Source organism: Phyllobates terribilis, unplaced genomic scaffold (genome assembly GCF_046119375.1).
Source record: "Phyllobates terribilis strain yellow unplaced genomic scaffold, ASM4611937v1 Scaffold_292__1_contigs__length_2399606, whole genome shotgun sequence".
NCBI classification, from domain to species: Eukaryota; Metazoa; Chordata; class Amphibia; order Anura; family Dendrobatidae; genus Phyllobates; species Phyllobates terribilis.
Window position 1 is genome coordinate 965902 of NW_027363052.1, and position 71870 is coordinate 1037771.

The 71870-nt window shown below is 50.6% G+C and overlaps 1 protein-coding gene and 1 pseudogene across 2 annotated transcripts; both read right to left on the reverse strand.

The window, feature by feature from the left end:
• Positions 1-12847: 12847 nt before the first annotated feature.
• On the reverse strand, positions 12848-19064 carry LOC141220410 (uncharacterized; annotated as a pseudogene).
• Positions 19065-19079: 15 nt separating this feature from the next.
• On the reverse strand, positions 19080-58634 carry LOC141220411 (gastrula zinc finger protein XlCGF66.1-like). Of its 2 annotated transcripts, none has more exons than XM_073666337.1 (5): positions 25118-25182; positions 19948-20087; positions 19639-19818; positions 19435-19555; positions 19080-19351 (listed from the first exon to the last, which is right to left on the reverse strand). In XM_073666337.1, the coding sequence occupies exons 2-5, from the start codon at positions 20014-20016 to the stop codon at positions 19239-19241; spliced, it is 483 nt and encodes a 160-aa protein (XP_073522438.1). In that variant the 5' UTR covers positions 20017-20087; positions 25118-25182; the 3' UTR covers positions 19080-19238. The 2 variants fall into 2 exon arrangements, with proteins under 2 accessions (XP_073522438.1, XP_073522437.1); XM_073666336.1 differs by lacking the exon at positions 25118-25182 and adding an exon at positions 58543-58634 and having other exon boundaries at positions 19081-19351.
• Between the last annotated feature and the right edge of the window lie 13236 nt (positions 58635-71870).

The window sequence follows — 71870 nt, forward strand, 5'->3', positions numbered from 1 at the left end:
GAACCTGGCCAAAACCACATATATAGGCATGCAGGTCACTGAAACCTAAATCCAATGACACCTTTATATATTTTATCTGTTGCTGCATACCCAAGAAATCAGTTTTGTAACTGGACTTAAAATATGATAACTAATGGGTGACTGGTCTGGTGGGCGTTGTTTTCCTTAGACTAATTGTTCCACAGTCCCACTAATCATGTTATCATGCCCTGTGGGTTTAAGTGACATTATTTGCAAGAACGGTGCCACTAACAGCTCTTTGTAAATTTCAGCATCTCTAATAATGCACAGTAAGCCAGGTGTGCACCTTGGCTTCATTGGAACACTGAGCATGCTGGGTATGCAGCACGGACGCAGGACACAGCCAGCTGCGGAATTTGCAGAGAACCGTCTGTGAAGGCGGGCTGTGTCCTGTCATCATTGCCTGCAGTTAATACACAGTGCCCTGATAAAGTTGGGGTGCATACGCCTGGCTGACTGCGCAATGTCAAAAGAGCCAGTGGTAACAACGCTCTTGTAAATAATGTGACTCATGCTCACAGGGGTATAACGCGATTAGTGGGACAATTAGTTTGAGAAAACAACACCCCCACAACTAGTCCCCCACTACTTAGCAAATTGCAAGCCCTGTTATAAAACTGATTTTATGCATAGGCAGCAATTAATAAGCTCCAAAAAGCCTTGTAAGAAGGGTATAAAGGGATCAATAAATACGTGGTTACAGATTGGAGATCCTGACCGGTTCCCTTTAAAATTTCTTGGAAATTAATAGACATGAATATTAGTGATGGGCGAGCATTAAAATTCTCGGGTGCTCGTTGCTCGGGTCGAGCACATTGGAATACTCGGGTGCTCGACCCGAGCAACGAGCCCAATGTAAGTCTATGGGTAACTTGAGCATTTTTTAGGCGGCTCCCCCCAGCGGTCTGCAGAGGGCCTAAAAATTGCCCAAATCGATAGGAACAGTGCTCAAATGGCATGGGAACAGCATGGGGAAGACCCCCGGAAGCATTTCTGACTCCCAGGTCACTGCTGTCAACAATGTTGTCAGAGGTATTACGCCACTTTTACGGACTCACAATAAAACATACAAAAACTAAACCAAAATGGATTTTCCTGGGAAATATGTTAAGGAACATCCTTTCCTGGGTAATGACTTGTATATAAGGCAAAATAAATAACCATAAACAAAAATACTCCGCCACCATAGGCTATGTTCACACGTAGCGTTTTTGATGCGTTTTTGCACTTTTGTATTGCTTTCAACCTTGACATATGCATTCACCAGTAAATGTCATTTTAACATTTTACAACATTATCTGGCCATGTGGTGTGTGAGACATGATCAGACATATCCTGTTTCATTTATGAAGGAGGAGCTCTGAAAGTCACAAAGCCTATTTTTATAGGGCCATCAGGCGGCCTTTACTATTCTTAAAGGGCCAGCAGTCGGCCCTCACTATTCTTAGAGAGCCATCAGCCGGGTATGCTTTGTTGTTCCCATTACTAAAGAGTGGGTCTCCTATACTGTTATTGCGTATGCAGTGAGTGGCAGGGCTGCTCAAAATTTGGACGCACCCCAATACCCCTTTGAAAATTTGGACGCACTCCAATACCCCTTTGAAGCGACATAGAGGAGGGCCTCCTGAAAACAATGTTCCCATTATTAGGAAGTGTGTCTCCCATACTGTTTACCTATGCAGTGAATGCAAGAGCTGTCAAAAATTTGGAGGCACTCCAATGCCCCTTGGAAGAGACGCGGAGGTCAGAGGGCCTACTGAAAACAATGTTCCCATTATTAGGAAGTGGGTTTCCCATTGTGTTTGCCTATGCAGTGAATGCAAGGGCTGCCAAAAATTGGGAGGCACTCCAATGCCTCTTGGAAGAGACGCGGAGGAGGGCCTCATAAAAAAATGTCCCCATTAGAATGGAGCGGGTCTTCAATACTTGTAATGCCCATGCACTAAGTGTATGAGTGTATGGGCTGACAAACCTTTACCCCTGGGGGGTATACATGAACATACTGTATAAAAAAATTTTTTACGGGCATCATAAACACCCTATAAAAAATTGGGTGGGTGCATCACGGACCATGGTCACCCTGGTGATATGTGGTGGGGGATGAGGAGAAGGAGGAGGACAAGAGCAAATAGCCAAAATCAGGAAGCGTGTACCCATGTGTGGGTGTGAAAAGGTGCATTGGAATACACCTCCCAAAAAAAGACACTGGATTTGAGTTTATGTTACACTGCTATCATTCAGTGGTGTTGAGAAGTCTGGCCCAATCCAGCCCTTGTTCATTTTTATAAGAGTCAGCCTGTCAGCATTTTCAGTTGACAGGCGGATGCGCTTATCAGTTATAATTCCACCACAGGCACTAAAAACCCGCTTTGATAAAATGCTAGCGGCAGGGCAGGCCAGGACCTCCAAGGCATAGAGAGCCAGTTCATTCCACGTATCCAGCTTGGATACCCAATAATTATAAGGCACAGAGGAATCACAGAGGACGTTGGTACAGTCGGCAAGGTACTTCCTCAGCATCTTCCCAAACTTTGCACTCCTTCTGAGAGTAACCAGCGCCTCAGGGCCTGTGCGATGGGAGGGGCTGAGAAAACTCTCCCAGAACTTTGACAGTGTTCCCCTGCCTCTGTTGGAGTTGTGTCTCTCTCAACTGTACTCCTTGGTTGTCCAACGAACAGTGACTTCTGCCGCCAGCGTTTTCAGATGGGAATTTTTTTAATAGTTCCTCAACAAGGGCCTTCTGGTACTGCCCCATTTTTGTAGACCTGTCCGCCTCAGGAATAAGAGATATAAAGTTCTCCTTGTAGCGTGGGTCTAGAAGTGTCACCAACCAGTAATGACTGTCACCCAAAATTTTGAGAACGCGAGGGTCACGGGAAAGGCAGCATAACATAAACTCAGCCATGCATGCCAGATTGCTAACAGGCAAGACTTCCATGTCCTCAGCAAGAGGACGACTGACCATGCTCTCCTCCTCCTCCACCCTGTCCTCAGGCCATCCATGCTGAACAGACGGTATGACAGTTGTACAGGTAGTACCGTCTATAGCACATGAAACTAGCTCCCGTTCTTCCTCTTCCTCATTGTCACCCAATCCACGTTGGGACGAGATGAGGCTGGGCTGTGTGTAATCACCCTGTATGGTTCCTTGCTCCATCTTATCGTGCTCCGCCTGCAATGCATCCTCTTTGATTGTGAGCAGAGAGCATTTCAGAAGACAGAGAAGCGGGATGGTGAAGCTAATTATGGTGTCATTGTGCTCACCATCTTGGTGGAGTCCTCAAAGTTTGGAGGATGGTACAGATGTCTGACATCCATGTCCACTCCTGAGGTCTCATGTGTGGAGTCTGAACTGAATACCGACGGCCTTGTTGATGCAGGTAGTCAACAATTGCCCTCTTCTCCTCACAAATCCTTCCCAACATCTGCAGTGTAGAGTTCCAACATGTTGGGGCATCACACACCAATCAGTGAGCCGGAAGCTGCAAACGCTGCTGAAGCACGGCAAGGGCGGCGGAACCTGTAGCTGACTTTCTAAAATGGGCACACAGGCGGCGTACTTTGACAAGCAGATCCAGCAGCTCCGGGTAGCTTTTGAGAAACCGCTGAAACACGAGGTTAAGTACATGACCCAGGCATGGTACATGTGTGAGCTCGCCTCGCCTCAGAGCCGCCACCAGGTTCGGGCCATTGTCACAGACGACCATGCCTGGCTGTAGGTTCAGCGGTGTCAGCCAGAGATCTGCCTGCTCTTTCAGAGCTGTCCACAACTCTTCAGCATTGTGCGGTTTTTCACCTAAGCATATTAGCTTCAGCACAGCCTGTTGCCGCTTGGCCAAGGCAGTGCTTCCAGTTTGTGACTGATGTGGTCATTTCGGAGATGGAGACTGAAGAGTAGGAGGAGGCTGAGGAGGATGAGGTGCAGGAGCTGTAGACTGTGGAGGCAACCCTGATTGCCCTAGGGCCCACAATCCTTGGCGTCAGGAGGATTTGTTTCTTCCCAAGGTCTAACTGGGTCCCGGCTTCCACTATGTTAACCCGGTGTGCCGTCAGCGACATTTACTGTCCCTGCCCACAAGCACTATTCCACGTGTCCATGGTTAGGTGGACTTTCCCTGTATCTGCATTGTTGAGGGCACTGCTAATGTTGTGGGACACGTGCTTGTGTGATGCGGGGACGGCAGACCGGGAAAAATAGTGGTGGCTGGGGACCGAGTACCGAGGGACGGCCACTGCAATAAGGTTGCGGAAAGCTTCCGTCTCCATGAGCCTAAATGGCAACATTTCGAAGGCGCAAGCAGTCGTGAAATGTGGGAATTTAGTAGTGTGGCCTGTGGGACGTCGGCTGCGTATTTGCGCTTGCATTCCAAGGACTGGGGTATGGACAACTGAACGCTGCGCTGGAACAAGGACATGCTTGCTGATGGTGCTATTTGAGAGTGTGCAACGACAGGTGCAGGGCAGGAGGCATCTTCTCATGGCATGCGCCATGGGCAGGGGATTGGCTTGCACGCACAACAGCAGAAGAAGCAGTGGTGTCACCCGCAGACACTGTTCCTGGACCCTGGGATTCGGTCCACAAAGTCGGGTGCTTTTGCTGCCATGTGTCTGATCATGCTGGTGGTGGTCAGGCTGGTAGTTTTGCTAACCCTGCTGATGCTGACCAGGCAGGTGGTGCAAATGGCCTTTTTGGGGTTATCGGCAGAGTATTTAAAAAACAACCAGACTCGGGAAGACAACAGTTGTACGGGCAACTTCAGTCGTGTTGGTGTTACGGGGAACGGTTGCCCGGCTTCTGTCTGTTGTCACCACACTGCTTCTTCCTGCCTGTTGGAGAGCTCTGCCTCCCTCCTCCTGTGTGCTGCTGTCCTTGCTCTGCATGTCCTCCTGCCAGGTTAGGTCAGTTACTATATCATTCACCACCTTGTCTTCCACTTCCGCACCTCGGTCTTCCTTCTGACTTTCTGGCAATTGTGCCTCATCATCGTCCACCTCTTGTGACACTTTCCCACCGTCACCTTCGTATGACCGTGGGTGCTCAAATATTTGGGCACCGCTACATGCGATCTCCTCTTGCCCCGCTTCAAGTGGACCAGGCAAGACGTACGAATCTATAAATGGAAAAGTGAACAGCTCTTCGGCGTGTCCAAGTGTGGGATCAGTTGTCTCTGGGCACTCGGCATGGGGGGAGGAAGGTTGTTCAGGGTGAGGAATATGCGGTCCAGACTCACAGCTACTGAGACTTGACCATGTGGAAGACAGGGTGGTGGTGGTGGCTAAGTGACGGAAGCATTATCTGCTATCCAACCAATAGCCTTTTCACACTGCTCAGTGCTCAATAGTGGTGTATTACGGTCCCCTATTAATTGGGACAGGAAGGTCGAGCGAGAAGATGTGGGTGTTTGTTGTGGCACAATTTCAGCTTGCCCACGGCCTTGGCATGCATCATCACGTCCAGTTCCCCATCCCTTGTCACGTGCCTTGCCCATTTTAAATGGAGGACAATATCTTCCCCGCTCACTACAAATGGCTGAATTTGGAGCAAACTTATATGTGATCCATGTGACGGACAAACCACAGTTTTAAATAGCTGGCCTGTAGGTAACTATTTTTAACAGCGTCGACCTCGTGTCAATAAGTTCACTGACACACTGCAACAAAATTTCAATGGAGGCCAGAAATGGCAGTAATTATATGTGATCCGTGTGACGGACAAACCACAGTTTTAAATAGCTGGATTTTTAGCACTTTAATATGGAAAGGACCTGGCTGTATTCTGCAGTGCCAACAAGCAAATGGCACAGATAAACAGTGTTCTCTGGATTGCTTTTTAAGCAAATAATCAGGATTAAGATAAAAAATAAATTATTCCTGGCCCCTGATACCTGGGCCTATTTCTACAAATATCTGTAAAAGCACCAGCAGACAGAACTGGAATGGATCCTTTTGCCATGTGCACTGCAGTCTGCTATATACCCTGCCTGCCTGCTTAGCATGGCGGTGCCAGGTCTGATATAGACCTGATGACGCTGTGCGGCCAGCCAATCACTGTAATGCAACAACCAACATGGCTGCGGCATTACAGTGTGTGGCAGAAAATCCCTGCATGTTGATTGGCGATCTAAAGTGCGCCACACATGCAGGGTGGGGACCCGAGCTCCCGCCGAGCAACCCTGGAAAGTGTCACAAGAGCAGTGAGATGCTCAGGCATGCACCGAGCAGTAGCGAGCATGCTCGCTCATCACTAGTTACGGTTCATTACAACATTCCACGCTAAAGCGACAGAATTACGTGACTGTCTTATCAAATCATGGCCCATCTTAATGGCTGACCCTATATTGGCAAAATATCTACCAGAGAGACAACAAATCACCTTCAGAAAGGCAAAAAATCTCTGTGATCACCTTATGAGAAGCCACTATTATCCTACCACTCCCCCTAATTTTTTGAAGACCACCTCCAGTAAATGTATGTGTACCATGTGGTAGATGTGTGGCGTGTCCTAATGTCGAACATGCTAACTCTTTCACAGATTCCCAGGGCTCTAGGACCTATTACATCACCAAACCGATAACTTGTACCTCTAAAGCGGTGGACTATTACGCGATATGCCTGTGTCCTAAAATCTATGTAAGGTTCACAACTAGACAACTTAGGACAACAATACGTGAACACGTCCTAGGTATTGAAGCGGCGGTAAAGGAAACTGATATTTCTACGTTAAAAACTATTCCCAAGCATTTTAGAATACACCATAAGTGTGACGCATCTAAACTTAAAGTTCGGGGTATTGACATGATCACCACTAATATTAGGGATGGTAGAGTGAGCCAACTATTAGCCCAGAAAGAGAGCAGATGGATTTGGACTTTAAAAACACTCCATCCATTGGGCTAGAACGAAAATATTAGTTATGCCCCATTTCTCTGATCACCTACAGTACAGACCAAAAGTTTGGACACACCTTCTCATTTAAAGATTTTTCTGTATTTTCATGACTATGAAAATTGTACATTCACACTGAAGGCATCAAAACTATGAATTAACACATGTGGAATTATATACTTAACAAAAAAGTGTGAAACAACTGAAAATATGTCTTATATTCTAGGTTCTTCAAAGTAGCCACCTTTTGCTTTGATGACTGCTTTGCACACTCTTGGCATTCTGTTGATGAGCTTCAAGAGGTAGTCACTGGAAATGGTCTTCCAACAATCTTGAAGGAGTTCCCAGAGATGCTTAGCACTTGTTGGCCCTTTTGTCTTCACTCTGCGGTCCAGCTCACCCCAAACCATCTCAATTGGGATCAGGTCTGGTGACTGTGGAGGCCAGGTCATCTGGCGTAGCACCCCATCACTCTCCTTCTTGGTCAAATAGCCCTTACACAGTCGGGAGGTGTGTTTGGGGCCATTGTCCTGTTGAAAAATAAATGATGGTCCAACTAAACGCAAACCGGATGGAATAGCATGCCATTGCAAGATGCTGTGGTAGCCATGCTGGTTCAGTATGCCTTCAATTTTGAATAAATCCCCAACAGTGTCCCCAGCAAAGCACCCCCACACCATCACACCTCCTCCTCCATGCTTCACGGTGGGAACCAGGCATGTAGAGTTCATCCGTTCACCTTTTCTGCGTCGCACAAAGACACGGTGGTTGGAACCAAAGATCTCAAATTTGGACTCATCAGACCAAAGCACAGATTTCCATTGGTCTAATGTCCATTCCTTGTGTTCTTTAGCCCAAGCAAGTCTCTTCTGCTTGTTGCCTGTCCTGTCCAGGCCAGACAGAATAACTGAGGTGCAGGTTGGGGGGCACCTGGGAAATAGTGACCACAACATTATACAATTCCACATGTGCTTCAGTAGGGTGCCCAGCAAGGGAGTCACAAAAACACTGAACTTCAGGAGGGCAAAGTTTGATCAGCTAAGAGATGCCCTTCACCTTATAGACTGGGATAGTATCTTCAGTAATAGGAGCACGGATAGAAAATGGGAAATTTTCAAAACAGTCCTACATAGTCACTGTAGAAGGTACATACCTTATGGGAATAAAAGGGCTAGGAATAGGAGGAAGCCAATGTGGCTAAATAAGGAAGTCAAGAGGGCAATGAAAAACAAAAAAAGGGCTTTCGGTAAACTTAAACAAGAAGGCAGCGAGGAAGCGCTAATATCTTATAGGGAAAAAAACAAAATCTGTAAGAAACAAATAAGAATAGCAAAAGAGGAGACAGAGAGACTAATTGCCAAGGAAAGTAAAACGAATCCCAAACTGTTCTTTAACTATATAAACAGTAAAAGGATTAAAACTGATGGAGTTGGCCCATTGAAAAATAACCTGGGTAAAATCATAGAGGGCGATGAGGGTAAAGCAAACCTACTCAATAGCTTCTTCTCCACTGTTTTCACAAAAGAAAACAATTTATCGGAGGAAATGCAAAGTGATAAAGTAAACCCTCCGCTAAATATCACCCACCTAACCCAGGAGGAAGTTCAGAAACGCCTACATAATATCAAAATAGACAAGTCACCAGGCCCAGATGACATACACCCCCGGGTACTAAAAGAATTAAGTAATGTGATAGACAGACCGCTGTATCTTATATTCAAGCACTCTTTATGGACAGGGTCTGTCCCACTAGACTGGCGCCAAGCAAATGTGGTACCAATATTCAAAAAGGGGTCTAAAAGTGACCCTGGGAACTATAGACCAGTCAGCTTAACGTCTGTTGTGGGTAAATTGTTTGAAGGATTTCTTAGAGATGTCATTGTAGAATATCTTAATGATAATAACTGTCTAACTCAATATCAACATGGATTCATGAGGGATCGCTCCTGCCAAACAAACCTGATCGCCTTCTACGAGGAGGTGAGCTCACAGCTGGACCGGGGAGAGTCAGTGGATGTTGTATACCTTGACTTCTCCAAAGCGTTTGATACCGTGCCACACAAAAGGTTGGTATATAAAATGAGAATGCTTGGTCTGGGGGATAATGTGTGTAAGTGGGTAAATAGTTGGCTGAGTGATAGAAAGCAGAGGGTGGTTATCAATGGAGTAAGCTCAGGGTGTGTCAGGGTTACTAGCGGGGTGCCTCAAGGGTCTGTCTTGGGCCCTATATTATTTAATATATTTATTAATGATCTAGTGGAAGGGTTGCATAGTAAAATAGCAATATTTGCAGATGATACTAAACTTTGTAAAGTAGTTAACACAGATGAGGATAGGGCACAGCTACAGGAGGATTTAGATAAATTGGGGAGTTGGGCCAAAAAATGGCAAATGGGGTTCAATGCCGATAAATGTAAGGTCATGCACATGGGAAAGAAAAACAGCAGTCACCCATACATATTAAATGGGAAACCGTTGGAGAAATCTGACATGGAGAAGGACCTGGGCGTCTTGGTTAATAGCAAATTAAATTGGAGTGCCCAGTGTCAGGCAGCAGCTGCGAAGGCAAATAGAGTCATGGCATGCATCAGAAGAGGAATAGGGGCATATGATGAGAACATTGTTCTTCCTCTGTATAAAGCGCTGGTAAGGCCGCACTTAGAATATTGTGCACAGTTCTGGGCTCCGGTGCTCAGGAAAGACATATTGGAGCTAGAGAGGGTACAAAGGAGGGCGACTAAGGTAATAAAGGGAATGGAGGGACTAGAATACCCAGAGAGGTTGTCAAAATTAGGCCTATTTACGTTGGAAAAGAGAAGGCTTAGGGGAGACCTCATAAACATGTATAAATACATCAGGGGGCAGTACAGAGATCTCTCCCATGACCTGTTTATACCAAGGATGGTGACAAAGACGAGGGGGCACACTATGCGTCTGGAGGAAAGGAGGTTCCTGCACCAGCATAGAAGGGGATTCTTTACGGTCAGAGCCGTGAGACTCTGGAACTCTCTGGGAGAGGAAGTGGTGATGTCCAACTCACTTAATGAGTTCAAGAGAGGCCTGGATGCTTTTCTTGAGAAAAATAAAATTCCATCTTATGCTTAGTGATAGTTAATTAATCCAGATTGGTGTCGGGAAGTGAATTTTTTCCTCAATGATGTCAATTGGCCTATACCGCATGTTTTTTTTTTTTTGTTTTGTTTTTTTTTTTTGCGTTCCCCTGGATCAACGCTGCGGAATAGCTGCAGTGCACAAGAAATAGGCTGAACTGGATGGACGCTTGTCTTTTTTCGGCCTGATAAACTATGTAACTATATGTAACTATGTAACTATGTCCTTAGCAGTGGTTTCCTAGCAGCTATTTTACCATGAAGGCCAGCTGCACAAAGTCTCCTCTTAACAGTTGTTGAAGAGATGTGTCTGCTGCTAGAACTCTGTCTGGCAACTCGGGTCTCTAATCTGAGCTGCTGTTAACCTGTGATTTCTGAGGCTGGTGACTCGGATAAACTTATCCACAGAAGCAGAGGTGACTCTTGGTCTTCCTTTTCTGGGGCGGTCCTCATGTGAGCCAGTTTCTTTGTAGCGCTTGATGGTTTTTGCAACTGCACTTGGGGACACTTTCAAAGCTTTCCCAATTTTTCGCACTGACTGACCTTCATTTCTTAAAGTAATGATGACCACTCGTTTTTCTTTACTTAGCTGCTTTTTTCCTGCCATAATACAAATTCTAACAGTCTATTCAGTAGGACTATCAGCTGTGTATCCCCCAGACTTCTGCACAACACAACTGATGGTCCCAACCCCATTTATAAGGCAAGAAATTCCACTTATTAAACCTGACAGGGCACACCTGTGAAGTGAAAACCATTTCCGGTGACTACCTCTTGAAGCTCATCAAGAAAATGCCAAGAGTGTGCAAAGCAGTCATCAAAGCAAAAGGTGGCTACTTTGAAGAACCTAGAATATAAGACATATTTTCAGTTGTTTCACACTTTTCTGTTAAGTATATAATTCCACATGTGTTAATTCATAGTTTTGATGCCTTCAGTGTGAATGTACAATTTTCATAGTCATGAAAATACAGAAAAATCTTTAAATGAGAAGGTGTGTCCAAACTTTTGGTCTGTACTGTATATCCACATTGTTTTAACTTTTTCCTATTTCTTTAGTGTTCCTCCATGAGAGTTTGTCGTCTTTTTCTACCAAATATTCATAAAGGCATTACATGGTGATTGGCATGTTTGTATACATGATCTCTCCATTTCTATGTCAATGACGTTCATGACTTCCATTCTGCTATTGGATAACATGGACATAATTGCTGGCACTGTATTGTCTCTCAAGATCTGTAACTTTTTTTCTGTGTGCGCATTTTTTGTCCATACAGTTATTATTGGATATCTTTCGCATTTATAGATCGATATTTTGAGAGATATTTTCTTATATCTTATTATGCATTTACAGTATACTATGATCTCATATAATCATGTTATACTTCATGCGTTTCTTAAAGATATACTTTATTTGTTTCGTCATGTCCAATTAACTTCTCTTACTTATATATAATTGGCTATCGCCTATACCCCTTAGATATATATATATACATTTGGGCTATGCTATTATTGACAGTTTACCCCATTATGCTAGTTTCTTTTTCTCTCTGGTTGTATTTGACTATATATGTCTGTGGACTGGGCGGTACGCATGTCTTCACTGTTCTCTGTGGTGTCCTCGCTGGTCGTATCAATATTTGCTCCATGACGAGCGGTCACGTGGTTCCCCATGTGCTTGCGGCATCATGGATCATATGATGCGGTAGCCGTGGATGCCGCGGTGATTGCCATGTGTCATGCCACGCCCTCCCTACACCCATTGGCGGAGAGACTACACCCCCCCTTTTCCATTGGCTCAAGGGTTTCTAAACCCTACCCACCTTCATTGACGCCACCCCCTGACGAAGGCAGCCGTGCTGAAACGCGCATCAGGGTGAGCGCCATTGAGGAGCGTGTTCACATCCACTGTGGCTGTAAGTATTCTATAGGATTCATGATACACTCTTTTTGCTGCTGTTCTTTAATCTTTTTTCCTACTTAGGTGCATTTTCTAGGCTTTAATATGTATTAGGATATACTTTTACCCTGTAGCCTAAGAGGTCACTTATAAAGATCTGCTGTCCCCGGTATGAGCTATCTAGATTAGTACCTATATATAGACAGCGGTATGACTAACCTCTTATATAGCAACTACTTCTGACCTACCTCATAAGCACCTGCACTTTTATGGAATGCTTCACTGCATTTTAACAATATATTCTTATTTTTTTGGCAGCCCAATTATGTATTTACATCAGAAAATAATCATGTTAATTTGTCTCATGCTCCTCATTAGTGCTCCTCCATTGTTTTACTATTAACTGTCTCTGATTCATAATTTTTTCCTGTATAAATTATAATTAATACAAGTTTGTAATTTTTTCACTATTATATGGGACTCTGACTTGAAGTTTTTTCCTCTTGTTTATTATGTATGGAGAACTATGTGGGGCCCATTATTCTGTATGGAGGACTATGTGGGGCCCATTATTCTGTATGGAGGACTATGTGGGGCCCATTATACTGTATGGAGGACTATGTGGGGCCCATTATACTGTACACTGGTTGGCCCACGACTTTGTCAAAGTTTTTCATTTTGGCCCTCTGCATGTTTTGAGCTTTACATCCCTGATGTAGTCAGTCTGGGTAAATGTACATGGAAATGGCAATAATGCAAAGCTGCTAATTGGACTTTGCTACAAGCCTCCTAATATAGCTGAACACGTAGAGGATGATATGCTGCAACAAATTAAAAAGGCAACAAAAACAAGTCATGGTCATAGTGTTGGCTCCCTTGAAATTGTTCCAGAAAATGAAGTAATTCTCCCAGAAAATTATTGAAATTACACTTTTTGTTATACACGTTTATTTCCTTTGTATGTATTGGAACAACACAAGAAAACAGAGAAAAAAAGGCAAATTGAACATAATTTCACACAAAATAGGTAGGACAAAATAGGTGACACCTTGCCAAAATTGTGGGTAAACAACTTTGTTTCAAGCATGTGAAGCTTGTTCAAACGCAATTTTGGCAAGTAACAGGTGTGGGCAATATGAAAATCACAACTAAAACCAGATAAAGGAAGAAGTTGATTCAATCTTTGCATTGTGTGCATATGAGTGGCACACTAAGCATGGAGAAAACAGAAAAAGGAGAAGAGAACTGTCTGAGGACTTGAGAACCAAAATTGTTGAAAAATATCAACAATTTCAAGGTTATAAGTCCATCTTTAGAGATCGGCATGTTCCTTTGTCCAAGGTGTACAGCATAATCAATAAATTTACAACCCATACAGTCAAATATGGGGGAGGTTCAAAGGTGTTTTGGGGTTGCTTTGCTGCCTCCGACTGTGTGCAAGGCATCATGAAATCTGAAGATTAGCAAAGGATTTTGGGTCACAATATAGTGCCTAGTGTCAGAAAGCTGGGTTTGCGTCCTAGGTAGTGTTGAGCGAGCATGTTCTATTAACCCTTTCGCCGAGTATGCTCGGGCCGAGCTCCGAGTATTTACAGCTGCTCAGTGATATGTTTGAATCACTCCCATGTGCATGATTTGCAACTGTTTGACAGCTTTATTACATGTGAGGAATGTCCATTTCTTACACATTCCTCACATGTAATAAAGCTGCCAAACAGTCGCAAATCATGGACACTGGAGCGATTCAAACATAACACTGAGCAGCTGTAAATACTCGGAGCTCACCCGAGCATACTCGGAACAGAACATACTCGCTCAACACTAGTCCTAGGTCATGGATCTTACAGCATGACAATGAGCCCAAACATACTTCAAGAAGCACCCAGAAAATGGATGGAAACAAAGTGCTGGAGAGTTCAAACCAGCAATGAGTCTAGATCTAAATCCCATTGAACACCTGTGGAGAGATCTTAAAATTGCTGTATGGAGAAAAATATTAAAATTTGAGAGTCCTCAGTGGTTGATACCATTTTTTCAGTTAGCCATTAGTCAGTAAGCTTTCGAGACTACTCAGATCTCTTCAGCAGACATAGTATAACACAAAATCTGAAGAGTCACATATTTATACACAACAGGGCGCAGGAATAATGTAATAGATAAGACAAGTGAAGTGAAGCAGAACTATCAGTATGGGAGAGGGATAAGCAGTTGTGGCCGTAAAAATGTGTGGACACAAGTAGATCTATTCTTTTTTTCGTTTTTTTGTGTGGCGATGAGAATTCATCCTTGTTTTAAATTTTTGCCCTGTCTTCCCTACATACAGACCCCCAGTTGGACAATTGGTACATATAATTAAGTTCATTGTGATGCAGCTGAAAGTACCTGGGATCTTGTGGTCCTGATGTGAGTTGGGAATCTTTATCTTGTCCGTGGTCTTTATAAATGGACGGGTTTTACATTTACAGTTGGTGAGGATGAATTTTATAAGTTTCACCACAAAGGTGAAACTATCCTCCCGGTCAGTTTGCTTTCCCTCCCAGTACCTTTTAATTCTAACAATGTTAGGTTTCTGGGAGATTATACTTGTTCCTTTTATTTTTGGTTCTCCTTAGCTTGCCTTCTTTGCCCTATATGAATGTGTTTTTCTTTCTCATTCAGGGTTTTCATATTTTACTTCATACTTTCCTTTCCCCTTGTTGACAGTGTGTTGCAGCCTCCCCTCTGGTTCCTCAGGAGGTATGAGAAACTCATCAACGACTTATTAGGGAGTTAGGTCTGTGGTGACGTTTTTAGTTGTACAGCTAGGGCATTTCTTGTCTGTACAGAGACTAGTTGGGTGTAGTTGCGGCATTCTCCCGTGTGGGTTCTCCGATGGTTATCAAGATGCGCTTTCTGTTTAAAACATTTCCCACATTTTGAACATGAAAAAGGCTTCTTCCCTGTGTGAGTTCTCTGATGTTTATTAAGATGTGAATTCTGTCCAAAACATTTCCCACAATCTGAACATGAAAAAGGCTTCTCCTCTGTGTGGGTTCTCTGGTGTTTACGAAAACTAGATTTCTGGTTAAAACATTTTCCACATTCTGAACATGGAAAAGGCTTCTCCCCTGTGTGCGTTCTCTGATGTGTGATAAGAGTTGATTTCTCTGTAAAATATTTCCCACATTCTGAACATGAAAATGGCTTCTCTCCTGTGTGAGTTCTCTGATGGTTGATTTCTCAGAAAAACATTTTCCACATTCTGAACATGGAAAAGGCTTCTCCCCTGTGTGAGTTCTCTGATGTGTGAAAAGATTTGATTTCTTTGCAAAACATTTCCCACATTCTGAACATGAAAATGGCTTCTCCCCTGTGTGAGTTCTCTGATGCATATTAAGATATGATTTCTGGTTAAAACATTTTCCACATTCTGAACATGGAAAAGGCTTCTCCCCTGTGTGAGTTCTCACATGTTTGATAAGAGTAGATTTCTTTGCAAAATATTTCCCACATTCTGAACATGAAAATGGCTTCTCCCCTGTGTGAGTTCTCTGATGTATATTAAGATTTGATTTCTGTACAAAACTTTTCCCACAATCAGAAAATGTAAAAGGCTTCTCCTCTGTGTGGGCTCTCTGGTGTTTAAGAAAACTAGATTTATGGTTAAAACATTTTCCACATTCTGAACATGGAAAAGGCTTCTCCCCTGTGTGAGTTCTCTGATGTTTGATAAGATTTGATTTCTCTGTAAAAAAATTCCCACATTCTGAACAGGAAAATGGCTTCTCTCCTGTGTGAGTTCTCTGATGGTTGATAAGAGTTGATTTCTCAGAAAAACATTTTCCACATTCTGAACATGGAAAAGGCTTCTCCCCTGTGTGAGTTCTCTGATGTCTGAAAAGATTTGATTTCTCTGCAAAACATTTCCCACATTCTGAACATGAAAATGGCTTCTCCCCTGTGTGAGTTCTCTGATGTATATTAAGATATGATTTCTGTACAAAACATTTTCCACATTCTGAACATGGAAAAGGCTTCTCCCCTGTGTGAGTGCTCACATGTTTGATAAGAGTAGATTTCTTTGCAAAATATTTCCCACATTCTGAACATGAAAATGGCTTCTCCCCTGTGTGAGTTCTCTGATGTATATTAAGATTTGATTTCTGTACAAAACTTTTCCCACAATCTGAACATGTAAAAGGCTTCTCCTCTGTGTGGGTTCTCTGGTGTTTAAGAAAACTAGATTTATGGTTAAAACATTTTCCACATTCTGAACATGGAAAAGGCTTCTCCCCTGTGTGAGTTCTCTGATGTTTGATAAGATTTGATTTCTCTGTAAAAAAATTCCCACATTCTGAACAGGAAAATGGCTTCTCTCCTGTGTGAGTTATCTGGTGCCTAACAAGACTTGATTTCTGATTAAAACATTTCCCACACTTGGAGCAAGAAAATCTATTCTTCGCTGTGTGAATTTTTTGATGTTTAAAAAAAGACTTTTTGAGAAGAAAACTATATCCATATTCTGAATGTGAAAATGGCTTCTTTGCATTAGGAGCAGTTTGGTTTTTAATGCTTATTTTGTGACTTTGATTTTCCTTAGTAGTCGGTAATGAATCAGAAGACGAGACCTGTTTCAAAGGATCAGATGACAGATCTTTGCTGTGAAGGGATGATGGTAAATCTGGAGTAATGTCATTCATTTCAATTGTATCCTGTGGAATCTGAAAATTATCTGATTTGAAAATTGAAGATGTCAGCTGTCCCTCTGATCTCCTGGTACAGTCATCTGCCAAGAATAAAAACAATCATCATTTTTTTAATAAAGAATCCTTGAATTTTATATTTTTGAACATTTCTACTTAAACGGTCCATTAAAAAAGGCAAGTTATATAAAAAAATTCACTTATTCACCAAGACAATGACCATCTAATAGAAAACCTCATAGGATGAAGCAGTGGAGCGTGGTGTTCAACTGTTTGTTCATTCTGGCTCCCAAATATGGAGTAAAAGGCGCAGGCTCTGTCCAGCCACTAAGATTAGGGTGCCTGGGACCTGTAGTACCATCCAGTCTGGCAGTATGGGTGTGTGTGCTGTCCAGCTGGAATAATCTGCTCCCTGCTTCAGCCATTTGGAGAGCACTGCACCCTACTAAAGGTGGAAGCATATTGCTGGAAGCTGCCAGATACAGCCTTGTTCTCCTCTGGTTCAGTCCTCTGTGCTCAACTCCCGGCTTGTGGATTTGTTTCCTGTTGTGACCTCGGCCCGTTTACTGACTACTCGTGTCTTCTGATTTTGTATTTTCTCTGCCCTCCTGGTTCTGACCCGGCTACCTGACTATTCTTCTTTCCATCTCACTCCAAAGAAGAGCAGTTAACACCGTGGCCCAAGCCTAGGGGTCTCTGTGTAGGTTCAGATCCATGTAGAGGGGTTAAAGGGTGATGATCAAAGTAATTTGTGAAATCTGTAAACAGGGTAGATAGTGACAAGCCTGTTCGTGGTAGCCATCTTTTGAGCATTCCTAATATCTAAATGGCGCTCCTTCCCTTCTTAACCTGCCATGTGCCCAGACAGTAGTGTACAACCGTATATAGGGGATTGTCAGATTCAAAAGAAGTTGGAAAATAATTTGTAAGGTCCATTTGTTTCCTATTATCCTTTGTGAAGAATTCCAAAGTTATCACCACATAAAGTGACACACGTCAGATTTGAAAAATGGGGCCTGATTAGAAACATAAAACTGCGGGAAGGGGTTAAATCAGAGGATTACAGAAGTTAAAAACTGTGACTATAGACAATAAAACATCGACTGAAATGATCAAACTGAACAGTCTTCATCAGAGAAAAATGAGTAACTAGTGGTGAAACCTCTCTGGGGTAATTGGAGTATGGGGCTCGGTGGCTCTTGGCAATCTAAACTATCATAAGAACCAATATTTTCTGTCAGATGAGTGTCAAGAAGAAATATTAGACATTTAAAGTGAACTTTTTTATAATACTGCAGAGCTGAGGTGTCTTAAATGTAGATCTCGGGCATTTGGAAGAGGTAATGGAGATCTTTTTGAAAAACTACCAGGGAGTTATAGAGTCACATAAGTGAGGCCGGCTGATCCAACCACAATGAAACTATCATAGAGAGGGAATTTGTAAAAAAAAGAAAGAATATAAAAACATGTAACATCCCCAACAACAACATATGTATGAAGGGAGAAATCCAACACTAAACTGGAGTTGCACTCATTTATGGTGGACCATTTGGCTTGAACAAGCCGGAACCCCGAACACGAACCTGAATTTGAAATGCCGAACAAATTTGCTCAATACTATTTATGATGTGGAGTGAATCCATGAAACCAGGGCTGGAGCCAACACATCTCCTGCAGGCGTGAATAAATGTATATTACAGCCATCAGCCACGCACAGCTTAGAGATGTATCATGGCACAGTGTAATGTTTTCTGTATAGTTTATCACAATCCAGTTTGAAGTTAGTTGGTTTTAAAATAAATTGAACAGTCAGGATAAAGGGAAACTCTGCTGTTATTGTACAGAAATTCACACTTGGCCTCACTGCACATTTAATGTTGTCGATCATAAAAGTGAAGTTTGGCCAAAAAGACTGGACCTGGTCTTGTAGGGACCATATGAGCACATTCAGCAGCACAGAAGGTAGATTCATCCAATAAGATATCAGGGATCTAGGAAGCCAACACCATCATTACCCTCCGCTTTCTCTTACAGGCCCATCATTATATTTTTCTTCAAGGGATTTTCTCACTAGTCAGCACATTCTACGTACGCTGTCATTTGGCTTTGTAGTTTACAGATCTGGGCAGGTAACGGTCAGCGTCTCCTAATCCCAGGGGGTAGGTGGATCCTCCAGGTTGTAAGTGCTACAGAAAAGGGCTTTCACAATTACACAAAGTAATCTGAATATTTTCGGACGGAGGAGAATGTTGTGGTCTAGAGGCAAAATGGTGATCACACGATTGTGATATGGCTGGACTACATCACCGATAAAGCAGCCACAGCCAGTGACTGAGAAGAATCTGTGACTTCTCTGCATTTAGTGGTTACTACTCACCTGGGTAGTCATATGTAGGAATCTCCTCTTTACACCGCTCATCACCCCTCACATATGTCTCTGTAGTATTAATATGGGTCAGATCTTCACCTTGAAACAAATATTATAAAAGTCAAAGACAGATGAAGAAGTCACATCTATGATCAGCTCTAATCCTGTTATCTCCACCGTTCTCATAACACAAATTTAAAACATAATAATGGTGGATAAAACAAGACTGAAGACAGGACCTTTACAGCCGTCTACACATCATAGGGGAAATCTCATGACATCTTCTCTCCATCTACCTGAAGAACATTGGTATCTTCTTGTTTACAGTCCTGTGGAAGAAGAGGATGGGGACATCTCTCTGGTGTTGTCCTCTTACTGGATAGATCTGGAGGAAACACATACAAGGACTGAATACATTTTTTACATACAGATAATTATAGGCCGTGTGTATTTAGTCCTGTCTATTACCTGGTGATGTGAAGGGCTGGGGAACCTCCATCATGACGTCCTTGTACAGATCTTTGTGTCCTAAATACTCCCACTCCTCCATGGAGAAATAGACAGCAACATCCTGACATCTTATAGGAACCTGACACATACAATGATACCGTCATCCCCCAGATCCCTTCATAGCATTACTGTATAATATCCCAGCATTCCCAGCAGTGTCACCTCTCCAGTCAGCAGCTCAATCATCTTGTAGGTGAGTTCTAGGATCTTCTGGTCATTGATGTCCTCATGTATCAGAGGGTGAGGTGGAGGCCCTGTGATTGGGCTCAGGGGTATTCCCCATTCCTCAGACACAGGGTCCTGACAGCGCTCACTAGAGGTCTTCTTCACTACTGTGTAATCCTGGTTATGGAGAGACACATTAATAAATCTCCCTCCAGACATTTCCAGAGTCCTCACCTCTCCAGTTCTGTCCATCTGTTATTCCCATAGATAAGAATGATGTAATGTGACGTCATCAGAATCTCTCACCTCTCCAGTAAGACGGAAGAGGATCTCTAGGGCGAGGTGTAATATCCTCTCCGCCATCTTGTCCATCATTTTCCTGGATAAATCAGGAAAATTTTCTTATATAGATGATCTTCACTGAGAGGATCCGGTATTTTAGAGTTCTGAATGAGAAAAAGATAAGCTGATGGATAAGACCATTTTTCACAGCTTACTAATTCTCCTACACATAAAGATGTAAATATTCTTTGACCTGATCTTCGCCCGGCTCTGTTCAATACATGATTTTACTAACTCTCCACTTCCACTCTCTGATCACAACCTTCTTTCATTCTCTGTCAAGAACTGTCACCCTGCTCAAGACACCCCCACTTTCCACACTTATAGAAATATACATGCCATTAACACCCAGAAATTTATGAAAATGTTGCAATCATCATTGGCCCCAATCTCCTTCCTCTCATGCCCTGACTTTGCACTGAAGCATTATAACGAAACATTGCAATGCGCCCTGGATGAAGCCGCACCTCCTACACAGAGAACAACTCGGCACAGACGGCGACAACCCTGGAACACACTGCAAATACACTTTCTCCAGTGGTGCTCCAGGTGTGCCGAACGGCTGTGGACAAAATCTAATCTGGCCGAAGATTTCCTCCATTATAAATTTATGCTTAAAACCTATAACTCCGCCCTTCACCTCTCCAAACAAACCTACTTTAACAACCTCGTCATCTCATGGTCCAATAATCCTAAACACCTGTTTGACACTTTTCACTCTCTCCTTAATCAAACAGCACAGGCCTCAAACATCAACCTCAGCACTGACGATCAGGCCAATTATTTAAAAGAAAAAATTGACCATATCCGATAGGAAATTTTCTCTCAATCCCCAAATGTTATGCATACTCCTCCCTCCCACACTGCATCTTGCTAATTTTCTGACTTCAAACCAGTCACGAAAGAAAAAGTGAAAAGGCTCCTTTCTTCATCTCGCTCTACCACCTGCACCAGTGACCCTATTCCCTCACATCTCCTTCAGTCCCTTTCTCCAGCTGTCACTACTCACCTAACTAAAATATTAAACCTCTACCTTTCATCTATTATTTTTCCCTCCTTTTTTAAACACGCCAGCATACATCCATTACTTAAAAAAACATCCCTCGACGAGAACTGTGCTGCTAACTACAGACCTGTTTCCAATCTTCCCTTTATCTCTAAACTACTCGAACAAGTGGTCCACTCCTGTCTAATCCGCTATCTCTCAGATAACTAACATTCTACTGAAACTGCACTCACTAAAGTTTCTAATGATCAACTAACAGTAAAATCTAATGGTCACTACTCCCTGCTGATTCTCCTGGATCTCTCTGCAGCATTCGACACTGTCGATCTACCTCTCTGACTGCTCCTTCACTGTGTCTTTTGTTGGCTTCTCTTCTTCTCCCCTTCCCCTTATTCTCGGGGTTCCTCAAGGATCAGTCCTAGACGCCCTTCTTTTCTACTTATACACCGCTTCTATTGGACAAACAATCAGCAAATTCGGTTTTCAGTACCATCTCTATGCTGATGACACCTAATTAGACACCTCTTCTCTGGACATCACTCCTGCATTATTACAAAATACCAGTGATTGTCTTTCCGCTGTCTCTAACACTATGCCCTCCCTCTATCTAAAATTGAATCTGTCAAAAACTGGACTCCTCTTATTTCCTCCCTCCACTAACCTACCTGTGCCCGATATTGCCATTTCTGTTTGTGGCTCCATCATTACTCGCCAGCAACATGCCCGCTGTCTTGGGGTCATACTTGATTCAGATCTTTCCTTCACTCCTCACATCAAATCACTTGCTCGCTCGTGTCTTCTATACCTCAAAAACATCTCTAGAATTAGAAATTTTCTTTCCTTTGACTCTTACTGTAGCTCTTACTCATTCTCGTCTGGACTATTGCAACTCTTTACTTATCGGTCTCACCTACCGATACAACGATGTCTCTTCCCTGTGCCAGTCATTGCACTGATTGCTCATCCAATACAGAGTTCAATATAAACTTATTGCTCTTACCCACAAAGCTATCCACGATTCAGCACCACTCTACATCTCCTCCCTCGTCTCAGTCTACCACCCTACCAGTGCCCTTCGTTCTGCTAATGACTTAAAGCTGAAATCCTCAGTAAGCCGCACCTAACACTCCCGTCTCCAAGATTTCTCACATGCTGCACCAATTCTTTGGAATGTACTACCCAGGACAATTTGATTAATTCCCAATACCCACAGTTTTAAGCGTGCCGTAAAAACCCATTTATTTAGACTGGCCTATCACCTCAACATACTTATCTAACTGTCCCAGTTTTGGCCCATATTAAAATTTTCTTCAAAATCATGCTCATACCATCCATGCACTGCATAGCCTCTGTCTGTACTGTACACATACTGGCTGGCGATCAGTTCATGTAGTGTTATGTACTTACCCTATTTAGTATATTAAGGCTGTATTATACAATATATGTACATTTTACCTTTTGTGTCTCCCCTATTTCCTTATAGACTGTAAGCTTGTGAGCAGGGCCCTCACTCCTTTTAATATCAGAGTTATGCTTATTCTGTAAAGTCTGTATTGTCTGTGTAAGTCCCCCCTAAAATTGTAAAGTGCTGTGGAATATGTTGGCGCTATAAAAATTATTATTATAATTAAATTTAGATGTAAATCTCAGGCCCACTCTATTGATGTTGAGTTCCCTGACAAATTCAAAAGATTGTTCACTCGTCCCCGACCAGATGATAAAAATGTCATCAATATATTTGTACCATACCCCAATATATGGATGCCATCACTTATGACCATCCCTGAATATTGTGGATTCCTCCCACCAGTCCAGGGATAAGTTAGCATATGAGGGGGCACAGAGGCTCCCCATCGCAGTACCCCTGAGCTGGTGGAAGTACTTCCCGTCAAAAAGAAAGAAGTTATGAGTAAGAGTGAATTTTAGAAGATCCTCCATGAAGTCATTATGTCTGCTACACTCTACTGATCTCGATTTCAGGAAATATCTTACTCCTCTGATACCATCCTCATGCGGTATATTACTGTACAAAGCCTCGATATCTAGTAAGGCCTGCTCCCCTACATGCATGTATACATGCTCGAGGGTCTACATGTAGGGGAGCAGGCAAAGGGAAAACCAACTCTAGAGGGGTTATTCCAACTTCAGGACCTCAGGCACTACTGGGGGAACATTATACTGTGTGGGGGCATCATACATACTGCATAAGGGGGATAATGGGGACATTACACTGTGTGGGGGCATCATACATCCTGCATAAGGAGCATAATGGGGGCATTACACTGTGAGGGCATCATACATCCTGCATAAGGGGCATAATGGGAGCATTACACTGTGGGGGCATCATACATCCTGCATAAGGGGCATAATGGGGGCATTACACTGTGGGGGCATCATACATCCTGCATAAGGGGCATAATGGGGGCATTACACTGTGGGGGCATCATACATCCTGCATAAGGGGCATAATGGGGGCATTACACTGTGTGGGGGCATCATACATCCTCCATAAGGGGCATAATGGGGGCATTACACTGTGGGGGCATCATACATCCTACATAAGGGGCATAATGGGGGAACATTACACTGTGTGGGGGCATCATACATCCTGCATAAGGGGCATAATGGGGGCAGTACACTGTGTGGGGGGCATCATACATACTGCATAAGGGGCATAATGGGGGCATTACACTGTGTGGGGGCATCATACATACTGCATAAGGGGCAAAATGGGGGCATTACACTGTGGGGGGCATCATACATACTGCATAAGGGGCATTACACTGTGGGGGGCATCGTACATACTGCATAAGGGGCATAATGGGGACATTACACTGTGTGGGGGCATCATACATCCTGCATAAGGGGCATAATGGGGGCATTACACTGTGTGGGGCATCATACATCCTGTATAAGGGGCATAATGGGGGCATTACACTGGGGCATCATACATCCTGCATAAGGAGCATAATGGGGGCATTACACTGTGTGGGGGCATCATACATCCTGCATAAGGGGCATAATGGGGGCATTACACTGTGGGGGCATCATACATCCTGCATAAGGGGCATAATGGGGGCATTACACTGTGTGGGGGCATCATATATCCTCCATAAGGGGCATAATGGGGGCATTACACTGTGGGGGCATCATACATCCTACATAAGGGGCATAATGGGGGAACATTACACTGTGTGGGGGCATCATACATCCTGCATAAGGGGCATAATGGGGGCAGTACACTGTGTGGGGGGCATCATACATACTGCATAAGGGGCATAATGGGGGCATTACACTGTGTGGGGGCATCATACATACTGCATAAGGGGCAAAATGGGGGCATTACACTGTGGGGGGCATCATACATACTGCATAAGGGGCATAATGGGGGCATTACACTGTGGGGGGCATCGTACATACTGCATAAGGGGCATAATGGGGACATTACACTGTGTGGGGGCATCATACATCCTGCATAAGGGGCATAATGGGGGCATTACACTGTGTGGGGCATCATACATCCTGTATAAGGGGCATAATGGGGGCATTACACTGGGGCATCATACATCCTGCACAAGGGGCATAATGGGGGCATTACACTGGGGCATCATACATCCTGCATAAGGGGCATAATGGGGGCATTACACTGTGGGGGCATCTTACATACCGCATAAGGGGCATAATGGGGGCATTACACTGTGGGGGCATCTTACATACTGCATAAGGGGCATAATGGGGGCATTACACTGTGGGGGCATCATACATACTGCATAAGGGGCATTACACTGTGTGCGGGCATCATACATCCTGCATAAGGGGCATAATGGGGGCATCTTACATACTGCATAAGGGGCATAATGGGGGCATTACACTGTGTGGGGGCATCATACATACTGCATAAGGGGCATAATGGGGGCATTACACTGTGGGGCCAGTAAAGGGGTCCTGTACTATGAGAACAATACGTTTCCCCCCTTCCTGTCTCCATAGTTGGGTCGTATGTATCTATTATAGGAAACAGAACAAAAACCTTATGATTCTTATAAAGGGGCAACACAAGACCCCAAAAGAGTACCCGTGCTGAAGGGGTTAATGCCCCCTGCGCCCAGTAATGGGGTCTCCACATACCTCCACCTGCAGAGCCGCCACCACATATATGGCCGCTCTGTGCGCACAGGAGCTGTGATGAGGTCACAGGAGGGGAGGAGTCAGGGGTCACATGATCAGGGGCCTCAGTGGATGCAGGACTCTGCTGTGCTGGTTGTCATGGTGCTGGATGAGCTGAAGTTTATGTGTGGGGTCAGGAGGGGTTTACAGTGTGGATGTAGCAGAGCCGCGTGTGTACGAGGTGTACGGAGCGGAGCCGCGTGTGTACGAGGTGTACGGAGTGGAGCCGCGTGTGTACGAGGTGTACGGAGCAGAGCCGTGTGTGTACGAGGTGTACGGAGCGGAGCCACGTGTGTACGAGGTGTAAGGAGCAGAGCCGCGTGTGTACGAGGTGTACGGAGCAGAGCCGCGCGTGTACGAGGTGTACGGAGCAGAGCCGCGCGTGTACGAGGTGTACGGAGCGGAGCCGCGCGTGTACGAGGTGTACGGAGCGGAGCCGCGCGTGTACGAGGTGTACGGAGCGGAGCCGCGCGTGTACGAGGTGTACGGAGCGGAGCCGCGCGTGTACGAGGTGTACGGAGCGGAGCCGCGCGTGTACGAGGTGTACGGAGCGGAGCCGCGCGTGTACGAGGTGTACGGAGCGGAGCCGCGCGTGTACGAGGTGTACGGAGCGGAGCCGCGCGTGTACGAGGTGTACGGAGCGGAGCCGCACGTGTACGAGGTGTACGGAGCAGAGCCGCGCGTGTACGAGGCGTACGGAGCGGAGCCGCGCGTGTACGAGGCGTTCGGAGCGGAGCCGCGCGTGTACGAGGTGTACAGAGCGGAGCCGCGCGTGTACGAGGTGTACGGAGCGGAGCGGCGTGTACGAGATGTACGGAGCAGAGCCGCGTGTGTTCGAGGTGTACGGATCGGAGCCGCGTGTACGAGGTGTACGGAGCGGAGCCTTGTTTGTACGAGGTGTACGGAGCGGAGCCGCGTGTACGAGGTGTACGGAGCGGAGCCGCGTGTGTACAAGGTGTACGGAGCGGAGTCGCGTGTACGAGGTGTACTGAGCGGAGCCGCGTGTGTACGAGGTATACTGAGCGGAGCCGCGTGTGTACGAGGTGTACTGAGCGGAGCCGCGTGTGTACAAGGTGTACTAAGCGGAGCCGCGTGTGTACGGAGCGGAGACGCGTGTGTACGAGGTGTACGGAGCAGAGCCGCGTGTGTACGAGGTGTACGGAGCAGAGCCGCGCGTGTACGAGGTGTACGGAGCGGAGCCGCGCGTGTACGAGGTGTACGGAGCGGAGCCGCGCGTGTACGAGGTGTACGGAGCGGAGCCGCGCGTGTACGAGGTGTACGGAGCGGAGCCGCGCATGTACGAGGTGTACGGAGCGGAGCCACGTGTGTACGAGGTGTACGGAGCGGAGCCGCGTGTACGAGGTGTACGGAGAAGGAGCCGCGCGTGTACGAGGTGTACGGAGCAGAGCCGAGCGTGTACGAGGCGTACGGAGCGGAGCCGCGCGTGTACGAGGTGTACTGAGTGGAGCCGCGTGTGTACGGAGTGGAGCCGCGTGTGTACGAGGTGTACTGAGCGGAGGCGCGTGTGTACGAGGTGTACTGAGCGGAGCCGCGTGTGTACGAGGTGTACTGAGTGGAGCCGCGTGTGTACGAGGTGTACGGAGCAAAGCCGCGTGTGTACGAGGTGTACGGAGCAGAGCCGTGTATGTACGAGGTATATGGAGCGGAGCCGCGCGTGTATGAGGCGTACGGAGCGGAGCCGCGCGTGTACGAGGGTACGGAGCGGAACCGCGCGTGTACGAGGCGTATGGAGCGGAGCCGCATGTGTACGAGGCGTACGGAGCGGAGCCGTGTGTACGAGGTGTACGGAGCGGAGCCGCATCTGTACGAGGTGTACGGTGCGGAGCCGCGTGTGTACGAGGTGTACTGAGCGGAGCCGCGTGTGTACGAGGTGTACTGAGCGGAGCCGCGTGTGTACGGAGCGGAGCCGCGTGTTTACGAGGTTTATGGAGCAGAGCCGCGTGTGTACGAGGTGTACGGAGCAGAGCCGCGTGTGTACGAGGTGTACGGAGCAGAGCCGCGCGTGTACTAGGTGTACTGAGCGGAGCCGCGCGTGTACGAGGTGTACGGAGCGGAGCCGCATGTGTACGAGGTGTACGGAGCGGAGCCGTGTGTACGAGGTGTACGGAGCGGAGCCGCGTGTGTACGAGGTGTACTGAGCGGAGCCGCGTGTGTACGAGGTGTACTGAGCGGAGCCGCGTGTGTACGGAGCGGAGCCGCGTGTTTACGAGGTTTATGGAGCAGAGCCGCGTGTGTACGAGGTGTACGGAGCAGAGCCGCGTGTGTACGAGGTGTACGGAGCAGAGCCGCGCGTGTACTAGGTGTACTGAGCGGAGCCGCGCGTGTACGAGGTGTACGGAGCGGAGCCGCATGTGTACGAGGTGTACGGAGCGGAGCCGTGTGTACGAGGTGTACGGAGCGGAGCCGCATGTGTACGAGGTGTACGGAGAGGAGCCGCGTGTGTACGAGGTGTACGGAGCGGAGCCGCGTGTGTACGAGGTGTACTGAGTGGAGCCGCGTGTGTACAAGGTGTACTGAGCGGAGCCGCGTGTGTACGGAGCAGAGCCGCGTGTGTACGAGGTGTACGGAGCAGAGCCGCGTGTGTACGGAGCAGAGCCGCGTGTGTACGAGGTGTACGGAGCAGAGCCGCGTGTGTACGAGGTGTACGGAGCGGAGCCGCGTGTGTATGAGGTGTACAGAGCGGAGCCGCATGTGTACGAGGTGTACGGAGCGGAGCCGCGCATGTACGAGGTGTACGGAGCAGAGCCGCGTGTACGAGATGTACGGAGCAGAGCCGCGTGTGTACGAGGTGTACGGAGCGGAGCATTGTTTGTACGAGGTGTACGGAGCGGAGCCGCGTGTACGAGGTGTACGGAGCGGAGCCACGTGTGTACGAGGTGTACGGAGCAGAGCCGCGTGTGTATGAGGTGTACGGAGCGGAGCCGCGTTTGTACGAGGTGTACTGAGTGGAGCCGCGTGTGTACGGAGCGGAGACGCGTGTGTACGAGGTGTACGGAGCAGAGCCGCGTGTGTACGAGGTGTACGGAGCAGAGCCGTGTGTGTACGAAGTATACGGAGCGGAGCCGCGCGTGTATGAGGCGTACGGAGCGGAGCCGCGTGTGTACGAGGTGTACTGAGTGGAGCCGCGTGTGTACGAGGTGTACTGAGCGGAGCCGCGTGTGTACGAGGTGTACTGAGCGGAGCCGCGTGTGTAAGAGGTGTACGGAGCGGAGCCGCGTGTGTACGAGGTGTACGGAGCGGAGCCGCGTGTGTACGAGGTGTACGGAGCAGAGCCGCGTGTGTACGAGGTGTACGGAGCAGAGCCGTGTGTGTACGAGGTGTACGGAGCAGAGCCGTGTGTGTACGAGGTGTACGGAGCGGAGCTGCGTGTGTACGAGGTGTACTGAGTGTAGCCGCGTGTGTACGAGGTGTACGGAGCAGAGCCGCATGTGTACGAGGTGTACGGAGCAGAGCCGCGTGTGTACGGAGCGGAGCCGCGTGTTTACGAGGTTTACGGAGCAGAGCCGCATGTGTACGAGGTGTACGGAGCAGAGCCGCGTGTGTACGAGGTGTACGGAGGAGAGCCGCATGTGTACGAGGTGTACGGAGCAGAGCCGCATGTGTACGAGGTGTACGGAGCAGAGCCGCGCGTGTACGAGGTGTACGGAGCAGAGCCGCATGTGTACGAGGTGTACGGAGCGGAGCCGTGTGTACGAGGTGTACGGAGCGGAGCCGCATGTGTACGAGGTGTACGGAGCGGAGCCGCATGTGTACGAGGTGTACGGAGCGGAGCCGCGTGTGTACGAGGTGTACTGAGTGGAGCCGCGTGTGTACGAGGTGTACTGAGCGGAGCCGCGTGTGTACGGAGCAGAGCCGCGTGTGTACGAGGTGTACGGAGCAGAGCCGCGTGTGTACGAGGTGTACGGAGCAGAGCCGCGTGTGTACGAGGTGTACGGAGCAGAGCCGCGTGTGTACGAGGTGTACGGACCAGAGCCGCGTGTGTACGAGGTGTACGGAGCAGAGCCGCGTGTGTGCGAGGTGTACGGAGCAGAGCCGCGTGTGTGCGAGGTGTACGGAGCAGAGCCGCGTGTGTATGAGGTGTACGGAGCGGAGCCTATGTGTACGAGGTGTACGGAGCGGAGCCGCGTGTGTACGAGGTGTACGGAGCAGAGCCGTGTGTGTACGTGGTGTACGGAGCAGAGCCGCGTGTGTACGAGGTGTACGGAGCAGAGCCGTGTGTGTACGTGGTGTACGGAGCAGAGCCGCGTGTGTACGAGGTGTACGGAGTAGAGCCGCGTGTGTACGAGGTGTACGGAGCAGAGCCGCGTGTGTACAGAGCGGAGCCGCGTGTGTACGGAGCGGAGCCGCGTGTGTCCGAGGTGTACGGAGCAGAGCCGCGTGTTTACGAGGTGTACGGAGCAGAGCCGCGTGTGTACGAGGTGTATGGAGCAGAGCCGCGTGTGTACGAGGTGTACGGAGCAGAGCCGCGTGTGTACGAGGTGTACGGAGCAGAGCCGCGTGTGTACGAGGTGTATGGAGCAGAGCCGCGTGTGTACGAGGTGTACGGAGCAGAGCCGCGTGTGTACGAGGTGTACGGAGCAGAGCCGCGTGTGTACGAGGTGTACGGAGCAGAGCCGCGTGTGTACGAGGTGTACGGAGCAGAGCCGCGTGTGTACGAGGTGTACGGAGCAGAGCCGCGTGTGTACGAGGTGTACGGAGCAGAGCCGTGTGTGTACGAGGTGTACGGAGCAGAGCCGCGCGTGTACGAGGTATACGGAGCAGAGCCGCGCGTGTACGAGGTGTACGGAGCGGAGTCGTGTGTACAAGGTGTACGGAGCGGAGCCGCATGTGTACGAGGTGTACGGAGCGGAGCCGCGTGTGTACAAGGTATACTGAGCGGAGCCGCGTGTGTACGGAGCGGAGCCGCGTGTGTCCGAGGTGTACGGAGCAGAGCCGCGTGTGTACGAGGTGTACGGAGCAGAGCCGCGTGTGTACGAGGTGTACGGAGCAGAGCCGCGTGTGTACGAGGTGTACGGAGCAGAGCCGCGTGTGTACGAGGTGTACGGAGCAGAGCCGCGTGTGTACGAGGTGTACGGAGCAGAGCCGCGTGTGTACGAGGTGTACGGAGCAGAGCCGCGTGTGTACGAGGTGTACGGAGCAGAGCCGCGTGTGTGCGAGGTGTACGGAGCAGAGCCGCGTGTGTGCGAGGTGTACGGAGCGGAGCCGCGTGTGTGCGAGGTGTACGGAGCGGAGCCGCATGTGTACGAGGTGTACGGAGCGGAGCCGCGCGTGTACGAGGTGTACGGAGCGGAGCCGCATGTGTACGAGGTGTACGGAGAGGAGCCGCATGTGTACGAGGTGTACGGAGAGGAGCCGCATGTGTACGAGGTGTACGGAGCGGAGCCGTGTGTACAAGGTGTACGGGGCGGAGCCGCATGTGTACGAGGTGTACTGAGTGGAGCCGCGCGTGTACGGAGCGGAGCCGCGCGTGTACGAGGTGTACGGAGCAGAGCCGCGTGTGTAGGTGGTGTACGGAGCAGAGCCGCGTGTGTACGAGGTGTACAGAGCAGAGCCGCGTGTGTACGAGGTGTACGGAGCAGAGCCGCGTGTGTACGAGGTGTACGGAGCAGAGCCGCGTGTGTACGAGGTGTACGGAGCAGAGCCGCGTGTGTACGAGGTGTACGGAGCAGAGCCGCGCGTGTACGAGGTGTACGGAGCAGAGCCGCGCGTGTACGAGGTGTACGGAGCAGAGCCGCGCGTGTACGAGGTGTACGGAGCAGAGCCGCGCGTGTACGAGGTGTACGGAGCAGAGCCGCGCGTGTACGAGGTGTACGGAGCAGAGCCGCGTCTGTATGAGGTGTACGGAGCGGAGCCGCTTGTGTACGAGGTGTACGGAGCAGAGCCGCGCGTGTACTAGGTGTACGGAGCGGAGCCGCGCGTGTACGAGGTGTACGGAGCGGAGCCGCATGTGTACGAGGTGACGGAGCAGAGCCGCATGTGTACGAGGTGTACGGAGCGGAGTCGTGTGTACAAGGTGTACGGAGCGGAGCCGCATGTGTACGAGGTGTACGGAGCGGAGCCGCGTGTGTACAAGGTGTACTGAGCGGAGCCGCGTGTGTACGGAGCGGAGCCGCGTGTGTCCGAGGTGTACGGAGCAGAGCCGCGTGTGTCCGAGGTGTACGGAGCAGAGCCGCGTGTGTCCGAGGTGTACGGAGCAGAGCCGCGTGTGTACGAGGTGTACGGAGCAGAGCCGCGTGTGTACGAGGTGTACGGAGCAGAGCCGCGTGTGTACGAGGTGTACGGAGCAGAGCCGCGTGTGTACGAGGTGTACGGAGCAGAGCCGCGTGTGTACGAGGTGTACGGAGCAGAGCCGCGTGTGTACGAGGTGTACGGAGCAGAGCCGCGTGTGTGCGAGGTGTACGGAGCAGAGCCGCGTGTGTGCGAGGTGTACGGAGCGGAGCCGCGTGTGTGCGAGGTGTACGGAGCGGAGCCGCGTGTGTACGAGGTGTACGGAGCGGAGCGGCGCGTGTACGAGGTGTACGGAGCGGAGCCGCATGTGTACGAGGTGTACGGAGAGGAGCCGCATGTGTACGAGGTGTACGGAGCGGAGCCGTGTGTACGAGGTGTACGGAGCGGAGCCGCATGTGTACGAGGTGTACGGAGCAGAGCCGTGTGTGTAGGTGGTGTACGGAGCAGAGCCGCGTGTGTACGAGGTGTACAGAGTAGAGCCGCGTGTGTACGAGGTGTACGGAGCAGAGCCGCGGGTGTACGAGGTGTACGGAGCAGAGCCGCGGGTGTACGAGGTGTACGGAGCAGAGCCGCGCGTGTACGAGGTGTACGGAGCGGAGCCGCATGTGTACGAGGTGTACGGAGCAGAGCCGCATGTGTACGAGGTGTACGGAGCGGAGCCGTGTGTACGAGGTGTACGGAGCAAAGCCGCATGTGTACGAGGTGTACGGAGCGGAGCCGCGTGTGTACGAGGTGTACGGAGCGGAGCCGCGTGTGTACGAGGTGTACAGAGCGGAGCCGCGTGTGTACGAGGTGTACGGAGCAGAGCCGCGTGTGTACGAGGTGTACGGAGCAGAGCCGCGCGTGTACGAGGTATACGGAGCAGAGCCGCGCGTGTACGAGGTATACGGAGCAGAGCCGCGCGTGTACGAGGTGTACGCGGAGCGGAGCCGCGCGTGTACGAGGCGTACGGAGCGTAGCCGTGTGTGTACGAGGTGTACAGAGCGGAGCCGTGTGTGTACGAGGTGTACGGAGCAGAGCCGCGTGTACGAGGTGTACGGAGCAGAGCTGCATATGTACGAGGTGTACGGATCGGAGCTGCGTGTACGAGGTGTACTGAGCGGAGCCTTGTTTGTACGAGGTGTACGGAGCCGCGTGTGTACAAGGTGTACTGAGCGGAGCCGCGCGTGTACGAGGTGTACGGAGCGGAGCCGGGCGTGTACGAGGTGTATGGAGCGGAGCCGGGCGTGTACGAGGTGTACGGAGCGGAGCCGTGTGTGTACGAGGTGTACGGAGCAGAACCGCATATGTACGAGGTGTACGGAGCGGAGCCGGGGCTACGGAGCGGAGCCGCATGTGTACGAGGTGTACGGAGCGGAGCCGCGTGTGTACGAGGTGTACTGAGTGGAGCCGCGTGTATACGGAGCGGAACCGCGTGTGTACGAGGTGTACGGAGCAGAGCCGCGTGTGTACGAGGTATACGGAGCAGAGCCGCGCGTGTACGAGGTGTACGCGGAGCGGAGCCGCGCGTGTACGAGGCGTACGGAGTGGAGCCGCGTGTGTACGAGGCGTACGGAGCGTAGCCGTGTGTGTACGAGGTGTACAGAGCGGAGCCGTGTGTGTACGAGGTGTACGGAGCAGAGCCGCGTGTACGAGGTGTACGGAGCAGAGCTGCATATGTACGAGGTGTACGGATCGGAGCTGCGTGTACGAGGTGTACTGAGCGGAGCCTTGTTTGTACGAGGTGTACGGAGCCGCGTGTGTACAAGGTGTACTGAGCGGAGCCGCGCGTGTACGAGGTGTACGGAGCGGAGCCGGGCGTGTACGAGGTGTATGGAGCGGAGCCGGGCGTGTACGAGGTGTACGGAGCGGAGCCGTGTGTGTACGAGGTGTACGGAGCAGAACCGCATATGTACGAGGTGTACGGAGCGGAGCCGGGGCTACGGAGCGGAGCCGCATGTGTACGAGGTGTACGGAGCGGAGCCGCGTGTGTACGAGGTGTACTGAGTGGAGCCGCGTGTATACGGAGCGGAACCGCGTGTGTACGAGGTGTACGGAGCAGAGCCGCGTGTGTACGAGGTGTACGGAGCAGAGCCGCGTGTGTACGGGGTGTACGGAGCAGAGCCGCGTGTGTACGAGGTGTACGGAGCGGAGCCGTGTGTGTACGAGGTGTACGGAGCAGAGCCGCGTGTACGAGGTGTACGGAGCAGAGCCGCATATGTACGAGGTGTACGGATCGGAGCTGCGTGTACGAGGTGTACTGAGCGGAGCCTTGTTTGTACGAGGTGTACGGAGCCGCGTGTGTACAAGGTGTACTGAGCGGAGCCGCGCGTGTACGAGGTGTACGGAGCGGAGCCGGGCGTGTACGAGGTGTATGGAGCGGAGCCGGGCGTGTACGAGGTGTACGGAGCGGAGCCGTGTGTGTACGAGGTGTACGGAGCAGAACCGCATATGTACGAGGTGTACGGAGCGGAGCCGGGGCTACGGAGCGGAGCCGCATGTGTACGAGGTGTACGGAGCGGAGCCGCGTGTGTACGAGATGTACTGAGTGGAGCCGCGTGTATACGGAGCGGAACCGCGTGTGTACGAGGTGTACGGAGCAGAGCCGCGTGTGTACGAGGTGTACGGAGCGGAGCCGCGTGTGTACGAGGTGTACGGAGCAGAACCGCGTGTACGAGGTGTACGGAGCAGAGCCGCGTATGTACGAGGTGTACGGATCGGAGCAGCGTGTACGAGGTGTACGGAGCGGAGCCGTGTTTGTACGAGGTGTACGGAGCGGAGCCGCGTGTACGAGGTGTACGGAGCGGAGCCGCGTGTGTACGAGGTGTACGGAGCAGAGCCGCGTGTGTACGAGGTGTACGGAGCAGAGCCGCGTGTGTACGAGGTGTACGGAGCAGAGCTGCGTGTGTACGAGGTGTACGGAGCAGAGCTGCGTGTGTACGAGGTGTACTGAGTGGAGCCGCGTGTGTACGAAGCAGAGCCGCGCGTGTACGAGGTGTACGGAGCGGAGCCGCGTGTGTGCGAGGTGTACGGAGCAGAGCCGCGTCTGTATGAGGTGTACGGAGCGGAGCCGCATGTGTACGAGGTGTACGGTGCGGAGCCGCGTGTGTACGAGGTGTACGGGGCGGAGCAGTGAGTGTACGCGATGTACGGAGTGGAGCCGCGTGTGTACGAAATATACGGAGCGGAGCCTCGCGTGTACGGAGCGGAGCCGGGCATGTACGAGGTGTATGGAGCGGAGCCACGTGTGTCCGAAGTGTACGGAACGGAGCCGCATGTGTACGAGGTGTACGGAGCAGAGGCGTGTGTGTACGAGGTGTACGGAGCAGAGCCGCGTGTGTACAAGGTCTACGGAGCAGAGCCGCGCGTGTACGAGGTGTACGGAGCGGAGCCGCGCGTGTACGAGGTGTACGGAGCGGAGCCGCGTCTGTATGAGGTGTACGGAGCGGAGCCGCATGTGTACGAGGTGTACGGTGCGGAGCCGCGTGTGTACGAGGTGTACGGGGCGGAGCAGTGAGTGTACGCGATGTACGGAGTGGAGCCGCGTGTGTACGAAATATACGGAGCGGAGCCTCGCGTGTACGGAGCGGAGCCGGGCATGTACGAGGTGTATGGAGCGGAGCCACGTGTGTCCGAGGTGTACGGAACGGAGCCGCATGTGTACGAGGTGTACGGAGCAGAGGCGTGTGTGTACGAGGTGTACGGAGCAGAGCCGCGTGTGTACAAGGTCTACGGAACAGAGCCGCGCGTGTACGAGGTGTACGGAGCGGAGCCGCGCGTGTACGAGGTGTACGGAGCGGAGCCGCGCGTGTACGAGGTGTACGGAGCGGAGCCGCGTGTGTACGAGGTGTACGGAGCAGAGCCGCGTGTGTACGAGGTGTACTGAGTGGAGCCGCGTGTGTACGAGGTGTACTGAGTGGAGCCGCGTGTGTACGGAGCGGAGCCGCGCGTGTACGAGGTGTACGGAGCGGAGCCGTGTGTACGAGGTGTACGGAGCGGAGCCGCGCGTTTACGAGGTGTACGGAGCGGAGCCGGGCGTGTACGAGGTGTATGGAGCGGAGCCAGGCGTGCACGAGGAGTACGGAGCGGAGTCGCGCGTGTACAAGGTGTACGGAGCGGAGCCGTGTGTGTTCGAGGTGTACGGAGCAGAACCGCATATGTACGAGGTGTACGGAGCGGAGCCGGGGCTACGGAGCGGAGCCGCATGTGTACGAGGTGTACGGAGCGGAGCCGCGTGTGTACGAGGTGTACTGAGTGGAGCCGCGTGTATACGGAGCGGAACCGCGTGTGTACGAGGTGTACGGAGCAGAGCCGCGTGTGTACGAGGTGTACGGAGCAGAGCCGCGTGTGTACGGGGTGTACGGAGCAGAGCCGCGTGTGTACGAGGTGTACGGAGCAGAGCCGCGTGTGTACGAGGTGTACGGAGCAGAACCGCGTGTACGAGGTGTACGGAGCAAAGCCGCGTGTGTACGAGGTGTACGGATCGGAGCAGCGTGTACGAGGTGTACGGAGCGGAGCCGTGTTTGTACGAGGTGTACGGAGCGGAGCCGCGTGTACGAGGTGTACGGAGCGGAGCCGCGTGTGTACGAGGTGTACGGAGCAGAACCACGTGTGTACGAGGTGTACGGAGCAGAGCTGCGTGTGTACGAGGTGTACGTAGCGGAGCTGCGTGTGTACGAGGTGTACTGAGCGGAGCCGCGTGTGTACGAGGTGTACTGAGTGGAGCCGCGTGTGTACGAAGCGGAGCCGCGCGTGTACGAGGTGTACGGAGCGGAGCCGCGTGTGTACGAAGTGTACGGAGCAGAGCCGCGTCTGTATGAGGTGTACGGAGCGGAGCCGCATGTGTACGAGGTGTACGGAGCGGAGCCGCGTGTGTACGAGGTGTACGGAGCGGAGCAGTGTGTGTACGAGATGTACGGAGTGGAGCCGCGTGTGTACGAAATATACGGAGCGGAGCCGCGCGTGTACGGAGCGGAGCCGGGCATGTACGAGGTGTATAGAGCGGAGCCGCATGTGTCCGAGGTGTACGGAACGGAGCCGCATGTGTACGAGGTGTACGGAGCAGAGGCGTGTGTGTACGAGGTGTACAGAGCAGAGCCGCGTGTGTACAAGGTGTACGGAGCAGAGCCGCGCGTGTACAAGGTGTACGGAGCAGAGCCGCGCGTGTACGAGGTGTACGGAGCGGAGCCGCGCGTGTACGAGGTGTTCGGAGCGGAGCCGCATGTGTACGAGGTGTACGGAGCAGAGCCGCGTGTGTACGAAGTGTACGGAGCAGAGCCGCGTGTGTGCGAGGTGTACGGAGCAGAGCCGCGTGTGTGCGAGGTGTACGGAGCAGAGCCGCGTCTGTATGAGGTGTACGGAGCGGAGCCGCATGTGTACGAGGTGTACGGAGCAGAGCCGCGTGTGTACGAAGTGTACGGAGCAGAGCCGCGTGTGTGCGAGGTGTACGGAGCAGAGCCGCGTGTGTGCGAGGTGTACGGAGCAGAGCCGCGTCTGTATGAGGTGTACGGAGCGGAGCCGCATGTGTACGAGGGTTACGGAGCGGAGCCGCGCGTGTACGAGGTGTACGGAGCGGAGCCGCGCGTGTACGAGGTGTACGGAGCAGAGCCGCGTGTGTACGAGGTGTACGGAGCAGAGCCGCGTGTGTACGAGGTGTACGGAGCGGAGCCGCGTCTGTATGAGGTGTACGGAGCGGAGCCGCATGTGTACGAGGTGTACGGAGCGGAGCCGCGCGTGTACGAGGTGTACGGAGCGGAGCCGCGTGTGTACGAGGTGTACGGAGCGGAGCCGCGCGTGTACGAGGTGTACGGAGCGGAGCCGCGCGTGTACGAGGTGTACGGAGCGGAGCCGTGTGTGTACGAGGTGTACGGAGCGGAGCCGCGTGTGTACGAGGTGTACGGAGCGGAGCCGCGTGTGTACGAGGTGTACGGAGCGGAGCCGCTTGTGTACGAGGTGTACGGAGCGGAGCCGCGTGTGTACAAGGTGTACGGAGCAGAGCCGCGCGTGTACGAGGTATACGGAGCGGAGCCGCGCGTGTACGAGGCGTACGGAGCGGAGCCGCGCGTGTACGAGGCGTACGGAGCGGAGCCGCGCGTGTACGAGGCGTACGGAGCGGAGCCGTGTGTGTACGAGGTGTACGGAGCAGAACCGCATATGTACGAGGTGTACGGAGCGGAGCCGGGGCTACGGAGCGGAGCCGCATGTGTACGAGGTGTACGGAGCGGAGCCGCGTGTGTACGAGGTGTACTGAGTGGAGCCGCGTGTATACGGAGCGGAACCGCGTGTGTACGAGGTGTACGGAGCAGAGCCGCGTGTGTACGAGGTGTACGGAGCAGAGCCGCGTGTGTACGGGGTGTACGGAGCAGAGCCGCTTGTGTGTACGAGGTGTACGGAGCGGAGCCGTGTGTGTACGAGGTGTACGGAGCAGAGCCGCGTGTACGAGGTGTACGGAGCAGAGCCGCATATGTACGAGGTGTACGGATCGGAGCTGCGTGTACGAGGTGTACTGAGCGGAGCCTTGTTTGTACGAGGTGTACGGAGCCGCGTGTGTACAAGGTGTACTGAGCGGAGCCGCGCGTGTACGAGGTGTACGGAGCAGAGCCGGGCGTGTACGAGGTGTATGGAGCGGAGCCGGGCGTGTACGAGGTGTACGGAGCGGAGCCGTGTGTGTACGAGGTGTACGGAGCAGAACCGCATATGTACGAGGTGTACGGAGCGGAGCCGGGGCTACGGAGCGGAGCCGCATGTGTACGAGGTGTACGGAGCGGAGCCGCGTGTGTACGAGATGTACTGAGTGGAGCCGCGTGTATACGGAGCGGAACCGCGTGTGTACGAGGTGTACGGAGCAGAGCCGCGTGTGTACGAGGTGTACGGAGCGGAGCCGCGTGTGTACGAGGTGTACGGAGCAGAACCGCGTGTACGAGGTGTACGGAGCAGAGCCGCGTATGTACGAGGTGTACGGATCGGAGCAGCGTGTACGAGGTGTACGGAGCGGAGCCGTGTTTGTACGAGGTGTACGGAGCGGAGCCGCGTGTACGAGGTGTACGGAGCGGAGCCGCGTGTGTACGAGGTGTACGGAGCAGAGCCGCGTGTGTACGAGGTGTACGGAGCAGAGCTGCGTGTGTACGAGGTGTACGGAGCAGAGCTGCGTGTGTACGAGTTGTACTGAGTGGAGCCGCGTGTGTACGAAGCAGAGCCGCGCGTGTACGAGGTGTACGGAGCGGAGCCGCGTGTGTGCGAGGTGTACGGAGCAGAGCCGCGTCTGTATGAGGTGTACGGAGTGGAGCCGCATGTGTACGAGGTGTACGGTGCGGAGCCGCGTGTGTACGAGGTGTACGGGGCGGAGCAGTGAGTGTACGCGATGTACGGAGTGGAGCCGCGTGTGTACGAAATATACGGAGCGGAGCCTCGCGTGTACGGAGCGGAGCCGGCCATGTACGAGGTGTATGGAGCGGAGCCACGTGTGTCCGAGGTGTACGGAACGGAGCCGCATGTGTACGAGGTGTACGGAGCAGAGGCGTGTGTGTACGAGGTGTACGGAGCAGAGCCGCGTGTGTACAAGGTCTACGGAGCAGAGCCGCGCGTGTACGAGGTGTACGGAGCGGAGCCGCGCGTGTACGAGGTGTACGGAGCGGAGCCGCGCGTGTACGAGGTGTACGGAGCGGAGCCGCGTGTGTACGAGGTGTACGGAGCGGAGCCGCGTGTGTACGAGGTGTACTGAGTGGAGCCGCGTGTGTACGGAGCGGAGCCGCGCGTGTACGAGGTGTACGGAGCGGAGCCGTGTGTACGAGGTGTACGGAGCGGAGCCGTGTGTACGAGGTGTACGGAGCGGAGCCGCGCGTGTACGAGGTGTACGGAGCGGAGCCGTGTGTACGAGGTGTACGGAGCGGAGCCGTGTGTACGAGGTGTACGGAGCGGAGCCGTGTGTACGAGGTGTACGGAGCGGAGCCGCGCGTGTACGAGGTGTACGGAGCGGAGCCGGGCGTGTACGAGGTGTATGGAGCGGAGCCGGGCGTGCACGAGGTGTACGGAGCGGAGTCGCGCGTGTACGAGGTGTACGGAGCAGAACCACGTGTGTACGAGGTGTACGGAGCAGAGCTGCGTGTGTACGAGGTGTACGTAGCGGAGCTGCGTGTGTACGAGGTGTACTGAGCGGAGCCGCGTGTGTACGAGGTGTACTGAGTGGAGCCGCGTGTGTACGAAGCGGAGCCGCGCGTGTACGAGGTGTACGGAGCGGAGCCGCGTGTGTACGAAGTGTACGGAGCAGAGCCGCGTCTGTATGAGGTGTACGGAGCGGAGCCGCATGTGTACGAGGTGTACGGAGCGGAGCCGCGTGTGTACGAGGTGTACGGAGCGGAGCAGTGTGTGTACAAGATGTACGGAGTGGAGCCGCGTGTGTACGAAATATACGGAGCGGAGCCGCGCGTGTACGGAGCGGAGCCGGGCATGTACGAGGTGTATGGAGCGGAGCCGCGTGTGTCCGAGGTGTACGGAACGGAGCCGCATGTGTACGAGGTGTACGGAGCAGAGGCGTGTGTGTACGAGGTGTACGGAGCAGAGCCGCGTGTGTACAATGTGTACGGAGCAGAGCCGCGCGTGTACAAGGTGTACGGAGCAGAGCCGCGCGTGTACGAGGTGTACGGAGCAGAGCCGCGTGTGTGCGAGGTGTACGGAGCAGAGCCGCGTGTGTGCGAGGTGTACGGAGCGGAGCCGCGTCTGTATGAGGTGTACGGAGCGGAGCCGCATGTGTACGAGGTATACGGAGCAGAGCCGCGTGTGTACGAGGTGTACGGAGCGGAGCCGCGTGTGTACGAGGTGTACGGAGCGGAGCCGCGTCTGTATGAGGTGTACGGAGCGGAGCCGCATGTGTACGAGGTGTACGGAGCGGAGCCGCGCGTGTACGAGGTGTACGGAGCGGAGCCGCGCGTGTACGAGGTGTACGGAGCGGAGCCGCGCGTGTACGAGGTGTACGGAGCGGAGCCGCGCGTGTACGAGGTGTACGGAGCGGAGCCGCGTGTGTACGAGGTGTACGGAGCGGAGCCGCTTGTGTACGAGGTGTACGGAGCGGAGCCGCTTGTGTACGAGGTGTACGGAGCGGAGCCGCGTGTGTACAAGGTGTACGGAGCGGAGCCGCGCGTGTACGAGGTATACGGAGCGGAGCCGCGCGTGTGCGAGGCGTACGGAGCGGAGCCGCGCGTGTACGAGGCGTACGGAGCGGAGCCGCGCGTGTACGAGGCGTACGGAGCGGAGCCGTGTGTGTACGAGGTGTACGCGGAGCGGAGCCGCGCGTGTACGAGGCGTACGGAGTGGAGCCGCGTGTGTACGAGGCGTACGGAGCGTAGCCGTGTGTGTACGAGGTGTACAGAGCGGATCCGTGTGTGTACGAGGTGTACGGAGCAGAGCCGCGTGTACGAGGTGTACGGAGCAGAGCCGCATATGTACGAGGTGTACGGATCGGAGCTGCGTGTACGAGGTGTACTGAGCGGAGCCTTGTTTGTACGAGGTGTACGGAGCCGCGTGTGTACAAGGTGTACTGAGCGGAGCCGCGTGTGTACGGAGCGGAGCCGCGTGTGTACGAGGTGTACGGAGCAGAGCCGTTTGTGTACGAGGTGTACGGAGCAGAGCCGCGTGTGTACGACGTGTACGGAGCAGAGCCGCGTGTGTACGAGGTGTACGGAGCAGAGCCGCGTGTGTACGAGGTGTACGGAGCAGAGCCGCGCGTGTACGAGGTGTACGGAGCAGAGCCGCGCGTGTACGAGGTGTACGGAGCAGAGCCGCGCGTGTACGAGGTGTACGGAGCGGAGCCGCGCGTATACGAGGTGTACGGAGCGGAGCCGCATGTGTACGAGGTGTACGGAGCAGAGCCGCATGTGTACGAGGTGTACGGAGCGGAGCCGCATGTGTACGAGGTGTACGGAGCGGAGCCGCGTGTGTACGAGGTGTACTGAGTGGAGCCGCGTGTGTACAAGGTGTACTGAGCGGAGCCGCGTATGTACGGAGCGGAGCCGCGTGTGTACGAGGTGTACGGAGCAGAGCCGTGTGTGTACGAGATGTACGGAGCAGAGCCGCGTGTGTACGAGGTGTACGGAGCCTAGCCGCGTGTGTACGAGGTGTACGGAGCAGAGCCGCGTGTGTACGAGGTGTACGGAGCAGAGCCGCGTGTGTACGAGGTGTACGGAGCAGAGCTGCGTGTGTGCGAGGTGTACGGAGCAGAGCCGCGTGTGTGCGAGGTGTACGGAGCGGAGCCGCGTGTGTATGAGGTGTACGGAGCGGAGCCGCATGTGTACGAGGTGTACGGAGCGGAGCCGCATGTGTACGAGGTGTACGGAGCGGAGCCGTGTGTACGAGGTGTACGGAGCGGAGCCGCATGTGTACGAGGTGTACGGAGCGGAGCCGCATGTGTACGAGGTGTACGGAGCGGAGCCGCGTGTGTACGAGGTGTACTGAGTGGAGCCGCGCGTGTACGGAGCGGAGCCGCGTGTGTACGAGGTGCATGGAGCAGAGCCGTGTGTGTATGAGGTGTACGGAGTGGAGCCGCGTGTGTATGGAGCGGAGCCGCTCGTGTACGAGGTGTACGGAGCATAGCTGCGTGTGTACGAGGTGTACGGAGCGGAGCCGCGTGTGTACGAGGTGTACGGGGCGGAGCAGCGTGTGTACGAGATGTACGGAGCGGAGCCGCGCGTGTACGAGGTGTGCGGAGCCGAGCCGCGTGTGTACGAGGTGTACGGAGCGGAACCGCGTGTGTCTATGACGTGTACGGAGCAGAGCCGAGTGTGTACGAGGTGTACGGAGCAGAGCCGCGTGTGTACGAGGTGTACGGAGCAGAGCCGCGTCTGTATGAGGTGTATGGAGCGGATCCGCATGTGTACGAGGTGTACGGAGCGGAGCCGCGTGTGCGAGGTGTACGGGGCGGAGCAGTGTGTGTACAAGATGTACGGAGCGGAGCCGCGTGTGTACGAAATATACAGAGCGGAGCCGCACGTGTACAGAGCGGAGTCGGGCATGTACGAGGTGTACGGAGCGGAGCCGCGTGTGTCCGAGGTGTATGGAACGGAGCCGCATGTGTACGAGGTGTACGGAGCAGAGCCGTGTGTGTACGAGGTGTACGGAGCGGAGCCGCACGTGTACAGTGCGGAGCCGGGCATGTACGAGGTGTACGGAGCGGAGCCGCGTGTGTCCGAGGTGTATGGAACGGAGCCGCATGTGTACGAGGTGTACGGAGCAGAGCCGTGTGTGTACGAGGTGTACGGAGCGGAGCCGCGCGTGTACGAGGTGTACGGAGCAGAGCCGTGTGTGTACGAGGTGTACGGAGCGGAGCCGCGCGTGTACGAGGTGTACGGAGCGGAGCCGCATGTGTACGAGGTGTACGGAGCGGAGCCGTGTGTGTACAAGGTGTACGGAGCCACGCGTGTGTACGAGGTGTACGGAGAGGAGCCGCATGTGTACGAGGTGTACGGAGCAGAGCCGTGTATGTATGAGGTGTACGGAGCAGAGCCGCGTGTGTACGGAGCGGAGCCGCGCGTGTACGAGGTGTACGGAGCGGAGCCGCATGTGTACGAGGTGTACGGAGCGGAGCCGCATGTGTACGAGGTGTACGGAGCAGAGCCGCATGTGTACGAGGTGTACGGAGCGGAGCCGCATGTGTACGAGGTGTACGGAGCAGAGCCGCATGTGTACGAGGTGTACGGAGCAGAGCCGCATGTATACGAGGTGTACGGGGTGGAGCCGTGTGTGTACGAGATGTACGGAGCGGAGCCGTGTGTACGAGATGTACAGGGCGGAGCAGCGTGTGTACGAGATGTACGGAGCGGAGCCGCGTGTGTACGAGATGTACGGAGCGGAGCCGCGCGTGTACGAGGTGTGCGGAGCGGAGCCGCGCGTGTACGAGGTGTACGGAGCGGAACCGCGTGTGTCTGTGAGGTGTACGGAGCAGAGCCGCATGTGTACGAGGTGTACGGAGCAGAGCCGCGTGTGTACGAGGTGTACGGAGCGGAGCCGCGTGTGTACGAGGTGCATGGAGCAGAGCCGTGTGTGTATGAGGTGTACGGAGTGGAGCCGCGTGTGTATGGAGCGGAGCCGCTCGTGTACGAGGTGTACGGAGCATAGCTGCGTGTGTACGAGGTGTACGGAGCGGAGCCGCGTGTGTACGAGGTGTACGGGGCGGAGCAGCGTGTGTACGAGATGTACGGAGCGGAGCCGCGCGTGTACGAGGTGTGCGGAGCCGAGCCGCGTGTGTACGAGGTGTACGGAGCGGAACCGCGTGTGTCTATGACGTGTACGGAGCAGAGCCGAGTGTGTACGAGGTGTACGGAGCAGAGCCGCGTGTGTACGAGGTGTACGGAGCAGAGCCGCGTCTGTATGAGGTGTATGGAGCGGATCCGCATGTGTACGAGGTGTACGGAGCGGAGCCGCGTGTGCGAGGTGTACGGGGCGGAGCAGTGTGTGTACAAGATGTACGGAGCGGAGCCGCGTGTGTACGAAATATACAGAGCGGAGCCGCACGTGTACAGAGCGGAGTCGGGCATGTACGAGGTGTACGGAGCGGAGCCGCGTGTGTCCGAGGTGTATGGAACGGAGCCGCATGTGTACGAGGTGTACGGAGCAGAGCCGTGTGTGTACGAGGTGTACGGAGCGGAGCCGCACGTGTACAGTGCGGAGCCGGGCATGTACGAGGTGTACGGAGCGGAGCCGCGTGTGTCCGAGGTGTATGGAACGGAGCCGCATGTGTACGAGGTGTACGGAGCAGAGCCGTGTGTGTACGAGGTGTACGGAGCGGAGCCGCGCGTGTACGAGGTGTACGGAGCAGAGCCGTGTGTGTACGAGGTGTACGGAGCGGAGCCGCGCGTGTACGAGGTGTACGGAGCGGAGCCGCATGTGTACGAGGTGTACGGAGCGGAGCCGTGTGTGTACAAGGTGTACGGAGCCACGCGTGTGTACGAGGTGTACGGAGAGGAGCCGCATGTGTACGAGGTGTACGGAGCAGAGCCGTGTATGTATGAGGTGTACGGAGCAGAGCCGCGTGTGTACGAGGTGTACGGAGCGGAGCCGCATGTGTACGAGGTGTACGGAGCGGAGCCGCATGTGTACGAGGTGTACGGAGCAGAGCCGCATGTGTACGAGGTGTACGGAGCGGAGCCGCATGTGTACGAGGTGTACGGAGCAGAGCCGCATGTGTACGAGGTGTACGGAGCAGAGCCGCATGTATACGAGGTGTACGGGGTGGAGCCGTGTGTGTACGAGATGTACGGAGCGGAGCCGTGTGTACGAGATGTACAGGGCGGAGCAGCGTGTGTACGAGATGTACGGAGCGGAGCCGCGTGTGTACGAGATGTACGGAGCGGAGCCGCGCGTGTACGAGGTGTGCGGAGCGGAGCCGCGCGTGTACGAGGTGTACGGAGCGGAACCGCGTGTGTCTGTGAGGTGTACGGAGCAGAGCCGCATGTGTACGAGGTGTACGGAGCAGAGCCGCGTGTGTACGAGGTGTACGGAGCAGAGCCGCGTCTGTATGAGGTGTACGGAGCGGAGCCGCATATGTACGAGGTGTACGGAGCGGAGCCGCGTGTGTACGAGGTGTACGGGGCGGAGCAGTGTGTGTACGAGATGTACGGAGCAGAGCCGTGTGTGTACGAAATATACGGAGCGGAGCCACGCGTGTACGGAGCGGAGCCGGGCATGTACGAGGTGCACGGAGCGGAGCCGCGTGTGTCCGAGGTGTACGGAACGGAGCCGCATGTGTACGAGGTGTACGGAGCAGAGCCGTGTGTGTACGAGGTGTACGGAGCGGAGCCGCACGTGTACGAGGTGTACGGAGCGGAGCTGCATGTGTACGAGGTGTACGGAGCGGAGCCGTGTGTGTACAAGGTGTACGGAGCCACGCGTGTGTACGGAGAGGAGCCGCGTGTGTACGAGGTGTACGGAGCAGAGCCGTGTGTGTACGAGGTGTACGGAGCGGAGCCGCGTGTGTACGAGGTGTACGGAGCATAGCTGCGTGTGTACGAGGTGTACGGAGCGGAGCCGCGTGTGTACGAGGTGTACGGGGCGGAGCAGCGTGTGTACGAGATGTACGGAGCGGAGCCGCGCGTGTACGAGATGTACGGAGCGGAGCCGCGCGTGTACGAGGTGTGCGGAGCGGAGCCGCGTGTGTACGAGGTGTACGGAGCGGAACCGCGTGTGTCTATGACGTGTACGGAGCAGAGCCGAGTGTGTACGAGGTGTACGGAGCAGAGCCGCGTGTGTACGAGGTGTACGGAGCAGAGCCGCGTGTGTACGAGGTGTACGGAGCAGAGCCGCGTGTGCGAGGTGTATGGGGCGGAGCAGTGTGTGTACGAGATGTACGGAGCGGAGCCGTGTGTGTACGAAATATACGGAGCGGAGCCGCGCGTGTACGGAGCGGAGCCGCATGTACGAGGTGTACGGAGCGGAGTCGCGTGTGTCCGAGGTGTACGGAACGGAGCCGTGTGTGTACGAGTTGTACGGAGCGGAGCCGCGCATGTACGAGGTGTACGGAGCGGAGCCGCATGTGTACGAGGTGTACGGAGCGGAGCCGTGTGTGTACGAGGTGTACGGAGCAGAGCCGTGTGTGTACGAGGTGTACGGAGCGGAGCCTCGTGTGTACGGAGCGGAGCCGCGCGTGTACGAGGTGTACGGAGCGGAGCCGCGCATGTACGAGGTGTACGGAGCGGAGCCGCATGTGTACGGGGTGGAGCAGTGTGTGTATAAGATGTACGGAGCGGAGCCGCGTGTGTACGAAATATACAGAGCGGAGCTGCGTGTGTACGAAGTGTACGGAGCAGAGCTGCGTGTGTACGAGGTGTACGGAGCGGAGTCGTGTGTGTACGAGGTGTACAGGGCGGAGCAGCGTGTATACGAGATGTACGGAGTGGAGCCGCGCGTGTATGAGGTGTGCGGAGCAGAGCCGCGTGTGTACGAGGTGTACGGAGCGGAACCGCATGTGTCTATGAGGTGTACGGAGCGGAGCCGCGTGTGTACGAGATGTACGGAGCGGAGCCTCGTGTGTACGAGGTGTGCGGAGCCGCGTGTGTACGAGGTGTACGGAGCGGAGCCGTGTGTGTATGGAGCGGAGCCGTGTGTGTACGAGGTGTACGGAGCAGAGCTGCGCATGTACGAGGCGTATGGAGCGGAGCCGCCTATGTACGAGGTGTACGGAGCAGAGATGTCTGTGTACGAGGTGTACGGAGCGGAGACGTCTGTGTACGAGGTGTACGGAAGGGAGTCGCGTGTGTACGAGGTGTATGGAGCGGAGCCGCACGTCTATGAGGTGTACGGAGCGGAGCCGCGTGTGTACGAGGTGTATGGAGCAGAGCCGTGTATGTATGGAGCGGAGCCGCGTGTGTACGAGGTGTACGGAGTGGAGCCGTGTGTGCACGAGGTTTTTCCCTCATATCTTTACCATTTGGCGGTGTGACAATAATATTACATTTGTTCACCCACCATGCCGGCAGGTCCTATATTAGGCCACTCCACCCACCGCTCTCTGCTGAATGTTGGTTCCTGGGCAGTTCACTCTGCTAGTGTCCAGTTTGTTGCTCCTGTTATACCTCGCACTCGTGTCTCTGACTCTTCCACCAGCTGCTGCGGTCCTGGGGACTACCATTCAGTAGTACCCGATGTCTACCAGCAGCCCATCCTATCCTCTCCACCAGAGGCTCTAGTGAAGACCTGGTAGACACCTAGTTATGCCCTCCAGGGTAAGCTCGGCCCGTGGCCCTGTGGGTCCACATCCACCAGCGTTACACCAAGTAACCGTGTGTACAATTACAGTGGCACAGCCTAATCATAGGTATAGGGGAACCTCCGCAGATGACCGCGCTGTTACTGAAAATCCCTATACAAAGATTAAGGCCACATTCACATGTTCAGTATTTGGTCAGTATTTTACAATAAAATTTGTAAGCCAAAACCTATGCTTTATAGTTCATCTGTCTTTGCAAATCCCTTCACTGGCTCCCAATTGCCCAGCGTATCCAGTTCAATCTACTAACACTGACCTACAAAGCCATCTATAACCTTTCTCCTCTGTTCATCTCTGAACTAATCTCCCAATATATTCCCTCATGTAATCTCCGGTCTTCCCAAGATCTCCTTTTCTCCTCCACACTTATTCGTTCCTCACCCAATCGCCTCTAAGACTTCTCCCGAATATCCCCCATCTTCTGGAATTCTGCGCCTCAACAAGTCCGATTATCTGCCACATTCGGATCCTTCAGACGGAACCTGAAAACCCATGTCTTCAAGAAAGCTTAGAACCTGCAATGACCACGCTGCCGCCTCACCACCACCAGAGCTGCAGCAACCCCCCAACCTACTGTCTCCTTCCCCACCATCCTATAAATGTAAGCCCGCGAGGGCAGGGTCCTCTTCCCTCTGTACCAGTCTATCATTGTTAGGTCATTTACTGTAAGTGATATCTGTATTTCGTGTGTAACCCTTTCTCATGCACCATGGAATCAATGGCGCTATATAAAATAATAATATTTCAGTCTTGTGATTTTCCTGGATATTTAAGACCATTTAAACGGACCCGTATAGACATTAATCTACGTATCCCTCTTATTCTATTGTTTTTTTTATGCATATAAGAATTGTTCATGGGTACACACTTAATATATGTTTGCATGTGTAACTTTAGGTACATATTCTATATATATGTGTACAGTTATTATATTTCACATTGCACTTTATTTTTCATGCACATAGACAACTAATTCTGTCATAATATGTGCTTTTGTGTATATACAGAACAGACCAAACGTTTGGACACACCTCATTTAAAGATTTTTCTGTATTTTCATGACTATGAAAATTGTACATTCACACTGAAGGCATCAAAACTATGAATTAACACATGTGGAATTATATACTTAACAAAAAAGTGTGAAACAACTGAAAATATGTCTTATATTCTAGGTTCTTCAAAGTAGCCACCTTTTGCTTTGATGACTGCTTTGCACACTCTTGGCATTCTCTTGATGAGCTTCAAGAGGTAGTCACCTGAAATGGTCTTCCAACAATCTTGAAGGAGTTCCCAGAGATACGTAGCACTTGTTGGCCCTTTTGCCTTCACTCTGTGGTCCAGCTCACCCCAAACCATCTCGATTGGGTTCAGGTCTGGTGACTGTGGAGGCCAGGTCATCTGGCGTAGCACCCCATCACTCTCCTTCTTGGTCAAATAGCCCTTACACAGCCTGGAGGGGTGTTTGGGGTCATTGTCCTGTTGAAAAATAAATGAGGGTCCAACTAAATGCAAATCGGATGGAATAGCAAGCGCTGCAAGATGCTGTGGTAGCCATGCTGGTTCAGTATGCCTTCAATTTTGAATAAATCCCCAACAGTGTCACCAGCAAAGCACCCCCACACCATCACACCTCCTCCTCCATGCTTCACGGTGGGAACCAGGCATGTAGAGTCCATCCGTTCACCTTTTCTGCGTCGCACAAAGACACGGTGGTTGGAACCAAAGATCTCAAATTTGGACTCATCAGACCAAAGGTCAGATTTCCACTGGTCTAATGTCCATTCCTTGTGTTCTTTAGCCCAAACAAGTCTCGTCTGCTTGTTGCCTGTCCTTAGCAGTGGTTTCCTAGCAGCTATTTTACCATGAAGGCCAGCTGCACAAAGTCTCCTCTTAACAGTTGTTGAAGAGATGTGTCTGCTGCTAGAACTCTGTGTGGCATTGACCTGGTCTCTAATCTGAGCTGCTGTTAACCTGCGATTTCTGAGGCTGGTGACTTGGATAAACTTATTCTCAGAAGCAGAGGTGACTCTTGCTCTTCCTTTCCTGGGGCGGTCCTCATGTGAGCCAGTTTCTTTGTAGCGCTTGATGGTTTTTGCAACTGCACTTGGGGACACTTTCAAAGTTTTCCCAATTTTTCGCACTGATTGACCTTCATTTCTTAAAGTAATGATGGACACTCGTTTTTCTTTACTTAGCTGCTTTTTTCTTGCCATAATACAAATTCTAACAGTCTATTCAGTAGGACTATCAGCTGTGTATCCACCAGACTTCTGCACAACACAACTGATGCTCCCAACCCCATTTATAAGGCAAGAAATCCCACTTATTAAACCTGACAGGGCACACCTGTGAAGTGAAAACCATTTCCGGTGACTACTTCTTGAAGCACATCAAGACAATGCCAAGAGTGTGCAAAGCAGTCATCAAAGCAAAAGGTGGCTACTTTGAAGAACCTAAAATATAAGACATATTTTCAGTTGTTTCACCCTTTTTTGTTAAGTATATAATTCCACATGTGGTAATTCATATTTTTGATGCCTTCAGTGTGAATGTACAATTTTCATAGTCAAGAAAATACAGAAAAATCTTTAAATGAGAAGAAGGTGTGTCCAAACTTTTGGTCTGTACTGTATATATCTGTAATAAATATAATATATAATATAAAATATATAATATAAAAAATATAATAATAGAGAAGTCCACAATGACAATGTGCAAAATAATGTGCAAACAGTGCAAAAGTGCAGGTATAATACTACTTGATGTCACAAAGTGACAAGTGCTATGATTTCACACATAAACTTTTCATATTTATATTTATTTTTATATACATAATTTTTTTCATTCTCTTATTATTTCTTCATTACCAATTTGGGGTATGTGCAATTTTTATTGTCATTAATACACACAGCTGTGCACTTTCATTTTTTTTTCATTTTTAGCACGTGTCACTTTGTGGTAACAATTTTAAACTATCTATTCAACTCTTTCAATTAATTGTTTTTCTTTTTTGTATTTTTTATTATTTATTTTTTATTTTTATCGTTTATTTTTAGCTTTCTTTATCATAGCACTTGTCACTTTGTGACATCAAGTAGTATTATACCTGCACTTTTGCACTGTTTGCACATTGTCATTGTGGACTTCTCTATTATTATATTTTTTATATTATTATATATTTTTTTATTTTTTTCTTCTTAATCATATTGCATATCACTTTATGGCATTATATTTATTACAGATATACAAGTATACTTTTTGCACAAGTGACTGAACATGTACTGTGCCCATTGATCTATTTTCTCATCTATATACAAATTGCACATTATCACTTTAGGGGTGTATTACTGTTTATACATTCCTTTTTTCATTTTCATCTATTCCTTTGCCATTCATTTTTCACCATTTTCTTCACCTCCACTTACACCCACTCACACCACACTGTCTTTTCTCTTCTTTTATCTATATGCGTTCCAACTGTGGAGCGCACATTAACTCCGCCCACTTTAATGACGCTATATGCGTCTGTGGCTCCCTGCTACGCATTGGTGCCACAGATCCCAGAGGGGTGCATTGACGGATTTCTCCACAAGAGCCCCTCAGAGCATAAACACACCTCCATCCTACCACATCAGACCACCAGAGGGAGCCCGGATAGGGTTATATATATATACGGAGGGTGGAGTTAGGCAGGCAGTCTGCTAGAGTACAGAGCTAAGTACAGATCCTAGTCAGACTCAGTGAGTCGAGTTCATCTAGTGAAAGAGTCTAGAGTGTAGCTCAGTGAACTCAGTAAGCTCAGGATAGTGAGCTTAAGGTGTGCCGACGCCATAAGAGCGGTGAAGAAGCAGTTAGCCTGCTGCTGTGTGTAGCCTAGTGAGGGCCCTGAGTAGGCCGAAGGCTAGTGGAGTGAGCAACATAGGGGGCAGAGGAGCTGTACCAGCTCACCCCAAAAGCATCTACCGGACACCGGGTCCGCGTCTACAGGGCCCTATATCCCCTGTAAAGACAACTGGAACCCCTGGGAGACTTCAGGTCCCAGGATCACCCAAGAGCTGATACATACCAGAGCCAGAAGTCACGGAGGCCCCGCAAGCAGGGAGAGTGATCTCCAACCAAAGGCCCTACCACAAGATCAGCCAGTGCAGGACAGAAACCAAGTTAGGCCTAGCTCCAAGCAGGTCAGAGACTTACTAAACAAAGACAAGAAACAGGAGGCCCTACACCCGCTCACTGGGGAGAGTCCTGATTTGCACCCCTCACCCTACAGTGCTCCGGAACGTGCCTGAATTAACACCAGTAAAAGGTACTGAAGTGACTATCGTGTGTGTCCCTGTTCTTACTCTGACCCGGCTGGGTCCCCTCTGTCCTGCATCCCTGCACCCACGCTGCCCTGAGGCCCTGCTCCACCTGTGGGGAGCCATACCACCCAAGCTGCTTAACACCGGCCTCAGAGGACTGCTGCAGCGCTGGTGATCCTCACCAGGAACCACAGGTGGTGTCACGAACTTTCATTATCCCCTTTTGAAGAGTGACCCCAGGGTACAGGCCTGGGAAGCGACTACCGCGACATCCCCCAAGTCCATGCATTAAGGCCCGGGTGCCGAGTCATCCCCATCCCCTGGGCTCGTCACGTCATTTCCGCTTCTGCGTTCCAGGGTGACACGCACGCCGACACCGCCTTCTCCATATGCCCTGCGCTCTTTGGAGCCGCAGCTCACCATGGGGAGGCGGCGTTTGGCTTATTCAACATGGCGCCATACTCAAACACATGAGACTCATCAGGTATTTATTATGCACATTCATGATTGGCCCAATTCTTGTTAAATATCTCCTGTCTATTCTCTGACATCATATCATCGTTAAAGCCTCTGGCGAAACGCGCGTTGGATCTGGTCACTTGGGTCAGTATTGGCTATCTTACTTTCTCCATACATAGATTTGCTTTATATCACCTTTTCAATGACCGTGTAACTATGTTTTTGTCTCTTTAGACTTTACAATCAGCACTATGCACTTTAGCCTGTAATTTATTTAGGGACCCTGTTGCACATTTATGTCTTGTTCTGGTTTATGATTGATTGATTTCTGTATGAACATAATGTAATAGCTACTACCCCTTTGTGACTTTTCTGTTGTGTTACTTTTCCCATACACACATAAATATAAATATATATATATTGTGACAGTGTCACTGGTTTTATATGTGAGGGGAGGTATGTGTCACTCAGGATGCTCTCCTGTGTGAACTAAGACCTACTTTATTTTTCTGCCAGCATGTTATATGCTGGTAGATTTACTCTGTTAAAGGGTGTGCGGTTTTATGGGAATGGCAAAGAGGACGGGACGCCATTCCCCCTACCTCCCCTCAGGGTGTGGCTGAGCAATGTGTAAAAGCTCAGTCCTGTTTTTTTTTTCCTGTGAAGTGTGGTCTGGAGAGCTAAGTCTCCAGACAGTATTGTGGAAGCTGCAGAGCTTGTTACCTGTGCAGTTTATGCTACCGAGAGCGGGCGGAACCCGCTCAACTATGGACTGAGCTATACTTTGTTTTGTTTTTCCGTTTAACCCAGAGGGGTCTTGTTTATTTTTTCTGCGAAACCCTGCAAGAGTTTATGCCAGACAATAAACCAGCAGAAAGGTAACCTTAGAACGTGTGTCCTGAGTCTGCCTCCTGGAGAGCCGAGCAAATCGTCTTACCACAGTTGGTGTGAGAGTGCGTGCAGGATTCCAGGAACACGTGTACCTGCCACAAAGACCGGTGGATGTCCTGGGTGAAGGCTGCCAGCCAGCCAGAGAAGTCCAGCAGCATGGAGGAGCTCGTTAAGCACCTGGTCCAGGCCCAGCAGAGCATGCAGCAGCAACACCTACAGGCCCAGCAGAGCATGTAGCAGCAGCACCAGGAGATGACCAAACTGTTGCTTCAGCAAATCCAGTTGCAGCAAAAGTCGCAGCAGCAGCACCAGCAGGAGGCGCAACAGCAGATACAGCTTTTGGCGGACGCCATCCAGAGCAGGGCGGCCGCCCCACCCCCAGGGCCGACTGATGATTCTCAGGTCAGGAAGGCGGTAAGGCGGGCCATGCAGAAGATGACCCCTGGGGATGATGTAGAAGCATTTCTGACTGTTTTTGAGAGGGTGGCTGATCGGGAGAGACTTCCACCAGCACAGTGGGCAGAGGTTCTGGCGCCATATTTATCGGGTGAACCCCAGAAGGTGTATTTTGACTTGGCGCTGCAAGATGCTAAGGAGTATCCCAAACTAAAGATAGAGATCTTAGCACGTCTGGGAGTAAATATGGCGGTGAGAGCCCAACGAGTTCATCACTGGGCGTATGCTAGCGACAAACCCCCTCGCTCGCAGATGTTTGACCTCCTGCACCTGGTTCAGAAGTGGCTACAACCGGAGTCCTCCACTCCGGCCCAGATGGTTGAGCGGGTGGTGATTGACAGATTCATGCATTCCCTTCCCAAGCCAGTACAGACCTGGGTTGCCCAGGGTGATCCCCAGAACGCAGATGACTTCATCAGCCTGGTAGTGAGGCACCAGGTAGGCGAGAGATCTCTTGGGAAACCGGATGCAGTCACTTCTCCCTACTGGGATACCGAAAGGGGGGCGGGTTCACCACGGAAGGAGTCTAGAGCCACCACTGGGGGGGCGTCCCACTCCCACTGAAGGTGCCGTTAGAACAGTTGGTAAAGATATAGTTTGCTGGTGGTGTCACAACCCTGGACATGTAGCCGCCAGGTGTCAAATATCCCCTGAGCCCATGGACTGCAGCCTAGGCAGGCGGGTCTCCTATTATGTCTATCCAGCCTGTAGCGTGGACTGTCGACCCGGTGAGGGGCCGCAGGCGTGTGCAGTGTCCATTAATGGAGTAAAAGTGCTTGGGCTGTTGGACTCCGGGAGTCTGGTGACCTTGATCAGAGCATCCCTTCCCCACCAGTTGATCCCTTCCAAAACCCTGGGCGTTCGGTGCATCCATGGTGACGCCAAAAACTATCCCGTGGCCACAGTAACAGTGGGGACAGACTGTGGTGCCCAGTCCCATGAAGTCGGGGTAGTAAAGGACCTGATACATCCCGTCATATTGGGCCGTGATTTTTCCTTATTCTGGGACTTGTGGGGGAAGGGAACTGGACTAAGTAGCATGGGGAAAAGCCAGGTCCTTGAAGAAGAACCCCAGACGAAGTCTCAGATGGAGGAGTTCCCACTGTGCGTCCTTGTCGGTGATGAGGGTGAGATGGTGACCGAGGAGGCCGACCTCCCTGCGTTAGATATGTCCAGAGAGATCTTTTGGACTGCTCAAGTTCGAGACCTGACCTTAAAAGGGGCGTTCCTACCAGGTTACTGTATGTAATGGCGTTGCCCAAGAGCCGGGGGCCGACACCAGATTCCCCCACTTTGCAGTGCAGGGGGAGTTGCTATATCGGGTGGCCAAACTGAGGGGCGGTGAGATAGTGGAACAGCTGTTAGTGCCGGGGCCATACAGACGGCGGGTGCTACATATGGCCCATTCACATGTTCTGCGGGGACACCTAGGGGTCGAGAAAACTCAGGAGAGGATATTGAGAAGGTTTTATTGGCCAGGGTGTTATCGAAAAGTTCAAAACTATTGTAGGTCCTGCCCCACCTGCCAAATAACCGCTCCCTCCTCCCACTTCCGTAGCCCCTTAGTCCCACTACCTGTGATAGAGGTTACCTTTGAGAGGATTGCCATGGACCTCGTGGGCCCCTTAGTTAAATCAGCTCGGGGCCACCAATATATCCTGGTCGTCATGGACTATGCGACTCGGTATCCGGAAGCGGTTCCCCTAAGGAACATGTCCAGTAAAAGTATAGCCCGAGAGCTGGTCCATATTTTTGCTCGGACAGGTCTACCAAAAGAGATTCTGACAGACCAAGGAACCCCCTTCATGAGCAAGGTGATGAAGGAGCTTTGCAGAGTCCTTCAGATAACTCAGCTTCGGACCTCGGTTTATCATCCACAGATGGCTGGCCTAGTAGAACGCTTCAACAAGACCTTAAAGGCGATGCTCAAGAAGGTTGTTGAAATGGATGGGCGAGACTGGGACTACCTGCTCCCATTTCTGCTTTTCTCGGTCAGAGAAGTTCCTCAAGCCTCCACTGGCTTCTCTCCATTTGAGCTCCTATATGGGCGGCATCCAAGAGGTCTCCTACACATCGCCAAGGAAACTTGGGAGGCTGAAGTCACACCACACCGGAGTATCATCGAACATGTCGCCCAGTTACAGGGGAGAATGTCAAAGGTGATGCCCATCGTGAAGGAACATCTCCTCCAGGCGCAGGAAGCCCAGGCGAGGGTCTATAACCGGTTGGCGAGACTAAGACAGTTCCAGCCCGGGGACCGTGTTTTGGTGCTGATCCCTACCGTCGAGAGCAAGTTCCTCGCCAAATGGCAAGGTCCATACGAGGTGGTGGAGAAAGTCAGCGAGGTTAATTATAAAGTCCACCAGCCTGGCCGAAGAAAGCCGCATCAAATATATCATGTAAATTTGCTCAAGCCGTGGCGGGACCGTGAACCTGTGGAAACTCCTTGCCTGGGAGCCGCACCAGAAGGCAAGGTGGAGGAGGTCACTATTGCAGAGACTCTATCACCGGCCCAGAAGCAACAGTGTCGAGAATTACTACAGCGGAATCGGGAGCTGTTCTCAGAGTTGCCGGGGCATACTCAAGTGGTAGAGCATGATGTGCTGACAGAGCCGCACGTACGAGTGAATCTGAAGCCGTATCGGATTCCAGAAGGACGCCGGGAGGTGATCTCGGCCGAGGTGAAGAGGATGTTAGACCTCGGAGTAATAGAGGAGTCAAAGAGTGGGTGGTTGAGCCCAATCGTCCTCGTGCCGAAACCCAATGGAGAGTGGAGGTTTTGTAATGACTACTGCCGACTGAATGAGGTATCCAAGTGTGACGCGTACCCGATGCCCCGTGTCGACAAACTCATCGAGAGGCTTGGACCGGCGAGGTACATCACCACTCTTGACCTGACGAAGGGCTACTGGCAGATCCCCATGTCCCAAATGGCTAAGGAGAAGACGGCTTTCTCAACACCTGATGGGTGTTTTCAATACACGCAGATGCCATTCGGACTACAGGGGGCCCCAGCCACTTTCCAGGGGGCTATGGATCGGATCCTAGCCCCACATAAGAAGTATGCCGCAGCCTACCTCGACGACATTGTGGTCTTTAGCCCAGACTGGGCTAGTCACCTACCTAAACTACAGGCCGTTCTGGACGCGCTAAGGAAGGCAGGATTTACCATAAATCCGAGAAAGTGTGCCATCGGAAAGGAGGAGGCCAAGTACCTGGGCTATGTTGTTGGGAGAGGCGAAATAAAGCCGCAAATCAAGAAAGTGGAGGCAATTCAAACCTGGCCGCAACCACTCTCGAAGAAGCAGGTGAGAGCATTCCTGGGAATGGTGGGATACTACCGGAGGTTTATCCCGAATTTCGCTATGATTGCCGCGCCACTAACGAATCTTCTAAAAGGCACCAAATCAATCATGGTGAAATGGACGGAAGAAACGGAGACCGCGTTTCAACAGTTGAAGCTAACACTGTGCAAGCAGCCGGTCCTGGTCTTCAAGAAAGAATTTGTAGTCCAGAGGGACGCTTCAGAGGTTGGTCTAGGGGCTGTACTCTCCCAAGAGATAAATGGGGAAGAACATCCCATTCTCTATCTAAGCCGAAAGCTGTCCTCCTGCGAGAAGAACTACGCCATAGTAGAGAAAGAGTGTTTAGCCATAAAATGGGCCGTGGATACACTGAAATATTACCTACTAGGCCGGAAGTTTAAATTAGTATCAGACCATGCCCCGTTGAGATGGTTGAGGGAGAAGAGGGGTAAAAATGCCAGGGTAACTAGATGGTTCCTAGGACTTCAAGAGTTTAACTTTCACGTGGAGCATAGGCCCGGGAAGTTACATGGGAATGCAGATGCCCTCTCTAGGATTCCCTGCCTTGTGTCAGAAGGTGCCCAAACCCCCGGCTTTGGGCAGAGGGGGGGAATATGTGACAGTGTCACTGGTTTTATATGTGAGGGGAGGTATGTGTCACTCAGGATGCTCTCCTGTGTGAACTAAGACCTACTTTATTTTTCTGCCAGCATGTTATATGCTGGTAGATTTACTCTGTTAAAGGGTGTGCGGTTTTATGGGAATGGCAAAGAGGGCGGGACACCATTCCCCCTACCTCCCCTCAGGGTGTGGCTAAGCAATGTGTAAAAGCTCAGTCCTGTTTTTTTTCCCTGTGAAGTGTGGTCTGGAGAGGGAAGTCTCCAGACAGTATTGTGGAAGCTGCAGAGCTTGTTACCTATGCAGTTTATGCTACCGAGATCGGGCGGAACCCGCTCAACTATGGATGGAGCTATACTTTGTTTTGTTTTTCCATTTAACCCAGAGGGGTCTTGTTTATTTTTTCTGCGAAACCCTGCACGAGTTTATGCCAGACAATAAACCAGCAGAAAGGTAACCTTAGAACGTGTGTCCTGAGTCTGCCTCCTGGAGAGCTGAGCGAGTCGTCTTGCCACAGTATATATATATTTTATTGTCTTTATCAATAAATGTTATATTTTATACTGCCCTAGTTCCTGTGTCACATATGTAGGTTATTATAGTTGCAGATACATGAACGTCTGATTATAGCACTATACTGACTTTGAGTAATTATCCAATAACTAGTGATCAGCTAATGATCTTTGGATAAGGGGTTAACCGAGCACGCTCAAGTATAACTGAGTATCTTTGGCGTGCTCGTATATCATGTTCGAGTCCCTGTGTCTGCATGATTTGCAGTTGTTAGACAGCCTCAACACATGCAGGGATTCCCTGTTTATTGGGGAATCCTCACGTGTTGAAGCTGTTTAACAGCCGCAAATCATGCAGACACAGGGACTCGAACACAGTATACGAGCACTCCGATGATACTCAGTTATGCTCGAGTGCGCTCTGTTAACCCCTTATCCGAGCACGTTCCCTCATCACTACCGATAACAAGATGCGGCCGGACAATCGCAGTAATGCCAGTAGAAAACATGGCTACAGCACTAGTGTATGGCAGGCAATGCCCGAATGTATATTGGCCGTATAACAGACACAAGACATATGGGGCGCGGTCTAGAACTCCCCCGATACTCGTAATGGAGAGATAATCACCAGTATCTACATTACTGTGCTGGAGCTAGGAGATGAATAATGGCGTTGTGTGAGGACTTCTCTGGGCTTCTGTCCTTCATCCTGCAGTCGTCTGAATGGATCTAATGTGGACGGGAACCAGCTAAGCCGCATTCTGTCCACAGCTGTTACCTCACTGTTCACACCACACAGAGACCCCAAAAGAGTCTCCGTGCTGAAGGGGTTAATGCCCAGTAATGGGGAATCTCCACATACCTCCACCTGCAGAGCCGCCACCACACATATGACTGTTCTGTGCACACAGGACCTGTGATGAGGTCACAGGAGGGGAGGAGTCAGGGGTCACATGATCAGGGGCCTCAGTGGCTGCAGGACTCTGCTGTGCTGGTTGTCATGGTGCTGGATGAAGTTGTCTACTAGATAGATAAAGTGTCTCTCCATAACCAGGATTACACAGTAGTGAAGAAGACCTCTAGTGGGCGCTGTCAGGACCCTGTGTCTGAGGAATGGGGAATACCCCTGAGCCCAATCACAGGGCCTCCACCTCACCCCCTGATACATGAGGACATCAATGACCAGAAGATCCTAGAACTCACCTACAAGATGATTGAGCTGCTGACTGGAGAGGTGACACTGCTGGGAATGCTGGGACATTATACAGTAACGCTATGAAGGGATCGGGGGGGTGACGGTATCATTGTATGTGTCAGGTTCCTATAAGGTGTCAGGATGTCGCCGTCTATTTCTCCATGGAGGAGTGGGAGTATTTAGAAAGACACAAAGATCTGTACAAGGACGTCATGATGGAGGTTCCCCAGCCCCTCACATCACCAGGTAATAGACAGGACTAAATACACACGGCCTATAATTATCTGTATGTAAAAAATGAATTCAGTCTGTTATGCACACGCCCGGACTGACTGGCGTGTGCGTGATTAGTGATCCCACTGTACCATGAACCGAAGAGTGCCTGGAGGGGCATAACTAAGTATCAACCCGATCCGACCAAGGTCGCACGGCGGCTCAGTCGACTCCGTGCACCAGTGAGGAACCGAGCAGAGGGACCAGGTGCTACTCCAGGTCAGACCCCGGACACAGCTGTTGACCCACACTGGGGAATGCAGGAACAGGCAGGTTAGGCTGACATGCAGATAGGTGGGTATTGGCAGGCACGGCTGGTATGCAGACAGGTGGGTACTGGCAAGCACGGCTGGTATGCAGACAGGTGGGTACTGGCAAGCACGGCTGGTATCCAGACAGGTGGGTACTGGCAAGCACGGCTGGTATGCAGACAGGTGGTTACTGGCAAGCATGGCTGGTATGCAGACAGGTGGTTACTGGCAAGCACGGCTGGAGTGCAGACAGGGAGGTACTGGCAAGCACGGCTGGAGTGCAGACAGGGAGGTACTGGCAAGCTCGGCTGGCGTGCAGACAGGTGGATACTAGCAGGTTGGAGCGCAGGCTGGATAGGGTCCAGTACAGACTGGGATACAGGAACAGAGCCGCAGATGCGGTAGACAAGCAGAGTAAAGCGAAACCGCCGGAGCGGTGGACAAGGCAGAGCAGAGCGAAACCGCAGGTGCGGTGGACAAGGTAGCAGATCTGGTGAAGAAGAAGAAACTGCTGACTGTCCTGAAAATATGGGGACTGGACACCCCTTGTACCTTAGCAGTCCCCTAGGATACACCATGCAGGATCTCCAGACCTGAGCGGGCACTAGATCTCTTGGCTCTGGACGACCTGTGAGTAAACCAGTCAGCACCTGGAATGTGAACTTCTTCATGTGTAATGCTCCAATCTGGAGCTTAATTTGTACAGACATATTTTGACTGTTTCTGCGTAGGGCTCGTCCTTCCGCTGACAATGCCCAAACTGACTTCTGGAGTTTTCGGACTGGAATCAAACACTGACTCTTCAAGGCTTTAAGCCCGAAACTTCCGGTTAATCCGAGGCTTTCACTTGCCATGGAGACAGTCATGGTCATCTGTGGAGAGGAAACACTAACGCCAAGGGCAGCTTCTCCTACAGGCCTAATGTCTTGGGATTCCCCAACCTTCGCTGGACAAAGACCGTCAGGGGGTCCCAAACAACTGCAGAGGGACCGCAATCCAATTTTGTGACTGAGTTCCGGCCTCTGCTTAGCCTGACGAACATGGTCAACCTTCATGGATTCAGTGCGGATAGCTGCCTCTACGGGCTTGGGAACAGGAGGTCTTTGGGAGGACAGAACCTGGCGTGATGGTTTACCTCTATGCCTTGCACGTCTGGACTGCCTCTTGAGGTTGGGAAGAGAAGTATTCTGTGGAGCATAGTCATCCTGTGTGGATTCTGGGTGGGCAGCTGTCTCTTCGGACTGGAGAACTGGTAGGCTACCTACACACATTACTCATCGGGGCTGCTCCGGGATATTGGGAAGGGATGCTTTTGCAGAGGCTTCAGGATTAGGGTCATCGAAGACCATTAGAAAGGCCACCAGGAAGGCCTGCAGGTCAGAGATGATAGGATCCCATGCTTCCCATAGGGGGGCGATCTATTTCAAGGCATCACCCGCTAGGTAGGACATCATAAATGCTACTTTAACCCGATCGGTAGGAAAATAGTGAGAATAGAACTTGAAATGCAGCATGCATTGCTCCACAAACACACGGCTTCGTTTTGGATCCCCATAGTACCGTGGCAGATCCGCAGGAACGAGTGTTGATAGCTCCATTTGGGCTGGTGCGTAAATCGCCTGGACCTCAGCTTGTGGAAAAAAATTTTCTTGGTGCACGTATTCGCCAGACAAGGATTCAAATGTCTCTGAGAGCGAAGAGCCGTGGGGCTCAACGGGAACCATGGCATGAGAAAACTGTTATGCACACACCCGGACTGACTGGCGTGTGCGTGATTAGTGATCCCACTGTACCATGGGTACCATGAGTGCCTGGAGGGGCGTAACTAAGTATCAACCCGATCCGACCAAGGTCGCACGGCGGCTCAGTCGACTCCGTGCACCAGGGAGGAACCGAGCAGAGGGACCAGGTGCTACTCCAGGTCAGACCCCGGACATGGCTGTTGACCCACACCGGGGAATGCAGTACAGGCAGGTTAGGCTGGCATACAGACAGGTGGGTATTGGCAAACACGGCTGGTATGCAGACAGGTGGGTACTGGCAAGCACGGCTGGTATGCAGACAGGTGGGTACTGGCAAGCACAACTGGTATGCAGACAGGTGATTACTGGCAAGCATGGCTGGTATGCAGACAGGTGGTTACTGGCAAGCACGGCTGGTATGCAGACAGGTGGGTACTGGCAAGCTCGGCTGGAATTCAGACAGGGAGGTACTGGCAAGCACGGCTGGAGTGCAGGCAGGGAGGTACTGGCAGGCACGGCTGGTGTGCAGACAGGTGGACACTAGCAGGTTGGAGCGTAGGTTGGATAGGGTCCAGTACAGATTGGGATACAAGAACAGAGCCGCAGATGCGGTAGAGAAGCAGAGTAAAGCGAAACTGCCGGAGCGGTGGACAAGGCAGAGCAGAGCGAAACCGCCGGAGCGGTGGACAAGGCAGAGCAGAGCGAAGCCGCTGGTGCGGTGAGAAAGTAGAGCAGAGCAAAACCGCAGGTGCAGTGGACAAGGTAGAGCAGAGTGAAACCGCTGGAGCGGTGGACAAGGTAGAGCAGAGCGAAACCGCCGGAGCGGTGGACAAGGCAGAGCAGAGAGAAACCGCAGGTGCGGTGAGCAAACTGAGCATAGCGAAACCGCAGGTGCGGTGGACAAGGTAGAGCAGAGCGACACCGCCGGAGTGGTGGACAAGGTAGAGCAGAACAGGGCAGAAGGTGCAGGCAGAGAGGACAGGGCTCTGTTCACATGGAACAGACTGGAAAATACAGGAAGATGCTTAGAACACAGGAGGTAGATACGGAGGAAGGGAAAAGGGACAAGCAGAACCAGATACACACAAGGTACTTACAATGAAGTAGCTAGTGGACTCTAAACTCACAAACAGAAGTACAGAGACAACGAGTTGGAGTTAGGTGCAGGTTCAGACACTGCAGGAAAAGGGAAGGTACGGACATAGAGAGAAACAGGTAACAGGTTAGGAGACAGTTCAGACAAGAACTGACACTGGAACGAGATACAGGAACGAGCCTGGGTACTCAGCCCCCAGGAAGGCAGAAACAAACTAGAAGTCACAGGTAACAGTCCTGGGTATACAGCCCCCAGGGTGGCGGAAACAGACTAGCAGTCACAGATACAGGTAACAGAATCAGACAAGATGCAGAACAGGACCTGGCAACTCAGAGGCAAGGAGCACACTGATTGTTAGTGTTGCTCAGGCACCTCCTTCTGGGTGGGGGGGTTTAAATATCCAGTGACTCACAGCAATAGGCTGGGTACGCTTTAGGAGTGCGCCCACAGCAGCTATAAGAATCAGAAAGTAACTGGGCCACCGCCCTAAGCAATCAGACAAGACACATGCACACAGCATGTACTGGAGCAAGGTTTGCAGGCTGGACTGATCTGTAAGATTGCGGTCTTGTATGGTGAGAGGTGGTGCACTATGCAAGCACTGACGAGTGACTCTGACAAGTGATTCTGACGAGTGATTTTGACAAGTGATTTTGACAAGTGATTTTGACGAGTGATTCTGACAAGTGATTTTGATGAATGATTCTGACGAGTGATTCTGACGAATGATTCTGACGAGTGATTCTGAAGAGTGATTCTGACGAATGATTCTGAAGAGTGATTCTGAAGAGTGATTCTGACGAATGATTCTGACGAGTAATTCTGACAACTGATTCTGAGGAGTGATTCTGACAAGTGATTTTGACGAATGATTCTGACGAGTGATTTTGACGAGTGACTTTTACAACTGTAATAATAATAATAATAATATAAAAAAAAAAAGTACCTGTTCGCTGATGGGACTTGAACACAAAAGTCTATGTCCCAAAGCCAGCGCACTAACCACTAAGCTATTAACTTAGCTGTAAAAACCTATGAGTTCTATTTGGTTATATGATTTTCAGTGCAAACTTGTCTAAAACTCATTGGGACTTATGCACAGACTGCAAGCAAGCCAAATTCAAATCATGTTTGATTCTGATGTGTGAGTCTGATGTGTGACTTTCTTCAAACATCAGAATCATAATGACTTTTAGTCACCCTGAGTATTTTCATGGTTAATCTCATAAGACAAGAAAAGCTGCCAGCTACAATCACTTGACTGGATAGTTCAATGGTAAGGCAACAGTCTCTGAAACTACTTTGTCAGAGATCAAATCCTGACAGGCATAAGATTTTTTTTATTTTAATTATTCCTATTAAGCACACAAACTACAGGGGTGTTTTACTTTTAATATCTGACGTTCTGATTGTCATCCTGACGTGTTAAGAGTTTCGGACACGCTGTCTATTTGTATGGTAAATTACATAGCCAAACTAAATTGGGAGGCAAGAATTTACTACATATCTATTTCCAAGTGACTTTATATTTGCATAACTTCTTAAAGGGGTCTAATGATAAAATGTCTTTATTGTAAATTTTTATTTCCATCCACCCAAGTACTGGCTGCAAACTCCCAATTTACTTTTGCTATCTAATTTACCATGCAAATAGACAGCGTGCCGAAACTCTTAACACATCAGGATGACAATCAAAACGTCAGATATTAAAAGTAAAACACCCCTGTAGTTTGTGTGCTAAATAGGCATAATTAAAAAAAAAATAAAAATCTTATTCCTGTCAGGATTTCAACTCTGACAAAGTAGTTTCAGAGGCTGATGCCTTACCATTGCACTATCAAGTCAAGTGATAGTAGCTGCCAGCTTTTCTTGTCTTATAAGATTAACCATGAAAATACTCAGGGTGACTAAAAGTCATTATGATTCTGATGTTTGAAGAAAGTCACACATCAGACTCACACATCAGAATCAAACATCATTTGAATGTGGCTGGCTTGCAGTCTGTGCATAAGTCCTAATGAGTTTTAGACAAGTTTGCACTGAAAATCATATAACCAAATAGAACTCATAGGTTTTTACAGCTAAGTTAATAGCTTATTGGTTAGTGTGCTGGCTTTGGAACACAGACTTTTGGTTTCAAGTCCTATTAGCGAACAGGTACTGTTTTTTTTATTATTATTATTACAGTTGTAAAAGTCACTCGTCAGAATCACTCGCCAGAGTCACTCGTCAGAATCATTCGTCAAAATCACTTGTCAGAGTCACTCGTCAGAGTCACTCATCAGAATCACTCATCAGAGTCACTCGTCAGAATCATTCGTCAAAATCACTTGTCAGAGTCACTTGTCAGAGTCACTCATCAGAATCACTCATCAGAGTCACTCGTCAGAATCATTCGTCAAAATCACTTGTCAGAGTCACTTGTCAAAATCATTCGTCAAAATCACTCGTCAGAATCACTCGTTAGAATCACTTGTCAAAATCATTTGACAGAATCACTTGTCAGAATTACGTGTCAGAATCACTTGTCAGAATCACTTGTCAGACAGGGTATTTAGCCTCAAACTGACATCATTCTGATGTTTGATTTTGATATCTGATCATGTCCTAAAATGGACACTGTAACAGAGACATATGTGAGGGGTGATGAGCGGTGTAAAGAGGAGATTCCTACATATGACTACACAGGTGAGTAGTAACCACTAAATGCAAAGAAGTCACTGATTCTTCTCTTGGAAATATATATATGATGCGCCACATCAAAGGTAATTTGTATCTAATAAAATATAAGCTGGGTGACAGTTCTTTGTAAAACAACAACGATAAAGGATAAGACAAAATTACTTGGAGGGTGAGGGCTTTTTAGCTCCTTTACTTTAACCGGACAAAACCATCGGTCTGGAGGGATTTTTATACCATATAGATGTTTTTTTAGACTTAGATGCTTTTTAAAAACAAATAACATAAATAATGATGTAAATATGTAAGGCGCTTTCATGAATCTCCAGTAGATTGACAATTGAGATCAGAAGCAAATATTTAGCTCTTTTGGTCAGAACGGAACATGCATTATGGTTGTAGGTTTATTTTCTCCCATTCGATTAAAACTTGTGAACATTCGTCTTTTTTCATTCGTATTAACTATGTAAATATGTCAGATATTATTATTGTGCGATAACATGGAGATATATAGGCAAACAACAGAAGATTCCTAGGAGGATGGAAGGTCAGTGCTATGGGTGTCGAGAACGCTGCTCACCTTCCTTCTGCTGCAGATTTACTTCTGTTGAATCTGCTCAAAATATTCATCTGAAAGAGATTAAATGCTGGAAATATCTTCTGGTTTATCCAGCCTCAGAAAGCCTTTAATAATTAATAATAATAATAATTTTTATTTATATAGCGCCAGCATATTCCGCAGCACTGTACAATTAAGCGGGGACATGTACAGATACTAAATTCAATACAATTTAAGGACAGTTTAAACAGTTACATCAGGAGTGAGGTCCCTGCTCGCAAGCTTACATTCTACAAGGAAATGGTGGACACACTGTGTGAAAAGTGATTTGTTATTTCAGGTCATGCAATTATAATAAATAGGGATATTCATGTAAAGCTGTATGATCCGGTCATCAGTCCATATGTTTAAGTGCAATACTCAAGTATCGAGTGCAGTTATCTTGTGCATGGAGAGTGTGGAGACAGATGAAGAGAAGGGAACAGATTCTGAATGATATTTAGAAGGAGGGAACAGGGGAAAGTTAATTTACTGAGTAGTTAAGGTGTTAGGATTGTTTAAAGAGATGGGTTTTTAATGCGCGCTTGAAGATGTGGTGGCTAGGCATCAGTCGGTTCGTCTGGGGTAGATTCCAGAGAACTAGCGCAGCATGGTAGAAGTCTTGGAGACGGAGATGCGAGGTTCTGATTATGGGGGATGTTAGTCTTAGGTCATTTGTAGAACGGAGGGCACGTGTAGGGCGATAGATAGAGACGAGAGAGGAGATATAAGACGGTGCAGAACTGTGGAGAGCTTTGTGGGTGAGAGCGATGAGTTTATATTGGACCCTGTAGTCAATGGGCAACCAGTGTAATGACTGCCACAAGATGGAGGCATCGGTGAAATGACTGGACAGAAATACGACCCTGGCTGCCGCATTCAGGACGGATTAGAGAGGAGAAAGTTTGGTAAAAGGGAGACCGATCAGAAGAGAGTTGCAGTAGTCCAAACGAGAGTGAATCAGAGCGACTGTAAGACTTTTAGCAGTTTCCGAAGGGGTCGGATTCTGGAGATGTTTTTAAGATGCAGTTGACAAGAGCGAGTGAGTGATCGGATATAGGGAGAAAAGGAAAGGTTAGTGTCGAATATGACCCCAAGGCATCGGGCGTGCTGCTTGGGAGTTATCGTTGAACCCTCCAAGGTAATTTCAATGTTAGGTATAGGTAGGTTAGTAGAGGGGAGAAACACAAAAAGGTCAGTTTTGGTGAGATTCAGTTTAAAATAGAGAGAGGACATGATGTTAGAGACAGCAGACAGACAATCCTTGATATTTTGTATTAGGGTAGGGGTGATGTTAGGGGGAGAAGTGTATAATTGGGTGTCATCAGCATAGAGATGATAATGAAACCCAAATCTGCTGATAGTTTGTCCAATAGGGGCAGTGTATAGAGTTAAGAGGAGGGGGCCTCTTCTCTCTGTACGTCTGTTTAAAGAGGGCTTTTAAACAGATGTATAGTGGGGAGAATAAGTATTTGATACACTACTAATTTTGCAAGTTTTCCCACCTACAAAGAATGGAGAGGTCTGTAATTTTTATCGTAGGTATACTTCACCTGTGAGAGACAGAATCTAAAAATAAAAACCAGAAAATCACATTGTATGATTTTTAAACAATTAAATTGCATTTTGTTGCATAAAACAAGTATTTGATCACCTACCAATAAGCTAGAATTCTGGCTCTCACAGACCTGTTAGTTTTTCTTTATGAAACTGCGCTCATTACCTGTATTAACTGCAGCTGTTTGAACTCATTACCTGTATAAAAGACACCTGTCCACACACTCAACCAATCACACTCCAACCTCACCACCATGGCCAAGAATAAAGAGCAGTCTAAGGACACCAGGGACAAAATTTTAGATCTGCACAAGGCTGGGATGGGCTACAGGACAATAGGCAAGCAGCTTGGTGAGAAGGCAACAACTGTGGGTACAATTATTAGAAAATGGAAGAAACACAAGATGCCTTTCAATATTCCTTGATCTGGGCCTCCATACAAGATCTCGCCTCATGGGGTAAGAATGATTTTGAGAAAGGTCAGGAATCAGCTCAGAACTACAAGGGAGGACGTGATCAATGACCTGAAGAGAGCTGGGACCACAGTCTGAAACATTACCGTTAATAACACACTACGCCATCATGGATTAAAATCCTGCAGGCCATGCAAGATCCCCCTGCACATGCCAGCACATGTCTGGGAAACATCATTCTTTGGGGGTGCTTTTCTGCAGAGGGGACAGGACAACTGCACCGTATTGAAGGGAGGATGGATGGGGTTATGTATCGTGAGATTTTAGCCGACAACCTCCTTTGCTCAGTAAAAGCATTGAAGATGGGACGTGGTTGGGTCTGCCAGCATGACTTGATCTGAAACACACAGCCAGGGCAACTATGGAGTGGCTCCGTAAGAAACATTTCAATGTCCTGGAGTGTCCTAGCCAGTCTCCAGACCTGAACTCAATATAAAATCTTTGGAGGGAGCTGAAACTCATGTTGCCCAGCGACAGCCCCGAAACCAGAAAGATCTGGAGAAAATCTGAATGGAGGAGGGGGCCACAATCCCCGCTGCAGTGTGTGCAAACCTGGCCAAGAATTACAGGAAACGTCTGACCTCTGTAATTGCAAACAAAGGTTTCTGTACCAAATATTAAGTTCTGTTTTTCTATTGTATCAAATACTTATTTCATGTAATAAAATGCTAATTAATTATGTAAAAATCATACAATGTGATTTTCTGGATTTTTTTTTATATTCTGTCTCTCACAGGTGAAGTGTACCTGGGAAATACAAGGAGGCCTTGTGTAGTAAGGTTGTAAGTCCATACTCTCAGTTTTGCACCGATTACCGCTGACCAATTCTTATTATTCTCTCTTTTCATGTTGTGTACATTATAATATTTAAGCCATATGACAAGAGCCTTGGGGCAGGGCCTTCATAACCCTTATCCCTTTTGCTGTATGAGGAGAAATTACTGGAAACCTCCGAGTATAGACCACTACTTTCAGAATGAGTTCCATCATTTAGACTGAATATAATTAGTTTGTCTCCTCTCTTTGTGCTAACCAGCAAACAAATGCAGGACAATTGTGACCTCTCTGAGCACAGGAGGCGCTTAGTTCCGTTTATTCAATAGTTCCATTAGGAAAGAAAATCCTCAGCTCTCACCGAATGTTGCAAATTATCCATTTTTTTTTTACTTAAAAGCCAGGAGTCGATTATAAGGGAAGGAAACATATGAAAAGTCCCCTTTTTATCCACTCCTAACTTTTTCTACATTCCCTTTTACAATTTTCCACTGAGGATTTAACTAGAAAAGACTGACGATGGGCAACACTGATATATGAGCCTACGAAAATGGTTTTGATTAATGAAAAATAAACTGCAAGAAAGCAGCATGGGGCGAAGTGTCATCTTCTGTTTTTGTTTTAAAGCCTACTGTTAGATTGTGATCAGCGTTGCATCACTGTTTTTGTTAAAAAGCAAATTTTTCTGTATGCTTTGTAGTTTGGATGAAAACTTTTACATATTAAGGTTCTAAAATATCAGTAGCAGAGGCGTAGCTAGGGGTTTTGGTTCAGGGGGGGCGAAACTTCTGAGTAGGCCCCTAACCAGGTAATCCTGATTATAACTATGGTGGCGCACCCTAATAGTGGATGTAGGAGAACCTCAGCAGGTGACAGCGCTGTTACTAAAAATAATCTCTGCACTGATATTACCACCATATGGTGACATATATTGATAGATGCCAGTCCTGCAGAACATATAAGAGATCACAGTACAGTTATATATGGTGACTTACAGCTGATGTTCTTTCTGATTAAATTGTTCACTTTTCTCGTCTTTTCCATCTGGTCCAGACTGACACGACGACTTCTTCATCCAGGACTCAGAGTCTCAGGTCTGCAGAGATCACAACAAAGATACATTTGACTCCTTACATTTCAGGCACCGTCCCCCATCTATTCCGAACCTGCACAAACACCTCTTCCTGCTGATACCCCAATACTGAACCGCTGCTGCTGTATGTGTCCCTATAACTGCACCTACTGTGTGCTCTCTAGATGGTAAAACAAACCTCTAAAATATAGTAATGCTGTATGCAAGTGCCCTAGAAAACATTGCCAACATTTTGCCCCTAGAATGTTATAGTGCCCTCTGTGTGCCCCTCTCACTGTTATAATAACCTGAGTTCCCCTATAACGATAAGTGCCCACTTAAGATTTAATAATGTCCTGAGTCTCCCCCCATATACAGCCCCCTCTACACAGTATGATGCTCTCTTATACACAGTATAATTCCCCCTTACTGTATAGTACCCCCCACAGTATACTGACATCTTAGTAGCCTCCAAACTGATGTCTCCAACACTGTATGATGGCCCCCACACTGTGCAAAGACCCAACATTATCTCCCACACTGTATGATGGCCCCCACACTGTGCAAAGACCCCACATGTATGACCCAAATGTAATCCTCACACTGTATAAATAGCCCACATATAGTATAATGCCCCTCCCATAGGCAAAGTCTGTAGTATAATGTTCCCCCTCATAGGCAGAGGGTCTGTAGTATGGCCGCTTATCTCCCGAGGACAAGTGTGACGCCGATTCCCCTCCCCTCCTCTCCTCTCCTCTCCCCTCCACTCTCCTCCCGTCCCTCCCCCCGCTCGATCAGGACCCCGGCACCCGGCGTCATACTTACCCCTCCCCTCCCCTCCTCTCCCCTCCCCTCTCCTCTCCCCTCCCCTCTCTTCCCGTCCCTCCCCCAGCTCGATCAGGGCCCCGCCACCAGGCGTCATACTTACCCCTCCCCTCCCCTCCCCTCTCCTCTCCTCCCCCCTCCCCTCTCCTCCCGTCCCTCCCCCCACTCGATCAGGACCCCGACACCGGCGTCATACTTACCCCTCCCCATGCCTCCGCAGCAGCTCCTGTGTCTTCCGCTGATGCTCTGTGATGTCTCAGGTCAGAGGGCGCGGTGACGTCTTTACACCGCGTGCGCTCTCTCCTGACCGGTCACAGCGCACAGCGTCAACATGTGGGCTACGCTGGAGTCCAGAGAAGCAGCTGAGAAGGGAGGTGAGTATTGGATTTTTTTTTGTTTGTTTAGGGCCATAGGGGACCTGCATGGGGCACTATGGGGGGATGGATATACAGGGGATATGACTTCCTGCATGGGGCATTATATGGGGGGGAGAGGTGAAATCCTACATGGGGCATTATATGGGGGGAGAGGTGACATCCTACATGGGGCATTATATGGGAGAGAGGTGACATCCTGCATGGGGCATTATATGGGGGGAGAGGTCACATCCTGCATGGGCCATTATATGGGGGAGAGGTGACATCCTGCATGGGACATTATATGGGGGGAGAGGTCACATCCTGCATGGGGCATTATATGGGGGGAGAGGTGACATCCTACATGGGGCATTATATGGGTGAGAGGTGACATCCTGCATGGGACATTATATGGGGGGAGAGGTCACATCCTGCATGGGGCATTATATGGGGGGAGAGGTGACATCCTACATGGGGCATTATATGGGGGAGAGGTGACACCCTGCATGGGGCATTATATGGGGGAGAGGTCACATCCTGCATGGGGTATTATATGGAGGGAGAGGTCACATCCTACATGGGGCATTATATGGGGGAGAGGTCACATCCTGCATGGGGCATTATATGGGGGGAGAGGTCACATCCTACATGGGGCATTATATGGGGGAGAGGTGACATCCTGCATGGGGCATTATATGCGGGGATGTGACATCCTGCATTGGGTATTATATACGGGGGATGTGACTTCCTGCATGGGGCATTATAAAGGAGGGTCGGGAGACATATGCTAGAATACCCGATGCGTTAGAATCGGGCCACCATCTAGTATATAATAAGTACAATGACAGTGTTGCTTACTGTACTTGTCATTTAGTGTAAAGGATTTATTTAAAAAAATATTAGTGTTTTCGTGCACCGTCTCTTTAAAAAAGCCGGCCGGCAATTCAGCAGCGGTACCCGACAATTTAGAACAGAAAGATAGAGCATCACACATAGATTAGATAGATAGAAACATGTCAGTCACATATATAAGAAGTACAGTGATAGTGTTGGTTATTGTACTTGTCATTTAGTGTTAAAATAAAAGATTTATTAAAAAAAAAAAAAATTGGCGTGAGGTTCCCCCATAATTATAGTCTCTAGCGGAGGTTAAGCAGACAGCTGGGGCAGATGTTTGAAGCCTGGGAAGGGGGTAATACCCACGGAGCTTCCCAGGCTACTAATATCAGCCCCCAGCTAAATACCTAGTCTTTACTAGCTATTAAAATGGGGGACCCCCCCAAAAAATGACGTGGTGTC

What these genes read in the sequence shown, in the direction of transcription:
- LOC141220411 (XM_073666337.1), bottom strand. Translation starts at nt 20,016, where the DNA reads ATGATGGACAAGATGGCGGAGAGGATATTACACCTCGCCCTAGAGATC. An exon ending in TTGAGCTGCTGACTGGAGAG is followed by an intron (nt 19,556 to 19,638) that starts GTGACACTGCTG and finishes TGTATGTGTCAG; the next exon opens with GTTCCTATAAGATGTCAGGA. An exon ending in CCAGCCCTTCACATCACCAG is followed by an intron (nt 19,352 to 19,434) that starts GTAATAGACAGG and finishes TGTTTCCTCCAG; the next exon opens with ATCTATCCAGTAAGAGGACA.